The following is a 72,089-nucleotide window of genomic DNA, read 5'->3' as shown; positions in this document are numbered from 1 at the left end:
ATGAAACAATGCCATTGCAGCGACATGGACCGACCTAGAGATTGTCATACTGAGTGAAATAAGTCAGACGGAGAAGCAGAAACATCGCTTGACATCCCTTATACGAAGAATCTAAAAAGACATGATACAAATGAACTTGTTTACAAAACAGAAGCAGACTCACAGAATTGTGGAATGAACTTACGGATGCCAGGGGAAAGATGAGGGGGAAGAGACAGGGAGTTTGGGATGGACATGTACACATTGCTGTATTTAAAATGGGTAACCAACAAAGACCTACTTAGCACCCAAAGTTATGTGGCAGCCTGGATGGGAGGGGAGTTTGGGGAAAAATGGATACATGTATATGTATGGCTGAGTCCCTTTGCTGTCCACCTAAAACTACCCCAACATTGTTAATCAGCTATCCTCCAATACAAAGTGCTATGCTGAGTCACTCCAGTCACGTCCGACTCTGCAGACGTGGACTGTAGCCCGCCAGGCTCCTCTGTCTGTGGGATTCTCCAGGCAAGAACACTGGAGAGGGTTGCTATGCCCTCCTCCGGGATGGTCTTCCCAACCCAGAGACTGAACCTGCGGCTCTTATGTCTCCTACCAGGCAGGTTCTTTACCACTAGGGCCACCTGGGAAGCCCCCAATACAAAATAAAAATTTAATAATAATAAAAAGGAATCTTTCTGGAATGAGCAGTGCCTTTAAAAAAAAAAAAAAGTATATCATTTTTACCAAAACATTTCTAGGCAAATGTTTCTAGGCAAACATCTCTAGGCAAAACATCAAACTGGTGCCTGCCCTTGTCACCAGGGATATAGCCCCTGCAGCAACATCCCTCTTTGACTAATGCTAAGTGAGATCAATTCAAATAACACCACAATCTTCCCTGGTGGCTCAGACTGTAAAGAATCTGCCACAGTGCAGGAGACCCAGGTTTGATCCTTGGCTCGGGAAGAACCCCTGGAGAAGGGAATGGCAACCCACTTCAGCATCCTTACCTGGAGAATCCCATGGACTGAGAAGCCTGGCGGGCTAGAGTCCATGGGTTTGCAAAGAGTCAGATACAACTGAGCGACTAACAACATATGACACACTGCCGTCCATCACTCTCTTCCAGCTCAGGTGCAATGAGTATTTCAAACAATTTTTTTTTCAATGTGCTTTCAAATTTTTGGCAAAAATAAAAGAGTACACATGCATCCTAATATCCCATGGCCATATTGCAGTGAGTGCTCTATCAGGTCAAGTTTCTCCAGAGAAACAAGACAAACAGGAATGCCTAAAAAGAGAGAATTCGCTCACATGATTATGGAGGCTTGGTAAGCCCTGAATCTACAGGGTGGGCTGGCAGGCTGGAGATCCAAAGAAGAGTTACAATTCAAGCCTGAGGCCATCTGCTGACAGAATTCACCCTTCCCTCAGAAAGACTTTCAGCTAATCAGAAGAGGGTAAATACCTGTCACTGCAGGAAAATTAAGAGACGTGAGTTCAATCCCTGAGTCGGGCAAATCCTCTGGAGGAGGACACAGCAACCCACCCCAGTATTCTTGCCTGGAGAATCCCATGGACAGAGGAGCCTGGCAGGCTACAGTCCGTGGGGTTGCAGAGTCAGACATCACTGAATGACTTAGCATGCACGCACCCACATTATGGAGGGTACTCTGCTTTACTCAAAGTCTACTGATTTAAATGTTATTATCACATGAAAAAGCTCTTCAGATTCTCCAGGGTGGGGCTTAGCAATCTGCTTTTTAAAAGCCTATCAGGGGATTCTGACACACACTCAAGACCACCGGCTTAAGAGCAGAAACAAGTCCAACAGGTGCCATAGGAAACAAGCTTCTGGGCCCAGCATCCTGCTTGTTTTCCAGACACACTCTGAACCATCTAGTGAATGCCTGTGAGATTCCACCTATGAGATTTCAGAGTTGGTTTCTCAGCAAACCAGAGTTTTTCAAAATGTGAATCCCACTTGCTATATACCAGGTACTCTTCTAAAGTGTTTTAATGACATGCGTTCAATTTCATTTAAAGTGATTTCTTCTCCTAAGTTTGTAATATTTATCTTTCTGAAGACAATATGGCTTAAAACTGCACTAAGACATTTGGAACACCCCCTATCAGCTCCTTTCATCCTTATAAATCCCACAAACCAAGTATGATTATTATTGTCACTATTTCAAAGATCAGGAAACTGAGATTCAAAGAAATGAAGACATTTTCAGGGAACCTGGCTCCAGAGTCAAACCTCCACTACCGTACTGCCGGTGGGGCCTTCTCTTAACTTATGAGCTGCTTGGGCCTCAGTCCTGAAGGCTGACTGGACCCACGATTGACTGAGGTGTCCTCCAGGGACCATCTAGCTTCACTGGCCCCCACTGGCTGTGGCTTGCTGGGTATGTTTGCTTCCAGAGTAATTCCCCCAGGGCCTTCAAGCCCTCAGAGGTGTGTTGCCAGCATCACTAAACCAAGTAATTTGGTCAAACTATTTCAGCAGCTCCCGCCTACACTGATCTAAGAGGTCAAGAGAATTGTGGATTGCTTTTAGGGTTTGCATTGACCCCACTTTCCAACCTTGTAGAACATGGTACAAAATATTAACTATTAAGCTAATATTTAGTAGTATTTAGTACAAAGCATAAATAATCACCACTGTTCCCACTAACCAAGAGGTCTGGTTCATGGAAAATTGCCATATGTCCTATCCACAGATAGTTCATTGAGAAAAATTCCAGAATCATAAAGCATGTATTTTGGAGATTTGAAAGACACCTTCTGATTTAAGTCAACACACCTTCCCTGGGTCATCTGATCATGGTCTTGGTCAGTCATTCATTCAGACTTTGACTGATGGGAACCCATCCCCACGGTTGTCCATTCCATATCAGATACTAGAAAGATCTTCATTCTTATGGGCCAAGGGCTATCTCTCTGAAGCCTCATCCTTTGACCCCTGGGTTTAATCTGTCCTTCACTCTCATGCACTCAGGTGCTTGAAAACAGTGAGCATGCCTTCCCCAAGCCTTCCTTCCAGCTCTCAGCTCTGCCATTCCTTCCGCCAGCTGAGCATCGTCTCCAAGGTCACCCTCTCAACGTGTGGTAACCAAAACTGAGTCCATATTCCAGGACAGGTCTGATCAAGAAGAAGAACAAAGCAATCCCCTCCCAGCTGATGGACTGGGATACAAATACAGTTAATGCCATCATGATGTGCTTTTATAGGCACAGAAAGAGAGTTCATTTTTTTTTAACTTTTTTTTTTTGGCCACATAGCATGACATTCAAAATCCTGGTTCCCCAATCAGGGTTCACACCTGTGCCCCCTGCAGTGAAGGCATGGAGCCTCAACAACTGGACCACCAGGGACGTCCCCAGAGTTCACTTCTGAATACACACATGTAAATAAACTCTAAATATTAAATGATATTAAATGATAAAAAAAATTTTTTTTAATACTCAAAAAAACTTTTTTAGACAATTTAAAAACACATGGCTTTTCCTCACCTTTCCCAAGCTCCTCTCTGTCTTCCATTTCAGTTCGTGTCATGAGCGTGGCAGCAGCTGGTTGAAAGAGTCTGGGATTCCAGAGACCCTCAGGGCCGTGACAGGAGCTGCCCGAGGTCCTCCTGCCTGAACCCAGGGATGTCCCTCCCCACTGGGGTACTGGGCTGGGAGGCAGGGCCTGCCTCGCTCTGTGACACAGAGCAAGGACCTGGTGTAGATGAAGCAGCGACAGGACTCAGCCTCGAGGAGCAGGCCCTGAGCTCAGACCTCCTGGGCACTGGCTCAGCCACCCTGTGCAAGCAGAGTCCACTCTCCTCAGGGGAAGAGGGGAGGGAAGGAGCGTGTGCTGAGCTCTAGTGTGCAGCGGGCACGGTGGGGCTTCCGTGCCTTCTGTCTCCTAGAGCCCCCCCGCCGACCTCTGAGGGGCGCATGCTGTCCTCAAAGGGCTCGAGTGGGTATGTGAGGCCAAGGCCCTGCAGCTGGTTAGAAGCAGGAGAGAGGAGAACCCTGCTGCCCCAGGTCACGTCTTCCTACGACAGGCCCCCCAGGGAGACTGGGTGGTCAGCACTCCCCATGGCAGCCTGCGCTGAACCTCGTGCACTGTGAGACAAGGCTGGGGTGTCTGGTGGGAACCACCAAACAGGCCCCTTCTCAGGAGCAGAGGCCCTGAGGCCCAGGAATCTGAGGACCCAACAGGGTCTCAGCCCTGCCCTCTAATAAATCACTTTTCTCCCCACCTTGGGAAATGGGTCCTCGGCTGGCTCACAGATGTCTGGGTTTTCTCTGTGGCCTGGGAAAAGCTTGCACCACTGCTAAGTCAATCAGTGCTTATTAATTAACAACAATGAGCATTTTTCTCTCCCCCTCCCCACCCCTTTGCACTTAGTGAAATGCCTGGGATTAAGGAGATTATTCATGATACACAAAACTGCCACTTTTCAAGTCAGATCATTCTGAGGGTATGTCCCAAGAAGGTGGATAAGAGAGATTCAAATCACTTTCAGGAGGTCTTCAGAGTCCCAAGGCATTAAAGGTCTCTTGTGGGGCCAGCCTGGCGGTTATAATGTCTCTTGTCTGCATGGGGAGCTAAGATGCAGTTAAATAAGTTAAGAGGGGCATCTCCCAGTGTGTTCGAAGGAAAAAATACCATTAATCATGATGGGTACTTACATGGGGCCTTTAATCTGTGCCTCTCAAAGTATCTTAATCACTATTAATTATACCTCCCAGTATACCTCTGAGGCAAGTGAAAACTAATATACCCATTTTACAGGTGAATAAAGGGCTACCTGGGGAGGAGGAGCAAATTATCTGGGGCCACACATAAGCCAGTGGCAGAGTAAGCAATTTCAGCCCCAGGTCAGGACGTAGGCTACCCTGTTTTCATTGGCGCTTCCCTCTGAAGGACTGGGCTCTCGGAGAGAATCAAAGATGCTATTGTGGTACCACTTCTAAGGGCCAGTGGGATTGATCACTCTTAAAAAAGAAAAGTGCCCTCTTTATGGAAAGCATAAAAGCAGAATATTATCATGCTTTGGACATTGTCCCTGAGGCTAAAGGTGGCCAGTGACTGTCGGGACGTTTGAGACACATCTTAGACGATGACTCAGTTGTCCTGAGCCATGACAAAGATGCTCCTTTCAATGGAGTCACAGCATGGGGTGTCCAAGTTGATCTGAACAAGCAGATGTTCTGTAGCAGCTCCTCCTTATGTCCAGGGCTCCCTCTTCTCCCTCTGTGCTCCTCAGCTCTGGGTCCCCAACCCCACACGAGAGGAGCACATAGCAGGGATGTCTGATCTAGCCTTGGAGACGGAAGGAGAGTCCAAACGAAGAGCATGAGCAAGTCGGCAGAGGGGGTGGGGAGCACTAGACTTTCGAGAGCACGAGTGTGAGGAAGGCAAGGAGCTGTTTCTTCTTCGGGGCACCGGGTGTTAGTTGCAGCACGCGGGTGCTGTCGTGGTGGCACGTGGGACCTAGGTCCCTGACAGAAACAGATCCACAGACATTGAGAACAAACTTATGGTTACCAAAGCAGAAAGCGAGGGACAAACGAGGACTATGGGATTAACAGAATACACACGACCAAGCGTAAAAGAGATAAGCAACAAAGATTTACTGTATAGCACAGGGAACTATACTAAGTAGCTTGTAATAACATATAACAAAACATTGTAGGCAAAATCCCAAATTCCTGGACCATAAAGAAGGCTGAGCACCAAAGAATTGATGGTTTTGAACAGTGGTCTGGAGAAGACTCTTCAGAGTCTCTTGGACAGGGAGAAGATCAAACCAGTCAGTCCTAAAGGAAATCAACCCTGAATATACATTGAAGGACTGATGCCGAAGCTGAAGCTCCAACACTTTAGCCACTTGATGTGAAGAGCTGACTCACTGGAAAAGAGCCTGACTCTGGGAAAGATTGAGGGCAGGAGGAGAAGGGGATGACAGAGGATGAGATGGTTGGACGGCATCACCGACTCAATGGACATGAGTTTGAGCAAGCTCTGGGAGTTGGTGATGGACAGGGAGGCCTGGCCTTCTGCAGTCCATAGGGTCGCAAAGAGTTGGACACAACTGAGCGATTGAACAACACCTGAAATAAACACAACATTGTATATGAATTATATTTTAAATTTTTTAAGTAGGCTTTCTTAGAGAACTATACAAACTGTGTCGTTTCAATGGGACTAGCATGATACCTCGCACATAATTGTTTGAAAGAAGGAGGAACAGAAGAAGGAAGGGAAGGAGGGAGGGAAGGAGGGAAGGAGGGAAGGCTACCTCCCTGGGCCCAGTCACAGGGCTGTTACCACCTGGGGCCAAGTCACCACCTCGTTCCTGGATTTGGTCACAGCCTGCTAACTGGTCTCCCAGTTTCTGTCCTTGCACCCTATGGTCTATCTTCAGTGGGCACCCAGATGACTCCCGCTGAAACGGAAGTCAGACACCGGCTCCTCTGCTGGAGCCGCAGCAGCCCCACCTCACTGGGAGTGCAAGTTGGAGCCCAAGCTGGCCTCCGAGGCCCCACTTGACCTCGCCCCGCCTCCTCTCTGCCCTCCCCTCCCACCTGCTCCCCTCACTCAGCCTTCTGGCTATTCTTTTCTCAAGCAACCCTGCTCGCGTGTCATGGCCTGCTCCCTCACCAAGCTCTAAAATATAAGCTTGATGAAAGCAGGATTCTTACCAGTTAGCTGTGTTCTCTACAGTGGAGCAGGGCCTAGTACATACTGGTGGTCAATGAATATTTTTTTTAAAAGTCACTTAAACAGTGCCTTGTGCAGGGGAAGTATTAGCTAATTAAAATTGATTCACAAAAAAAGATATAAAGATCATTATTGAACAAGTGGGAAATCTTGAATATGTATTGTTTTATCATATTACTGTACCAGTATGAAATTTATTGAATGTAATTGTGTGAGTTATATAAGAGAATGTCCTTGTTCTTAGGAGACAGAGGCTGAGTGTCATGATATCCACAACTACATTCCAATGTTTCAGCAACATATAAATACTGAGATGTGAGTGGATCAGAACAATTAATGAGTCTAGATGAAGGGCAGGCTGGTGTTCACTGTACTGTATTTTAAAAATCATCTTCACTTTGAAATTCTTCAAAACAAGATGTTGATGTGTTTGGTTTGTCACGTGCCAACTTGGCTCAGCTGAGCTACATTTCCCAGAAATCCTTTTCCCGTGCGATCCCAGCACAGACGGGCCACAGAGAGACTCCGGTGCACAACGTGGAGGGTGGCGGTGAAGCGGCGGCCGTCTCACACTTGCCCACCTGGTCATTTGTCTGTCGGGTCACCACACTGGCGTGAGGCAGCAGTGTCAGCTGCTCCGCCAGCCCTAGACTCCCTTAAGATTCTCTGACTCCTGGGCCAGGTGTGTGTTTTGGGTCCATGAAGAAGAGCCCCAGCTTCTGCAGGACATCCATGCCATAGAGATCAAAGGCAACAGGTACTCCATTGAGCAGTCCCGCACTGTGGGTCCAGCTTCCGTTAGTGCCAGCCTTTTCCCCCATTAAATCCATCTGCCTGTCCTCCCTGCCTGCCCTGAAGACTTCAAGCAAGAGCATCCAAGGCAAAGGATCCTCACAGACATCCTTACAGGGATGGCTTAACTAGCTCCCACAACTGCATACGGTCATGTTCATACAACAGATTCCTTACACACACACACACACACACACACACATTCTGAACTTGGTATCAGGAGTAGGGTTTACTCCATTAGTGTAAAAAGCCACACTCACAAATCTCCTTGAGATGAGTTCTTTATCTTTGGCTTCTATTGAAACCATTGAGCAACCATACTCTTAAACTTCCTATTGTTTGGTTGAGAGGATCTGTAAGGCACACTCTTAGTCTTTCTAGAGGGCCTTTGGCTTGACAAAAAAGGTACTGTGAGGCCCCACCTTTGCTGTTTCTACTGCCATAACCAAAGTTTTATGGTCACACCCTTGGCTTCACCATCAGGTTTTCCTGGCAGTGTCCTGGATCTGATCTCTGCCTAGAAGCCATTTCTTAGCTTTAGCACCATATGCCATCCTATGGTATATGGTGCTATCCTCCAACCCATCACATCCCAGCTTCTTTGGGCCTAATAGTCCCTCCCCTGATTTTCCCCTCTCCTCAAATTTCACAACAAGCAGCCAGGAAAAATCAGGAGACACATCCCTCTCTTTACCTAGAAATCCTTGAGTAGATCACCTACTTCATTAAGTATATTTTCTAGTTTCCACCTTGCTGCTGAAAACAGTGTTGCTAATGATTTCTGCTACTACATAATGAAAATCTCCTTTTCTCTTTAAGTTTCCATAAGATTTTTCTTCGTGTGCCCACTCATAAATGCACTGAAGGTGCATCACTTCTGTAATATTAATGCATAACCTGCTGAATCAAACCCAGATGGAGGGATAGTCTACAAAATGACAGCCAATATTGTTCAAACGTGTCTACGTCTCAAGACTGAGAAATAACAGGTAAATAAGACTGAGGAAAAATAACAGGTAATAAATGCAATGTGGGATCTGGACTGGATCTTGGGGCTAGAAGAACATCAGTGGGAAGGGCTTAGAGTTTAATTACTGGTATTATAGCAATGTTAACTTATTTCCTGGTTTTGATCATTGTATTATGATTATATAAGTTGTTAACATTGGGGGAAGCTGAGTGAAGACTACTTGGGAACTGTTTTGCAATTTTTTTGTAAGTCAAAAATTATTTCCAAATAAAATTTAAAAATCTCTATGCTTGAAGAATTCTCAAAAAAAAGAAAAAGATTTTCCTTACTTTAAGCCCTAAATTCTACAAGTTGTGTGCACCTAATGTTTCGCTAACATTCTCTTCAAAACCCATAGCCTACTTCCAAAGGCACATCCATTGTAGGGCTTTTTATGGCAACACCCCATTCCCAGGAACTAAAATCTGTATTCCTTATCTATTGCTTTAGAACAAATTACTGCAAATCTCAGCACATTAAAAAATTAGCGTTTATTATCTCACAGAGTTTCAGACTGTCAGGAATCTGAAAGCAACAGGGTCACTCGCAAGACGGTAGTTACACTGAAAGCCCGGGCTACTGTCACCTGACTGGCTGAGGCTGAAGATCTTGCCCCCAGGCTCATTCTCATGGTTGTTGGTAGACCTCAGCTCCTCACTGGCTCCTGGCTGGATGCTTCAGCTCCATGCCACCTGGGTCACTCTAGAAGGTATCTCACAGCATGGCAGCTGGCTTTTCTCAGAGCAAGAGACTCAAGAATGTGAGGTGAGGTGGAGGAAAACAGAGTCCTCAGATTTCCTCCATCTAGCTAGTTTAAGCAGAAAAGAAATGTTTGTTACAGAATGACTTACAGAGTTATTTCAGGGAGACATAGAATTAAGCCTGCCTGCTACAAATTCAGGACAAGTCATCCAAGAGATACACACAACTACACCGTGAGACTATTCTTGTAGAAACCCCAGTGTTGCTGCTGCCTGCCTTTTGCATCTATGGAGCAGGGACCAGAGAACAGATGCTCCACCACAGCGTCCAGGAACATCCAGCCTCTCCACACAGCATCCCTCATCCAACACACGCATTCCTCACCCACGACACATGTCCCTCACCCACCGCCCATGTTCCTTACTCGCCGCCCGCATCCCTCACCCGCCGCCCACATCCCTAACCCACAACCCGCATCCCTCACCCACGGCCCGCATCCCTCACCCACGGCCCGCATCCCTCACCCTCCACCTTCATCCCCCACCCACCGCCTGCATTCCTCATCCACCACCTGCATTTTGTCATCCAGGTCTCTGAAGGCATGTCTAGGTCACAGGCAGAATCCTAACTACAGAGAAGTCTGTAAATACCAGTAGCAGAGTCACTGCTGCTACACTGAGAATCTATGTCTGAAGAGGGACAGGATGATGAGAGACGTCAGCAGGTGCATTCTATGACTGTGGGTGTCTGAGACTTTGAATGCTCCAAATAGAACACTTTTGAGCCACAAAGTCAAGAGACCCTGGAATGAAACACAGAGGGCAATAGAAAATTGGAGAAAGGTAACACTTTAAAACAGAAAAAGAATTAAGGACTCTTTATACTCATATGAAGGGTGGCCCATTTATAGGGAAAAAAAAAACAACAGTAAAACTAGAATGTTCTCAATTCTTCCCAGTTTCAGATATTCTCTCCCATAGTCAACATATTACACATACTCTTGACAGACATTGTGTCCTAGTTGTTTTAATAGCATTTTTACACCTCCAATTTCTACATGGTAACCCTGCCACTACTCTTTTGGGCAGACTCTCTTCTTTGAATTCTTCAGAGAATGACTCTACAATCTTCCTCACTTTGTGGATGCACCTGGAATCTAACTCCTGCTTAAACAAACTCATAGCCAAGTCTCCAATGCTTAGCCTCACATTTACCCCCTCTCTCCAGAAGGACTTGATGCCACCCCTGTCTGAATCTGTAAAGGCTCCCAAGGTGTAAATAGGCCCTTGACTTTTCCCCAGAATTTCTCTTCTGCTCACCCAGAATTAGCCCCATTCCATTCCATCTTCCAAAATTTTGTTTCTATCATCTCTTTTCTCCTCTATTAATCCTGAAGAGTGTGTGCTTTTTAAAAAAAAATCCTCGTATCATTGTTAATTTAGAGAGGTTTCAAGAGGGGACAGATCTGAATGGGTATGTTCAACCTGCCTCCTTCAATCAGAAGTCCAGGCCTTGGGTTTTGCTCCCCATTTTAAATAAACTTCAATTACTTTATCATTTCTGGTTAAGCATGAGAGTGAAGTGATAAGTGTTAGTCACTAAGTCATGTCCAACTCTTTGTGACCCCATGGACTGCAGTCCACAAGCCGCCTCTGTCCACGAAATTTTCCAGGTAAGAATACTGGAAGGGGTAGCCATTCCCTTCTCCAGGGGATCTTCCTGACCCAGGGATCAAACCCAAGTGTCCTGCATTGCAGGCAGACTCTTTACCGTGTACATTTCCTTAAACTTGTCCAGGAGTCTTTCATATTCTAGACCTGGGTTTGGAAGCAGAATGGATGGTGTTCATCATCTGATAAATGTGACACCTGTCTCCACCACTTTCCATGAGGATTTCAGGTGTTACCCCAAAAAGGACTTGCCTTTAATGGCCTGCACTTTGGAAAAATCCATTTTAGGCTAAGTATCTGTCAAATCCATGTTTAAGCACAATACTTATCAATCAAATGAATGGATTGGATGAGCAGTGAAGAGTGGGACTCGGTTATCTTTCTATGGGGAGTTGTCTAATGCAGAGACTCTCAAACACCCATCCACAAGTATTTCCGCCAATTCACAACAAAACAAGAAAAATAGGACATTGTATTAATGTCTATTCAGCGAAATACATTCAATGTATAAGGCTACTTTGTTGTTAATCCTTCCCACCTTAATGTTAAATTATTTTAATGCCATGCTGGAAAGAGTAGATTTTAGAGTTTATTGTTTTGCTGATTTTTGTTTCTCAGCAAAATAAAACATTGTTGACCTTCTGTTACTTAATTGTTAAAATTTTCACATTTCCATGAAATTCTTGAGCCTGGGAGCTGTGGGTGCAATAAGAGTTCTCAGTGGAAAGGACTTTTGGAACCATGGAGGGGCATGAATGGGGCCAGCAGCAGGTGAAACAGTGGCTTCAGAGAGCTGTGGTTTGAAGCCTTCCCACAGCCACTCATTCTTCTCCTCCACTCCCATGCACCCTCTCTGGGGTCACACCAGCTCTAAGCGCCTTACACACCACACTGTCCAGACTGAGAACTGCCTGCCTCCTGTGAACACTGTGGTATGTTGAGGGGTGTTCCGGGAAAGAGGCTGGGGGGGCCACTCATCACTGTGTGTCAGGTTTTATTACCTGGTCTCTCATGGGGGTGTTTTTGCCTCATCTTGGCCCCACATTCTGGGACTTCCTTTCTACATATGACAACTTGACACATTCTGGCTATAAAGGCAATGTGACACAGGAGAAGGAACTCTGGACTCAGAGCCAGAAACAGGACCACTTTCCAGCCATGTGACGGGGGCAACCTCTCTGACTAAGTTTCCTCATCTGCAAAAAAACATAATGATGCCACTTTCACAGACTTGTTGCAGGAATTAATTAACATAGGTTTTAGTCCATTTGGGGGGCTATCACAAAAGTACCATAGACTGGCTTGAACAACAACCATTTATTTCTCACAGTTCTGGAAGCTGGTTAAGCCCAAGATAAAGGTATCAGCAGATTCTGTGTCTGGTGAGAGCCTCCTTCTTGGTTCATGCATGTGTGTGCTCAGTCACTAAGTCATGTCCAACTCGTTGCAACCCCATGGACTGTAGAACACCAGGCTCCTCTGTCCATGGGGTTTTCCAAGCAAAGAATTCTGGAGTGGGTTGCCATTTTCTTCTCCAGCAGATCTTCCCAACCCAGGGATCAAAACTGCATTTCCTGCATCTCCTACATTGCAGTCGAATCCTTTACCACTGAGCCATGGTTGCCTTCTTTCTGTGTGCCCTCACATGGTGGAAGGGGCAAGGAAAATCTCCGGGGTCTCTTTTATAAGGTCACTACTCCCATTCAGGAGGGCTCCACCCTCATTACCTTATCACCCACCTCCTAACACCATCACATTGGGGGTCATGATTGAGCACATGAATTGGGAGGGGGCACATACACTTGGAAGGAAAGTTATGACCAACCTAGACAGCATATTAAAAAGCAGAGACATTACTTTGCCAACAAAGGTCCACCTGGTCAAGGCTATGGTTTTTCCAGTGGTCATGTATGGATGTGAGAATTGGACTATAAAGAAAGCTGAGTGCTGAAGAATTGATGCTTTTGAACTGTGGTGTTGGAGAAGACTCCTGAAAGTCCCTTGGACTGCAAGGAGATCCAACCAGTCCATCCTAAAGGAGATCAGTCCTGGGTGTTCATTGGAAGGACTGCTGTTGAAGCCAAAACTCCAATACTTTGGCCACCTGATGTGAAGAGATGACTCATTTGAAAAGACCCTGATGCTGGGAAAGATTGAGCGCAGGAGGAGAAGAGGACGACAGAGGATGAGATGGTTGGATGGCATCACCGATTCAATGGACATGGGTTTGGGTGAACTCTGGGAGTTGGTGATGAACAGGGAGGCCTGGCATGCTATGGTTCATGGGGTTGCAAAGAGTCGGACACCACTGAGCGACTGAACTGAACTGAACTGAACATACACTCAGTCTATAGCAGGTTGGAAAAGCAAGCATGGTCTCTGGCATCTCAAAAGTGCTCAGCAAATGTTATTTGAATCTGATGGTAAGAAAATAAGAGCTGAGAGCAGTTTTCCCCCCACACTCCAATTCCCGTAGGAGGGAATATTGAGGCAGAAGAAGTAGCTGCTGATGAAGTTGCGAATGTGGATTGCATGTTGTTACTAGAGAGCTCTGAAGCAGATCCTCACTCCTCAGCTCCTGCCCTTCAGCCAGGCCTAGTGTTCCCACTCTCTGCTCACAACCTCCTCACCCTTCAATCCCTCAGTCACTGACTCACTTGGCTTCCCTCTTGAGTCTCATTCCTTGTTTAAAATATATGTGTGTGTATATATTTATGTATTTGAGTGCACAGGCCTTACTTGCAGCACATAGGATCTTCGATCTTCAGTGTGGCATGTGGCACCTTTAGTTGTTGTTGCATGTGGGATCTGTGTTTTAAATGCAGTGTACAAGATCTTTAGTTGTGGCATACAAACTCTCAGTTGTGGCGTGTGGGAATTGAAACCAGGCCCCCTGAGTTAGGAGAGTGGAGTCTTAGCCACTGGCTTGCCACGAACGTTCCTTTAACACTCATCCTTATGTTGTAACACCTGGGATTTAATAACTGGATCATGGAGCTGCTTGAAAACCCACTGGGCCCTGCCTCTGTTGTTCCCAGAATCCCTGGGTACCACACGTCTACTCTGACCCACCCAGTCTCCCCTCTGCTCCCCATCCATACCCTATGAGAGCAGCTGAACCACACACACATGACAAACCCAAGTCACCAGCCGTCTGGGGGGTCTTCCTGCCTCCATACCCAGCAAAGCCCTTCTTTGGGGTCAAGTAGGGCCTATCCCCAGGCTTTCCAGGTGGCACTAGTGGTATAAAGAACCTCCCTGCTAATACAAGAGACATAAGAGACTCAGGTTCAATCCCTGGATTGCGAAGAACCCCTGGCGGAGGGCACGGCAACCCACTCCAGTACTTTTGCCTGGAGAATCCCATGGACAGAGCAGCCTGGCAGGCTATGGTCTGTAATGTCACAACAGTTGGACACAACTAGAATGTGTCCAAATGCTGACCCCGCCTCAGAGAGCACCGCAGAGCGCAGGGTCTGTCCCCAGGTAAAGCTGACTCTGTCAGACAGCATTGCCTGCCCAAGTGAGTCTGGTCTGATTCCTCAGTCTAAACTTGAGCTATCACAACTAGCTGGTGAGCAAGATTTATCAGTTTCAGGGACTAAAAAACCGTGTCTTCTTAGCACATCTCAGCGTAGCATGAAAACGTTGACCCCACCTCAAAGAGATGGTGGGTTATTCACTTACCACTGTCTCTCCTACTGGACCTTGTCAGTTTTTCTCACTATTGCATTCCCAGAGACTAGCACATAATAATAATTAAAGAATTTTTTGAAGGATGGATAAGTGAACAAAAATGAAAGAATGAAAGTGGGGGTGAAAGAAAAGACATCTCTTCTATCAACAGCATCATGAGAGGAGAGCACAGGGTGATAGGTGGGAATCTGGGCAAATTCAAAGAGACAGAGTTAGGAAGCAGAGTTAGTCTCCACAAGATGTCTCTTTCTTTATCTTGAGTTGGGGGTGAGGGGTTATCTCTTGAAAGGGAGGGGTGGCAAGAAATAGGAGAGAGGATTGCAGACAGAAGGGAAGGTTTGAAACAGTTACTGTGGGGAGTGGACTAAGTGTCCACTAGAGCCTCGTGGAGGGGTTCCTGGGCAGCAGGGAGACCCAGCCAACCGTGATGCCATGCCAGCAGATGCCATCAGCCCAGAAAGGGAACAGAGGGGACAAAGCCTAATTCCGGGAAGAGTAATGAGGGGTAAGACCTGCAGATAGAGCTAGTCAACTCAGATCAAGAATTTATGAGGCTCCTACTATGTGCTACACCTGCTCACTGAGTACAAAGAAAAACTGGAGAGCTCTAGACTTGGAAGAGCCCAAAAATGCTTCAAGTACGGGGGAGTCATAAATGCCTAAGTAAAACCACAGGAAGTCTCAGACTGCAACTCCATTGTGAATGCAAAGGATGCAAAGACCAAAGGTGTTTTCTCTTCTCCCTTTTCATTCTCCTTTTAAACCAAAACTCACATCCTTGTCTTCATGTCTAGAATTCTTTTTCAGCAAATATGACCAACACTCAGTAGTCCTGGAATGCCACCTGGTGGGATTTCAGTGTACAGTGTTCCTCACTCAGTCGTGTTCAACTCTTTGGAGCCCACAGACTGTAGCCCACCAGGCTACTCTGTCCATGGAATTCTCCAGGCAAGAATACTGGACTGGGTTGCCATATCCTTCTCCAGATGGGATTTCAAGGTATTATATATTTAGCTTCCAGAGGAAAAGGTTCTATTCATAGATTATAAGACTAGGAGAACAAAAGTGCATTCATTCAGCAATATTTATTCCCTACAACTCTGTAACAGTCACAAGAAATACAAACAGGTACCTTCAAGTTTCTTCCAACTTAATAAGAGAAAAATGTAATAGTTTATTAGGACTTATATTAATTTATAAATTGAAAGTGTATATGAATTGAAATTTAATAAGAACTAAGACCTGAAGACCTGATGGCTGAATTATGATTCCTTACAGAAGACAACACAGTGTCCACTATTAAACAGAAAATAAAAAGTCTAGTCCATCCATGTAAACTGTTTTGGTTTCTGAGCTTGCTCTCATCTCCTCGGGCTCCCCAGATTTCACTCCAGTCAGGTATGACAAAACCTCACATCTTCAAAGGTGCTAACAGGCGAGGCAACTCTAGGCAGAAGAAGGAGAATCAAGTGAAGTTAAAAGTCCTGAACTGAGCTAAATAGAGAACAGTGAGCTGGAGTAAGTCTCTTTCGGCTGCACTGAGTGCCACTGTGCCTGTGGGCTCAGTAGTTGGGCATTCGGGCTTAGCTGTCCCCTGGCATTTGGGATCTTAGTTCCCTGACCAGGGGTTGAACCTGTCTCCTGCACTGGAAGGCAGATTCTTAACTGCTGGATTACCAGGGAAGTCCTGAGAAAGTCTTTTTATGTTTCTGAGCTTGGATTCTTATTAGTGAAATGAAAATTAAAATATTTACTTTTTGGGATGGTTACAAGGATTAAATAAGGTCATAAGGCAGGAAGCACTTCAAAGTGCTTAAAATTTCCTTCATTCCATAAAGGAAAAATGCATCCCTTTCTCACTGACAAGCTATCACTGAACCAGATAAATGAGGGAAAGGTGAGGTCAATGCTGTGAACATCTTATCAAAGATATTTTGCTAATTTATTTAGTTTAATTAATTAATTAATTTTGACTGCACTGGGTCTGTTTCTGCTCAAAGGCTTTCTCTAGTTGCAGGGAGCAGGAGCTACTCTTCATTGGAGTGCACGGGCTTCTCATTGCTGTGGCTCTTCTTGTTGTGGAGCAGGGGTTCTAGGGCGCACAGGCTTAGTAATTGCAGCACACGGACTTAGTTGCCTCATGGCATGTGGGATCTTCCTGGACCAAGGAGCGAATCCATGCCCCTTGCATTAAAAGGCAAATTCTTAACCACTAGACCACCAGGGAAGTCCTAAGAATGCTTGCATTTCACACAAAAAATCAAAACTACATAGAAAAATTCTATGTATGGCAGACAGATTCTACCTTTTATAATCACATCAAAAATATGAAACACCTGGGAATAAATAAAAGTTGTGCAAGGTTTTAACAAAGAAAATTACCAAACTTATTGAGACACGTTAAAGAATTAAATTAAGATAGATCATGTTCATGGATTGGAAGATACAATATTGTAAAGATGTCAATTCTTTCAAATCACCTATAGAGTTGATGCAATTCCAGTCAAGATTACAGCAGGTTTTTTAATAACATTTGACAAGTTAATTCCCAAATTTTTGTGGAGATGCAAAGGGAAAGGGACAGGCAAGATGCAAGAAGAAGAGGAAGGAGGAGGAGGAGGACAACAAGAGCAAGAAGAGCCAGAAGAGGGGAAAACGGAGGGCTCGGACTACCAGGTGTCAAGGCTTGTTGTGAAGCTATAATGTTTAAAACAGTATGGATTGGTACATGGGTCAACAGACAGACCTACACACTAAAATCCAGGAAAAGGACTTTATATTGTATGAGCACTTGATACATGATAGAGGCGGGCAAAAGACAGTTTTTCAGTGAGTGCTGCTGGGACAATTAACTCCCCATATAGGTTAAACGTATAGATTGCACTTCCCTGTCGGCTCAGCTGGTAAAGAATCCGCTTGCAGTGTGGGAGACCTGGGTTCGATCCCTGGGTTGGGAAGATCTGCTGGAGAAGGGAACAGCTACCCACTCCAGCATTCTAGGCTGGAGAATTCCATGGACTGTATAGTCCATGGGGTCACAAAGAATCGGACATGACTGAGCAACTTTCATTTCATAGGTTAAACAGAGATCACTTCCTGGTGTATCCAAGTCCTTAAGGTAAAAGGCAAAACTATAAAGCTTTAAGAAGATAAAAATAGGAGGATAGCTCCATGACTCTGGAGTAGGAAGCTTTTTAAAATAAGCATAAAGTAGGGGTGTGTGTGTGTGTTAGTCACTCAGTCGCGTCCAACTCACTTTTCATGGCCCCATGGACTACAGCCTGCCAGGCTCCTCTGCTCATGGAATTCTCCAGGCAAGAATACAGGAGTGGGTGACCATTCCCTTCTCCAGGGAACCTTCCTGACCCAGGGATTTAACTTGAGTCTTTTACATTGCAGGCAGATTCTTTACCATCTGAGCCACCAGGGAAGCCCTAACTGTTAAAGAAAGCACTGATAAATTTTGACTATCTCAGAGTTAAGAACTTCTATTCATCAAAATATACCTTAAGAGAATGAAAAGGCAAGCCACAAATATAAGACATACATAACTAACGAAAGGATTCATATTCAAAATAAAGTACTCCTTCAAATCAGTGAGGAAAAAAAATCCCATAGAAAAATAGTAAAGGTATTAGTGTGGAATCAGTATTTTTAAATATATATATATATATAATAACATTTACAGGGAAACCCGAGATTACAATGACAATGATATAATACTACAGACCCACCAAATAGGCAAACATTTCTAAAGTTGGTATTATTCAGTGTTGGGGATGTATAGCAACTGGAATTTTCATACACTGCTGTTGGGAATACAACTGGTACAACCGCTTTGGAAAAATGAGTTATCTACTAAATTTGAATGCATGTATATTTTATTGTATATCTAAATTTGAATGTATGTGTATTGTCTTGGCAGGAAAGTTATGACAAAACTAGACAGTGTGTTAAAGGCAGAGACATTAATCTGCCAACAAAGGTCCATATGGTCAAGGTTATGGTCTTCCCAGTGGTCACATACAGTTGTGAGGACTGAATCATAAAGAAGGCAGAGCACTGAAGAATTGATGCCTTCGAACTATGGTGCTGGAGAAGACTCCTGAGAGTCCCTCGGACTGAAAGAAGATCAAGTCAGTTAATCTTAAGGAAAATAAACTCTGAATATTCATTGGAAGGACTAATGCTGAATCCGCAACTCCAGTATTTCGGTCATCTGATGTGAACAACTGATTCATTGGAAAAGTCCCTGATGCTGGGAAAGATTGAGGGCAGAGGAGAAGGCCTCAGAGGATGAGATGACTGGATGGCATCACCGATGCAATGGACATGAACTTGGGCAAACTTCAGGAGATGGTGAGGGACAGGGAGGCCTGGTGTGTTGTAGTCCATGGGGTCGCAAAGTCTCCCATGACTGGGAGACTGAACAACATGCATATTTTCACTCTTTTCTAAATTTCTTAGAGAAACATATATACAACTTTAGCAGAAAACATGTATAAGAATATTCACAGCAGCATTTCTCAGGAGTCAAAACACTGCAGACCACTCAACTACTCATTAAGAATGTAAAAGAAAAGTAAATGATGGTATATTCATATACAGCTAGGTTCAGAAAAACATTTCCTGTGAAGGGCCAGAGAATAAACATTCTAGACTTTGTAGGTCTGTGTCTCAAAATCTTAGTCTTTTTCTCCCCAACTTTATAAATATAAAAAAGCATTCTTAACTCATGGGCCATGGACCATAGGTTGCCAACCCCTGATGTAGAGGAAAACTAGACAGCACTGAAAATAAATGAACTACAGCTATCTGCAACCCTGTGAATGATTCTTACAAACATGACACTGAGCTAAAGAAAAACACAAATATGCACATATATACAAATCATATATAGAAAATCATAAACAAAACCTACAAAAATATACTTCCGTTCACATAAAACAAGCACAATGACACTATAGGATTTAGAAATGCACAAAGAGGCCTTAAAACCACAAAGAAATGCAGGAAAGTCATTACCATACACATCAGGATCACGGACACTTACACGTGAGGGAGGGCACTGAGACCTGAAAGGGACCTCTGGGCTCTGCAGAAATTTTATTTCTCCGCCTAGATGATGGGGACAGAGGTGTTGGCCTTATCATTATTTGCTAACTCATGTGTTTGTGTTTGTTAATTCTCAAACTGTGTGTTTATGCTTTACGCATTTTCCTGTGGATATTGTGTTCGGACAGTATCAACTGAGCTTGAAGTTGAGGTTGACAAAGACAACAGTACAGGAAAGAATCAAAGAGAAACCTACAGTCAGACGACCTACTGCTCAAGCAACAAGGAAGAGGAGCTGAGAGGAAGATGTCCCTGAGGAAACAGGAGGCTGGCCGTGTCCAAACGTATGGAATCCAAGGGTCAGGTATCCATTGGGCCAGAGAAGCCCTGGTTAGAAGCAGCACTGGGCAGTGGCAAGAGGGCTGCCTAATTTTTCTGGTCCTGATGGGAACTGGGACTGGAAAGTCACTCTCCAGATTCCACCAGTTACAGACAACAGACGGGCTGGAAGGGCCACTGGAAGGAAAGAAGAGGACTGACGGGGTGGGACAAGGCAGCTTGGAGCAGCCTGGACAGTGGGAGTGGTGAGCAGTTTGTACACTCTCTGTGCCTCACTCTCCACACTCCCTCCTGGGCACAGGGAAGCATGCAGGAGAGCTTGTGCAGAGGGACAAACATTTTAACATGCATACTCTTTTTTTCCCTACTTTTGGATACACTGTGTGGCATGTGGCTCTTAGTTCCCTGACCAGGGATCAACCCCATGCCCACTGCAGTGGGAACATGAAGTCTTAACACTAGACTGCCAGGAAGTCCATAAAATACATGTGAAAGTGCAAGTGTTAGTTGCTCAGTCATGTCCGACTCTTTGCGACCTTTTAAAAATACACAATGGAATATTACTCAGCCATTAAGAAGAATACATTTGAATCAGTTCTAAAGAGATGGATAAAACTGGAGCCCATTATACAGAGTGAAGTAAGCCAGAAAGATAAACACCAATACAGTATACTAATGTATATATACGGAATTTAGAAAGATGGTAACGATAACCCTACATGCAAGACAGAAAAAGAGACACAGATGTATAGAACAGACTTTTGGACTCTGTGGGAGAAGGTGAGGGTGAGATAATCTGAGAAAACAGCATAGAAACATGTATATTATCAAACATTATTATCAGATCGCCAGTCCAGGTTGGATGCATGAGATAAGTGCTCAGGGCTGGTACACTGGGATGACCCAGAGGGGTGGGATGGGGAGGGAGGTGGGAGGGGGGTTCAGGATGGGGAATACATGTAAATCCATGGCTGATTCATGTCAATGTATGGCAAAAACCACTACAATATTGTAAAGTAATTAGCCTCCAACTAATAAAAATAATTGGGGGAAAAAATAAATAAATAAATGCACTAAAAAAAACAAAACCCTACTTTTTAAGTTTGTTGTATAGATCAAGAAACTGAGAATCAGGGAAGTTAAGAGATGTGTCTAAGGTGACAGATTAGTAAATGGTACAGATGGGACTGGGGACTAGGACCCCAGCTTATCAATGCTGTAGTCAGCATCCCTCCATGCCCCCCACCAAAAAACAAAACAGAACATATAGGGGACGGAGAGAGACAGAGACAAGGACAGAGAGACACAGAGGGACAGAGATTGATTTTAAGGGGTCAGCTCACGCCAGTGGCAGGTCTGAACTCAGCAGAACAGGCCCTGGGGCTGGATGCTCAAGCAGGATTTCTATGTTTCAACATTGAAGCAGAACGGCTTCTTCAGAAAATCTCAGTATTTGCTCTTAAGGCCTTCGACTGATTGTGTGAAGCCCACCCACATTGTGAAGGGCAATCACCTTTACTTAAAGTCAGCGGATTATAAGTGTCAATCACTTTCACAGATACCTTCACAGTAACATCTAGCTTAGTATTTGAACAAGTTGGCATCATACTCTGGTGAAGTTTTCTGTGGTTCTTTGGTTGGGAAAGCATGCTCTATGGCTTTTGGGATCTTAGTTTCCCAACTAGGGATTGAAAGCCCTGAGTCCTAACCACTGGGCTGCCAGGGAAGTCCCTGTAGCCTAGTCACATAAAATTAAACATCACAGCTGGACATGAGTACCCTCCACTGACAGACTGGCCTAACATGGTGATTGAGTTAACTTAGGCAGGTGTCTCAGGTAGGAAGCATGGCCACATGTGTTCCCACCATACAGCCAGGAAAATGAGGCAAGGCCGTATTGACTGACCTGTCCCGGTTAATTAGCATCAAGACTGGGTCTGCCCCTGTCTCCAGATTCCCATGCCTGCCTCTTTCCCTCCGACCACACCCCTCTCTGTAGCTGCTCCTCACTTTCCCTCTGCTCCAGGGTGGCCCAGGCACTAAGTCCAAGCTTGCCAGACGTGGGCCTTGCAGCCCTGACATGTTTCACCCTCCTAATGAGAACACTGAACTGTGTTGGAAATTAATTTATTTTTACTAGACCATTCAGCAGAACTATACTGGGGATGTTTAATGGTAAAACAGGCAATCTCCTGTACCAAAAATGGCCTCCCATCTCTCTGGGCACAAAATAACCACCAGTCATCCCGTGGCTCGAAGGTCTGCAGAGAGAAGCCTTCTCTCCCACTTTTCTCATGGCCTGGTGAAGGACAGGGAAGCCTGGTGTGCTTCAGCTGATGGGAGTCACAAAGAGTCAGACACAACTGAGCAACTGAACAACAACCTGTGAAGGAGAGTCCCTTGCTTAGAAAAGCTAAGCCACACCCACTTGTGGGTTCAAACCTAGCAAGCATGTTTGGGCCACTGTTGGCCAGGGACCAATTTCATATCAGGAACAAACTGCATCTTGGGAAATGATTCCTCCTAATAGAAGAACCCCTCATATTTGGGGGCAGGCGGTTCAGCAACGATGGAGAGAGACATGAATCTCAATGTCGGGTGACACCTACCTCTCAGATCGTACACTGGGAGCTGTGATGAGGAGTGTGGACCGAGAAGCCAATGAGTGTTGTGTCTAATACCTCTGTAGGACATCTGCTCTGTGGCCGGTGCAGGAAATGCCATGCAGCGCCAGTGGGAGTGAGATGTGTTTGTCCTCTTGGAGTGAGGGCCACAGCTCTTAAGGGCATGAAAGAGAAAAGGTGAGCGATGGTCTCTTCCAGAGAGAGATGGCTAGAAAAGGTTAGTGGCTCCTAGGTCAGTTCTGATCAGATCACTTCCCTTCTATGTACCAGCCCTGGAGGCACACAGATGAACAAGACACAGCCCTTGTCTTCTCAGAATGGAAGGACTAGTGGGGGATATAGACAATATCAGTAAGAGTAAGTGCTGTGAGAGAAACATACTCAGGGTGCCATAGGAGCCTGGTGGGGGACACCCCATCCCACAAAGGGGTCTGGCTACCGGAAGGAATTGACACTTGAGCTGGTTAAGTATGAGCAAGAATTTACTCTTGGAGAGCTTCCCTGGTAGCTCAGTGGTAAAGAATCTACCTGCCAATGCAGGAGACACAGCTTTGAGCCCTGATCTGAGGAGATCCCACATGTCATGGAGCAACTAAACTCGTGTGCCACAACTACTGAGCCTGCACTCCAGAGCCCGGGAAGCGCAACTCCTGAGTTCATGTGCTGTGACTACTGAAGCCTGTGCACCCTAGAGCCCACGCCCTGCAACAAGGGAAGCCTCAGTACAGAGGAGCCCACTCCTGCAGTGAAGAGGAGCCCCCATTCTTCGCAACTGGAGAAAAGCCCGCGCAGGAGTGAAGACCCAGGGCAGCCAAAAATAAATAAATTAATTTTTAAAAAAGAATTTACTTATGGAAGAAAGTGAGACAAACAACGGTGTAAGTGAAGACCCAGAAGCATTAACAGCAGGGGTGAGTTAAGGAAACAAGCTGAGAGTTCATAGGTCAGAAAATAGGAAGATAGAAGGGCAAGGAGCTAAGGCCAGTAGTGAGAGGGAGCGGCAGGCTCTGTGATCAAACTAGTAAACAGGTTAGATTTTATTCTATAAGTTATAAGGAGGCCCAACAGACTTTAAGGAGGAGTATGGCCCATTTATAGAGTTCCAGATTGCAATAGGTATCAACAATTTCTATATACGCACCTTCAAACTATTAGGTTCCAGAGTGGTCTCTCTAATGTACAAATCCAATGACATAGTATGCATGAGTGAATGAATGAGAAGACTTATTCTAGAACAAAGTGAAAAGTTGTCAAGCTGCATCAAGGATCCCGCTGAGATGAGAAATCACGAATTTGCAACTGCGTCAACCTACACCGCTGTGTCATTTTCTCTAGTAAGAAGCAGAAAAGTCACGTCTGTGAGATGGATACAGAGTCGGAATTTTGCCATGTCAGACCTGAGAGTGAAGGGTGTTGCTGACAGAGTAGCTTAAAAAAAATAGTTTTATTGATTTATTTTATTTCTTTTTGGTGGTGCTGGGTCTTCATTGCTTCAAGGACTTTCCTCTAGGTACAGAGAGCCAAGGCTCTAGCTGCCACGTGCAGGCTTCTCATTGCGCTGGCTTCTCTTGTTGCCGCGCTGGGCTCTAGCGAGCTCAGGCTTCAGTAGTTGCAGCCCATGGGTCCATAGTTGTGGCTCCCGGGCTCCAGAGCACAGACCCAGTGGTCGCAGTGCTCGGGCTTAGTTTCTCTGCCTTGTGGGATCTTCCCAGACCAGGGATCGAACCTGTGTGTGTCTCCTGCATTGGCAGGCGGATTCTTCACCACTGAGCCACCGGGGAAGCTGCTGTGAGCCAGTAACTTTGAGGACTCACCACAAGGTGCAGGTTGGGGAAGAGGGAGCTCAGCACAGTGCCTGGCACGTAGTGGGGCTCAGTACATTGCCGCCGAATGGTGAGTGGAGGGGTAAACGGCTTTAACTCCCAGGGACGGTTCCCCTTCTTATAGTAAGACACGCCCACTCTCCTGACCACAAACGTGACCACGTGATCTCAGGCTGGCCAATCAGCGCTCCCCAGCTCCCTCACGCAGGGATAGGCCTGAGACGGCCCCGTGACCACCGCGGGCCTGTCGGTGCTCTTCCCGGGCTGCAGCGGGGTGGCTGGAGGCTGGCCTTAGGCCCGTAGAGTTATGCCGGGAGGATGAGAGGCTCGGGCTCCCCACAGCCGTCTTCCCCACCACACAGAGAAACCCCCTCGACAGCAGTGGGGACAACAAAGCAGAGCTGAGAGCTGAGTGAAACACTGCCAGGGACAGCCGAGACTACGCAGCAGCTTCGTGTGAATTAGGGAAACGCACCTTTACCACAGGTTTAAAGAGCTCTTTGTGCATCCGAGTACAGGGAAATCTCTGGTCGTCTAGCAGTTAGGGGTCAGCACTTTCACTGCCATGGGCCTGAGTTCTTTTCCTGGCTGGGGAACTAAGATCCCCCAAGCCTCGCAGAACTCAGCAAAAATAAGCAAATAAATAAATATCTATAGATGTCGATACATAGATACAGATATCAGAATACAACCTGGACAACCCTAAGTCATAGGCCCTGGAAATAGGAACCAAGGTGAATGCCCTCTGCCGTGCTCAGTAAGCCTGGTCGTGGCCACTCTGAAGGAATGTTCCAGCCCCGGTGGTCTTCCTGCCGTCTTAGGAAGGCTGGAATTGGAGAGTAGAGGGACAGGAACATGCCGCGGAGAGTCACAGGTGAGAGAAGCAGCCATGGAGGAGGCAGGGAGTGGTTGGGTCAGGGCACAGATTGTACTTGTGTGCACACCTTCTCCTGAGCTTGTCAGGGCTTCCTCTGCCAATGTGGCTTTATTAAAGAGGGGATTCTCGCTCACTGCTCCAGGACTCAGCTGAAACTGTCTCACCTACCTGCAGATCTTTTATAGGTGAGTATGTGAAGGACATGTTTCACATACAATGCCGTGGGGATGGTGCTTCCTTAAAATGTGGCGCCCTTGTGCAGTGTACAACCTGAACAACTGTATGCAGGAACCCTGAGTCTGACATTCCTCAGACCCTATTGTACCTCTGCCATTTCCAGTTTAAAAAAAAACATCAAAACTTCTTCTCTAAGCAAGCATAAAATGGGTTCCTACACTGGACAAGCCCTATTAATACACACTGACAAACGAAGTGTAACCGAGAGATCAGGGCCGACTATAGGCTCTGGAGGTAAGAAAGTCATTTAAAATGTCAGAGGTAGAGTTGGTCTTGGTGACAGCAGAGTCGGAGATGGGCCCTGGGAGTGGGGTCTGAAGCAGATGGAGGGAAGGGAAGAAAATTAAGCTTTGAGGCTGGGCCACGCCCGCAAACACTGAAGTTCCCCAAGTGGATTGCCGGCAAGAGGTAGAAGACCACCTCAGGGAATTATGAATAATGTTCTTTCCCCTCAAACCCCTCCCCACTCTCTCCCACTTAAACTTGATTGGTTGGTCCCTAAATGTGCCTGGAAGCCCAGCTGCAGGAGCTAATGAGGATTTCCTACTCTTTCTATCTCTGGGGGTGGGGGGAAGCCAAATAAAATCCAATATGTTAACTCCCAGGGCTTCCTGGGTGGCTCAGGGGTAAAGAACATGCCTGCAATGCAGGAGACCAGCTTCAGTCTCTGGGTCGGGAAGATCCCATGGAGGAGGAAATGGCAACCCACTCCAGTATTCTTAGTTGAAGAATTCCATGGACAGAGAAGCCTGGTGGGCTACAGTGCATAGGGTCACAAAGAGTCAGACATGACTGAAGTGAGTTAGCACATGCGTGGTATTATGAGGAAACAAATACAACTGGGCTTAGAGTAACTGATATTGCAAACAAGTTTTAAAAATTATTGCTGTTGGACGAGGGGAGACTGGAGTTTTCAGACTACCCCCAAAGTCTATATTTGGCTTGGTAGAGTATAGACTAGGGATGGCAACGCCCACATTTGCCACATGCCTTGACCTTGGCAGATGTTACTGCTCAACTACCACCCAGCTCCCATAGAGCCCAGATATAGCCTCATCATCCCTTTCATCACTCTAGATTCATTAATCTTCAATCAAGTTGAGATAATGGGGTTTCCATGGTGACTCAGAATGGTAAAGTAGTGGTAAAGAATCCACCTGCCAACCCAAGAGTCATGACTTCAATACCTGATCCAGGAAGGTCCCACATGCTGTGAACTGAACTAGGCCCGTGTGCCACAACTATTGAGCCTGAGCCCCAGAACCTGGGAACTGCAACTCCTGAAGCCCGGGCTCTGGAGCCTGTGCTCCACAAGAAGAGAGGCCACAGAAATGAGAAGCCTGCGCACCACAATGAAGAGTAGCCCCTTCCTGCTGCAACTAGAGAAAAGCCTGAGCGGTGATGAAGATCCAGCACAGCCAAAAATAAAGAAAGAAAATTATGTTTTAGAAAGTTGAGACAAGGGATGGACTTCTTTACATCCTTGTTCTAGAGCAATGGTTCTCAACCCTGGTACATGCTGGAATCACCTGGGAGGAGGGGTAGGCAGATTTCAAAGATAGCCCTCAATGAGCCCCACTTCCTGGTGGGCATGTCCCCTGTAATCCTCTCCCTTCTACTGTGGGCTGGACTAGGTAACTTGTTTCTAGTGAATAGAATATGCAAAAATAATGGAGTGTCATTTCCATGAATGGGTTAGAAAGGAGCGTGACTTTCGTCTTGGAAGTGGACATTGCTCAGTTGACCTTGACTGAAGCCTTCTGAGACTTTGGGCCAACACCTTGATTGCAGCTTTGTGAGAGACCCTGAAGCAGAGGCTCCAGCTGAGCTGTGTCTGGACTCATGAATACAGACACTGTGAGATAATAAATGCATGTTCTTTGAAACCACTAAGTATTGGGGTAATTTCTTATACAGCAATAGATACTGAAAACAAGTGGGAATGTTTTTTTTTTTTTTTTAAATACATACTACCACTAACTAGTTAAATCAGGATTTCTTAGAAATTTCTCCAAAGAAGACATATGGCCAAAAAGCATATGAAAAGATGCTTTACATCACTAATTATCATAGAAATGTAAATCAAAACTACAAAGGGGTACCACCTCACAGCAGTCAGAATGGCCATCATTAAAAAGTCCACAAACAATAAATGCTAGAGAAGGTATGGAGAAAAGGGAACCCTCCTACACCGTTGGTGGAAATGTAAATTGTTACAGCCACTATGGAGAACAGTATGGAGGTTCCTTAAAAAACTGAAAATAGAGTTAACATATGATCCAGGAATCCTACTCCTGAGCATATATCCAGAGGAAACCATAATTCAAAAAAATACATGCACCCCAATGTTCCTTGCAGCACTACTTACATTAGCCAGGACATGGAAGCAACCTGAATGTCCATCAATAGAGGAATGGATAAAGAAGATGTGGTACATATATACAATGGAATATTACTCAGCCACAAAAAGAATGAAATAATGCCATTTGCAGCAACATGGATGGACCTAGAGACTATCATACTAAGTGAAGTCAGACAAAGAAAAACAAATATCATATGGTATCACTCATATGTGAAATCTAATTTTAAAGTATGAAATAAATGAACTTCTTTACAAAATAGAAACAGACTCCCAGATATCAAAAACAAACCTATGGTTACCACAGGAGCAACGTGGGTTGGGGGAGGGGTAAATCAGGAGCTCACACACTGCTCTCTGCAAGTTAGATAACCAACAAGGACTTACAGCAGAGCACGGGGAACTCAGTATTCTGTGATAATTTATGAGAAAGAATCTGAAAAAGAAAGAATACATGCATATGTGAAACTAAAATACTTTGTGGTACACATGAAATTAACATGAAATTGTAAGTCAACTATATTCCAATAAAATTAAAATTTTAAAAATAGGATTTCTAAGGTTAGGACCCAATCATTGGTAGTTTTTACATCTCCCCATGTGATTCTAATACATACCCAGACCCCACTGACTAGGCTTCTTCTCATACAGTAAAGTGCAGAGGAGTCATCTAAATATTTTGTCAAAATGTACACATAGGGTGGAGCCTAAGGTTTTGCATTTCCAACAAGCTCCCAGGTTATGCTGATGGTCCCCAAGACTACACAAAGCAGCAAGGCTCTAGAGACTCTAGACACAGGACAAGACAGGCCTGGGCTAAGCGTATGGCTCTGGAAATAGTGTGCAGCAGGAGGGTGTGAAGTACATGAAGAGATGTTCCTCAGGTCTTGGCAATCAACTGGGCTTGGAGGGTGGAGGCAAGGGGGGTAGCTATCTTAAGGTTTGACGTCCAGAGGACTGGGAGGAAGCTTGCATTTTTAGGTGAGATGAGGAATTTTAAAAGAAGTCTTTTGGGGAGATAAAAATAATCCATGATGGAAGCAATCTGTTAGAGATGGTCAAGACATAATTTATGGGACCCAGTATAAAATGAAGATGTGGAGCCCCTTGCTCAAAATTATTAAGAATTTCTGCAAAATCTAAAATATGACACAATCAAACTTATCTGCTAAACAGAAACAGAGACATAGAGAACAGATGTATGATTGACTGGTGTGGGGGTGGGGTGGGGGGAGGAAGGATGAATTGGGAGTTTGGGATTAGCGGATGCAAACTATAACATTATATATGGAAAGAGACAAGGTCCTACTGTATAGCATGCGGAACTATATTCAATAACCTGTAATCATAATGGAAAAGAATATGAAAAAGAATATAAATATATATATATATATATATATACTCAGTTATATATATATTCAGTTATAACATGTATATATTCAGTTATATATATACATACATAACTGAACCACTTTGTTGTATACCAGAAACTAACAGCATTGTAAATGAACTACACTTCAATGAAATAATTTTTTTTAATTATTGAGAATTTCAAGGGATTTCCCTGGTGGTCCAGTGGCTAAGACTCCGTGCCCCAAAGCAGGGGACCCGGGTTTGACCATGGTTTGGGAACTAGACCCCATATGCTGCAGTTAAGGCCCAGTATAGCCAAATAAATAAATAAAAATTTTTTTAAAAAATTCCAAGATGGTGAGAGCAGAGCATTAATTCAAGGGTGGGAGGCCCTCTGAACATGGGTCATACACCCTGGGACAGACTTGTCAAAAGCAAGACTTACCTCCTCCAAGAAACTCTATTTGGTGACCTTGACACCCCCTGTCCCAGCCCCTCTGCCTTGCTCTGTGCTCGGGGCTCCCTCCTACCTTCTCCTCCCACAAGGCACTGGTCTTGCTGGCTCCTGTGGCTGCTCCTCAGTGAGACTGGAAGTTGATGGAGGGCAGACACTGCCTTGCTATCCACCGCCCCCCAACCAGGTCTCATAGCAGACTGGGAGTGGCCTGTTCAGTCCCGCCAGGGTGCTAGCCTGGCCTGGGTCCCTGTCCTGCGCCTGCCTGCCCTGTGCCAAGGCCGATCTGCGCTGCCTTGAGCTACAGCAGCCTGCTTCCCCTCCCTCCGTGCCCCCCTGGATCTGTGGGCCTCTCCCAGATCAGTCAGCCCAATAACAGGCTATGAACAGAGTTCACAGCCTGTAGCTCCAAGGATGTTCCTCAATAGTTATTTTCAGCAGAGTGCTTATGGTTTATATCAGAAAAGGCTATTCCCAGGGGTAGGGGGCTGGAGAATTGGATGAGGTAGTCAAAAGGTACAAACTTCCAGTTATAAAATAAGTGTTAGGATGTGATGTATTATTATCAATGTGCTGTATTGTGCTAAGTCGCTTCAGTCATGTCTGACTCTTTGCGACGCTATGGACTGTAGTCCACCATGCTCCTTTCTCCATGTGGATTCTCCAGGCAAGAATACTAGAGTGGATTGCCATTTCCTCCTCCAGGGGATCTTCCCAACCCAGGGATCAAACCTGCATCTCTTGTCTCCTGCATTGGCAGGTGGGTTCTTTACTACCAGCACCAATACAGCATCACTAATATAATTAACACTGCTCTTTGTTATATATCAAAATTACTGAAAGAGGAAATCCTGAGTTCTCATCACAAGGAAAAAATATTTTCTCTTTAATTTTATGTCTGTATGAAATGGTGGATGTTCACTACACTTACTGTGGAAATCATTTCATGATGTATGAAGTCAAATCATTATGCTGTACACCTTAAACTTATACTGTATGTCAATTATATCTCAATAAAACTGGAAGAAAGAAAGAAAAAAAGAAAAGAAAAGAACTATTCTCTCCCTGAGGCTCCTGGTTGATCATTTGACATCAATTGTTTTCCTGTGGTTGCCTGAGAATTGCTTACAATGCTAACCTGGACACCCTCATGATCAGATACCACTCTCAGGCCAGCCCCTAGATTTGCCTTAAAAGGAACTTTTGGGCCAAAGTATGAACAAAAATTCATAATTACTGGAAAAGTATGTAATCAAACTCATCTACTTGGCAAACTTACTATCCTACAAGTGCTTACATCAGGTCTCATGAGATGCAAGAAACTGAAATGTCTAGAAGATGAAAATAATGCAGTGTAGCAGTCTATGGTCTTCCCTGGTGGCTCAGATGGTTTAAAAAAAAAAAAAAATCCACCTGCCAATGCAGGAGATGCAGTTTTGATCCCTGGGCTGGGAAGATCCTCTGGAGAAAGAAATGGCAACCCACTCCAGTATTCTTGCCTGGGAAATTCCATGGACAGAAGAGCCTGGCAGGCTGCAGTCCATGGGGTCGCAAAGAATCACACCCGACTAAACAACAACAACAAATCACAGTCTACAAAATTCCATTGAATTTTACCTGCTGCAACTTTGTGCGTATGGTCCTGAAATTATAAGTAAATGGTGAGATGTTTGGCATCTTGTTCTGTGACTTTATACTTAAGAAAGAAGGACATGAATATTTACTGTGAAGCTAGTATGAGTCAGATACTGTGCTGGAACTAGATCCCACATGCCACAACTAAGGGCAGGCACAGTCAAACACATAAATATATATTTTCAAATGTTTCTTATCTGTGAACCAGGGCTTCTCAGGTGGCACTACTGGTAAAGAACCTGCCTGCCAGTGCAGAAGACTTAAGAGATACAGGTTCAATCCCTGGGTCAGGAAGATCCCCTGGAGGAGGGCATGGCAACCCACTCCAGTATTCTTGCCTGGAGAATCCCATGGACAGAGGAGCCTGGCCGGCTACAGTCCACAGGGTCGCAAAGAGTCGGACAGGACTGAAGAGACTTAGCACATATCTGTGAAATGGTTTGAATGATAACAGTAGTATTTTCCTCATGGGGTTGATGAACTGACTAAAGAAACAAATCAATTATTACTTATAAGGCACTTAGGACAGCACTGACTTTCCATGGTTAATAATCTACCTTTATATTGTACAACCTTGTGAGGTAGTGTGATAATGCTCAATTTATTGATGAAGTAACAGAAAATCAGAGACATGAAAACAATTTGCACAAGGTCACAAAGCTAATATTGCCAGAGCTGATATTTGAACTCAAGAATGCGCCAAGTACAGCTCAACACTGAAATTCCTGGCATTATTCATTTCCTGAGTGCCTGTCATGCGTCAGGCACTGCAGATAAAGTGGAGAACAATGCCGTGTGTGCTACGCTAAGTTACCTCAGTCGTGTCCAACTCCTTGTGAGTGGGTTGCCATTTCCTACTCCAGGGAATGGCAACCCTACAGAAAAAGTGGAGAACTGGAAGAGGTTTCAGCTGGGGGAGAAGAGAGGAGGCAAACACCACCAACAGATGAAGAAGGCAGTTTCAGGCAGTGACAATGCAGTGAAGATAGTGAAATAGACTGACATCAATAGGCATAGACTGAAAATAACCTATATGGTGAATGAAGACACAAATGGCAGTAGACCCATACAACGTGGCATATAGGTCACCTTAATTTTTTTTTTAATACGATGGCAAACCATGATTTTTAAAATATGACTACTAAGTTTTCATCATACCTATTTTTTAAGTTTTATTTTTTATTAATTAATCAATTTGTTTACTTATTTATTTACTTATTTATACAATTCATAAGATCCAGCTATACCAGATCTTAGTTGCAGCATTTGGAACCTTCAGTTGTGACTCATAGGATTTTTAGTAGCAGCATGTGAACTCTTAATTGCAGTTATGTCGGATCTATTCCCCTAATCAGAGCTCAAACTTGAGCACCCTACATTAGGAGCACAGAGTCTCAACCAACAGACCACCACGGAAGTCCCTCATCATGCCTGTTTTAATTTCCTTCATTGTGGCCTGACTTTGTGGCTTTTTCATTGACTTTTATTGAAATTAGACTTGACTAGGTCAATTCCCATCCTGTATGTGAGATATCCAGCTCATCCTGGTACCTAACGATGATGTCAGATCCTGCTAGTCAACTAGCTCAGAAATGCTAACTAATTCAGGAAAACTGTTACTTGTTTTTCTAATCTATGTGTTTGTTTTGTTATTTTTGACTGAAAACCTCCTGCAGATCATATTCTGGAATCAAGCACATGGCATCTGCTCCAGACCTTGTACTCGATGGCTAACCCTTCATTTTTACCAGTGAAGGAACTGAGACCCAGAGATATGAAATCATTTCTGTAATAGAACAGCTAAGCTAGGATCAGACTTTTGCCATCCACCACATATCTGTTGAACACCTTCCTTGTACTGGGTGCCATGCAGGAAGAGACAGCCCAGAGAAGATGTGGGAGAAATGACCTCTGCCTTTGAGGAGCGTTAGGTAGTTAGAACAGGAAAAAGGAGTCTAGAATGGTGGTGGCTAAAAGACAAAGAAGGGCAAAGCCCGTGAAAATAGAACAAAGGAAGGTCCAAGGATCGGAGTGAGAATCTCAGGTAAAGCAAACACCCCTCCAGTCTAGCCCGCTTTACATAGGGCAGGCTCAGGGGGAAGAGAAAAACATAAAAAGAGGAGCCAAAATTGGGCCTCTTGCTTCTCTTCTCTTCTCTTCACGTCTCTTGGGTCGGCCCGCCCTCATGCTTTGAGGATGTATTTTCCTTTGCTTACCAAATAAAACTGAGCTGTAATACCGAGCTGTAACACTGATCCATCCGTCACTTCAGATTTTTGCTGCGGCAAGACAGAACCAAGGAAATTACACCCTCCCCCAACAAGAAGTATAGTCTTAGAGATCAAGACTAAAAAGCATGAACCCACCAGAGAAATGTGTTCAGTTGCCAAGCACCTATCATCACAGCGCTGGACGCTGGACGCGGTGATAATAACTGACGTGAATCAGGGGTTCCCCTGCAACCATCCCACTTCACGACTGCGTTTTATTTGACTCTCCCAGCAGCATTACTGAGTAGGAATATCAGAATCCATTTTACAGAGAAGGAAACTGCTGGAAAGAAATTCTAAACAGCTTGTCTGAGGTCACACAGCTAGAAGTGGAAAAGCTGGGCTTTTCCTGCATCTGTCTGACTCCAGAGCCAGAGTTCTTACCCAGTGTGCTCCCCAGAAGCACTATTATCATGTAGGAGAGATATTAAGAGATTAAGTTTCGGTATTCATCCCTAAGGGGACCATAAGCTAACAGGGAACAAGGCCTGTCTGCATCACAACTCCACAACTCCTTGTCATAGAAGCTAACACAAGCTGTGTGGTATAGGCAGTTTGGATCAGCCAAGTTCTCAAGGGAGAAAAAGAATTTCATTTTGGATCTACCCTCTTAAAAGTCTTGGCCTACATGGGGCTGCAGGGTGACACGGGGAATACATATCAGCTCAGCTTAGGAAGCTTAAGACACCATAAAAGCTCAGCTCAAAGCAACCAATTTTAATAAAGATTTGTACAGGTCTTTCATACTGCAGCATTCAACACAATTCCCTCCCAGCTCAACCACCTGCCTGGCACCCTAACACCATGTACACAATAAACAATAATATTTTCAAAGCAGACCAAAAAACAAACAAACCCCAGAACTTACAGGTTATCTGAATGTGATGACCAATTTTTCAGAGCCAAACATGAAGATATGTGGTCTCACAAATTCATATGTCCTTACAGGAACAACAGAATAGTATATTAAAAATCAGATCTGTCTCTGAACATGAGAATTGTTTGAGGATATATGGCTATCATAAAGCTAGGTCACTATAAACACACATCATTTGCTTCTACTGGAAGTGAAGAATGGCTCCTAAGGTTTTGAGAAAATAAACTCTGGTGGGTTTTCTTTTTAAACCAAGTGATTGATTGGTGAGAAGAATTACCAAATACCTCAAGGATAAAGTATATGTCAAAGATTGCAAAGGAGAAGACTACATTTCATACTCACTATGAATCTTGAATTATATCCTTATAGAAAAAACAAGTGTCCTCAGTATTGGTGTGTGTGTGTGCCTAGTCTCTTCAGCCATGTCTGATGGTTTGGCTGCCAACTGTAGCCCACTAGTCTTCTCTGTTCATAGGATTCTCCAGGCAAGAATACTGGAAGTGGGTTGCCTTGCCCTCCTCCAGGGGATCTTCCTGACCCAGGGGTCAAACCCATATCTCCTGCATCTCTTGCATTGCAGGCAGACTCTTTACCACTAAGCCACCAAGGAATCCCCCAGTATCAGTATACAGACTTCTCAAATCTTAGTCCCAACATGCTTTTCTAGTTTTCTTCCCTATTCTTCCTCTCTGCCTCAACCAGATTTATTGCCATGCCTGGGACCTTGTAGGCACTTAACTAATAATTGTAAAAGGAAAGAAAGGGAGGGAAGGAGGGATGGAGAGAGAGAATGAACAAATGAAACAGCAGATATAATCATGGCTTAAATGAACTCATGCTATCATGCTCCTCCCCTCTATGAAATCCTACTCTAAGTAAAGGATGATAGATTCAGATTAAAGTGTCATTAAATATGACACAAGAAGCTTCTAACTAACCTAGAGCAGTGGTTTTCCACTCTGGCTGCACATTAGAATCATCCAGTGAGCTTTCAAAGAACAGTAATGCCGGGGCCCCACCCCAGAAAATATGATTGAATTGAACTAGAGTGAGGCCCAGGTCGTAGTGCTTTTTTCCTACCTAATGTGCAGACAGGGTTGAGCATTTCTGCTACAGCCTGACCCCTCCAAGGGGCAGAGAGCAGATGTTACCTCTCCATGACCATAGAGCTGGTGGGTGACAGAGGTAGGACTGGAACTCAGAGCATCACTGAGTCACTCTAGCCTTAATCAGCCCTCGATCTAATGACATTCTTCCCTCTCTCTTATACCTCTCAGACTGCAATTTTTCTCATTCATATTAAGCACCAGCCATGAGCTAGGTGCCAGGTAAACGGCAGTGGGCAACACAGCCAGTCTGCTCCCATCTCGGCCTCAGCAGGAAGAGCTCTTATATCTGGAGGCTTTTCCCAGTCCAGATCATACTGTCTACTTTGAGTTTCTCAGGACCAGGAGCCACGAGTCATTCATCTTTGGAGCTGCAGGACCTACCACGTAGCCTGGAACAGGGGCAGAGGTGATGGGAGTTTAATGAATAAGTAAATGAACACAAGTGATGCCTGAATCCCCTCACATGGAATGAAAAAGAACAGAAAACTGTCAAGAAGATCCCTTGTATGAGTCAGGACGATTTAAGTTTTATGTCACAGAAATCCAACATTAATTTTTTGAGGCAAAAGAGGGTATTTATCTGTTCATAACTGGCAAAGGCAAGTGTGTAGAATCCCAGAGCTCAAACCACGTCACAGGGCCTCTATCTCTCTTCTCAGCTCCCACCTTAGTTTGTGCCATCTTGGCTTCATGCGTAAGTCAGGGCCTTTCCAATATTCCCAGGGTTCCCAGGTTCATATCCTCTGATTTTAACAATGCCAACAATGACCACATATCATTCCCATGAAATACTCTGAGGGCTCAATTCACCCATCCCTGCACCAAACACTGGTTGGTTCAAAGTATATTCTGATTGGTCAGCCTGGCTCACAAGCCCACCCAGGGGCAGTTGGCAGGGGACCACAACAGTCAGCCTCACCAATAACATGTGAAACGGGCGAGGAATCCCCCTTAGGAACCAGAAGAAGGAGATAGGAAAGTGTGCCAGACTGCCATGGTCTTCTATCTTTCCATCTTTTTGCTCCATCATCGTACTTGGCAAGATGGCTTTTGTCCTCGTCCAGGTAACTTCACGGCGGCTTCTCAGTAAGGAATCTGCCTGCAATGCAGGCAGGTAATTACTCTTGCTCTGAGTCTGTGTAGCCTCCTGGGACTCCCTCATCAAAGACACAAATGCTCTGTACAGCAATTGTTTGTTTTTCTAGCCCCTACCTCTTGCTAGGATTTCTAAAGACTTCTATATTGTTCATGGTTGTATTCCCAGCCTTTTGTACACCATCAGTGTTTTATGAGTATTTACCATGTGTTAATGAGTTTGAGTAAACTCCGGGAGTTGGTGATGGACAGAGAGGCCTAGAGTGCTGCGATTCATGGGGTCACAAAGAGTTGGACACGACTGAGCGACTGAACTGACTGACTGAACTGACCATGTGTTAGGCCCTGTGCAAATAAATAGGTTCTCGGTGAACACATCTTGGATGCATGGATGAACGGAGTTGTGGATGGCGGCTGGATAAATAGTGGATGGAAGAGTGGCGGGTGGGAGATGGACAGATGGATGGATGGTGCTCAGATGCATGGATGGCACCCGGTGGACAGCTATCACGACTGCCCAGCGGCTCCACCCAGAGCAGCCTGAGGCTCCCTCATCCTTTTCTCATCCCTTTCATTCCAGACTGTCATTTCACTTTTCTGGAAAGCCTCCTCGTTTCTCATGGAGCCATTAGACGGTCCCTCTAGGCCCTCAGGCAACAGCCAATAGTTTCCCTCCCTTCTGCCGCCCAGCTGAATCCTGAATCAACACCAGTAAAGTGGGTGTGAACGTAAGGAGACTACATAATTTGCTATGATTTACCCCGAGTGTGTGCATTCCTCTCCTCCCTCCCTCCTCGCTCCTCTTCCTTGCCCGCTCCCAGGGAACTGGTTCAACCGGGAGCACGGCCAGCGCCCGGCATCTGCCTCCGGGGCCGGCGGGACGCAGCCGAGGAGGCGGGGCGCGCGCGGGCCGCGCCTTCGCGCCCGGGACGCCGGTGCGGGGCGGCCGGCGCGCTCATGAGGCCGCCGCCGGGCGGGAGGACGCGGAGCCGCGGCCTCTCGCTGGGAGTCCTCGCCCTCTGCGTGGCCGCCGCCCGCTGTCTGCAGAGTAAGCGCGGGCCGGGCCGGGCCGGGCCGGGCCGGGCGGGCCGTCCCGGGTGGGGGTCGCGGCCACCGGCCGGCGGGGCGGGGCGCGGCCTGGAGCGGGGAGCGGCCCCGGGCGCGATCGGAGCCGGAAGCCGCCGGGGGAGAGCCGGCTGCCGGTGGCTGTCTCCGCGGCTGCGTTCTGTATTTCTTTTTCTTGGAAGAACCCGGCGGCGGCCCTGGCATCCTTGACCCCCGGCGCACGCGCGCCCCGCCCCTGCTATGGGGGCCCCTCTCCCTCCGCGCCTCCTCGGGTCCCCAGCGCTGGTCCCTGGTTCTTTAGGCCCCCCACCTCTTAGAGGAACCCCCAGCAGACCCTCTCAGAGAGGAAAGGGGGTCGGGGCTGGGGTTGGGGTCTGTCTGAACTCCTCAGGCTGGAGATGGCCCTCGCCGCTCCGCCGCGGGCGGAGGGTTCAGATGGCTGGACCTCGGGGGCCCAGACCCCAGATCAGAGCGCAGCTGCACCTTCTCATTTAGTCATTCCCCTTATGATCATTCCCATTTTACAGATTACTCACCCGAGGTTTCCAGAATGACCGGCGCAGGGCCGCGGGCGGGGGAGGACCTCTAGGCAGAGCCGCTGCTTACTAAGCACCTTTGCGCTCACTGTCGCCAGGGCTTGACGGCACGTCTGTCATTGAATCCTCAGAGCCACTCTGTAAAAAGTGCCACTCTTCTTATTTTCCCTTGATTTTCACTGGAGTGTAGTTGCTTTACACTGCTGTGTCAGCTTCTGCTGCGCCGCAAAGGGAATGAAAAAGTGCCGCTCTCATGCCTGTTTCACAAGTGAGGAAACTGAGGCACAGCTGCCGCCACTTAGGCAGTGATAGAGTTAGTATTTAAACCCGGGTTACCGTGGCACGGTTGACCCTTACACCTCTCGGGTTACAGCCCAGCTTCGAAGGCCGCGAATCCCAGGAACCCACAAAGACCGGTAGGGGCCGCGTGCCTCTGGCTGTCTGTGGAGGAGGAAGCAGGTTAGTCCATCAGATGAGTGGGTGCGTCTGGCGTCGCAGTGACCTTTTCTATCATTTTGCACCCCTCCAACATGTTTCCAACCAGACATTCTCATGTAACATCTGTACAGCTGTCCCTGACGTTCAGGGGTCAGCCGTTCACCGCAGTGCGGAGTCCATTTATTCTCTCACTCATTCACGGCCCCCTCTGCTTCCAGGAAGCAGGCCACAGCGGTACTGGGGGTTCTGTGGTTCACAGCGTTGCTCTCAGACAAGCAGGCAAGAGTGCTGGCTGGGAGTGGCCAGTCCTGAGAGGCAGGGAGTGCCAAAGTTCTGGAAGCTCTAGAGGCTCAGATCCCAGACGTGGGGAATTAGACCAAGGCTCCCAAAGGGAGCTGTGCCTACCCAGTGACAGATGGACAGAGCGGCCGGGAGTGGGACAGCGGGACACAGGCATCCTAGATGAAGGGGAAACGCATGCAAAACCGGGAGGAAGGGTCAATGTTTTGCAGTTCTCCACTGAGGAGCGACTCCTGCAGAGCTGTAAACTGCAGGAAGGCAAGTCCCTAGCACTTGCCCAGTGCTAGCCGCTGTCTGCCCTGTGCCCCTGCCTGAGGGGGCTATGTTTCCAGGCCAGCCCCCATGACGCGGGGAGGGGGGCTCTGCCCTCTCACCAGCTCCCTCCATTCTCTTCTTCTGCAGCCTCTGTCCAAAGCCTCCACCCAGAAAGCCAGATATGCATCACTGACACTGAAGCCTGCGTGAAAACACGTGCCACAAGCTTACACACACACACCCACCCACCCACCCTGCACGTGAAGCCTTTTCTCTGTGACTCTGTGAATGCGACCGTTATGGACTGAATGCTTGTGTCCCCGAAATTCCCATGTTGAAACCCTAACAGCCTTTGAGAGGCATTAGGTTTTAGAGGAGGTCATGATGTTGCGGTCCCCACCAGGAGGAAGAGACACCTCCTCTCTTGCTGCCTCGGGAGGACACAGCGAGACAGCAGCTGTCTGCAGGGAAGGAAAAAAGTCCTCCAGATCTGCCGGGACCTTGATCTTGGCTGTCTCAGCCTCCAGAGCTATGCTCCTTAAGCCACCTAGTCAATAGTATTTTGTTACAGCAGCCCAAGCTAAGACAGAGGTAAAAAAGTGTTGATGTCATAAATACCCCCAAAATGTAGAAGCAGTTTTGGAACTGCTTAGGGTAGAATTCTGAACGAGTTTTGAAGTACATGCTAGAAATACAGACTCTAAGTGCTGTTCTGGTGAGGTTGGAAATGAGGAACAAATTATGGGACAACAGGGAAAAGGTGATCCTTGTTAGAAAGTGGCAAAGAACTTGGCTGAGCCGTGTTCATGTTCCAGAGTTCCCGTTGAAGGTGGAGCTTGGGAATGATGAAATTAGATAATTAACTGAGGAGATTCTTTTTTTTTAATAATATATGTGTCTAGATGCATTTTTTTTTTTTGCATATAGATGTCCGATTTTTCCAGGACCACTTGTTGAAGAGACTATCTTTGCTCCATTGTATTGCCTTTGCTTCTTTGTCAGTGATCAGTTAACTGTATTTAAAGGGATATATTTCTGGGCTTTCTATTCTTTTTTTTTTTTTTTAATTTATTTATTTATGTTACTTTACAACATTGTATTGGTTTTGCCATGTATGGCGGACTTGAATCCGCCATGGGTGTACATGTGTTCCCCATCCTGAGCCCCGCTTCCACCTCCCTCTCCGTCCCATCCCTCTGGGTCATCCCAGTGCACCAGCCCAGAGCATCCTGTATCATGCATCAAACCTGGACTGGCGATTCATTTCACATATGATAATTTACATGTTTCAATGCTATTCTCCCATGTCATCCTGCCCTCGCCCTCTCCCACAGAGTCCAAAAAATTGTTCAATACATCTGTGTCTCTCTTGCTGTCTCACATACAGGGTTATCATTACCATCTTTCTAAATTCCATATATATGCATTAGTATACTGTATTGGTGTTTTTCTTTCTGGCTTACTTCACTCTGTACAATAGGCTCCAGTTTCATCCACCTCATGAGAACTGATTCAAATGCATTCTTTTTAATGGCTGAGTAATATTCCATGGTGTATATGTACCACAGCTTTCTTATCCATTCGTCTGCTGATGGGCATCTATTTGCTTCCATGTCCTGGCTGTTATAAACAGTGCTGCGATGAACATTGGGGTACACATTTCTCTTTCAATTCTGGTTTAACTGAGAAGATTCTTAAGCGAAGTGTTGAAGGAGCAGCTTGGTTCCCCTTGTCTGCTTAGAGTAAAATGCAAGAAGAGAAAAATGGCTTGAAGAAGGAATTCTTAAGCAAAAAGGAAAAGGAACTTAAAGATGTGGAAAATTGGCAACCTGTCTGTGTTATAAAAAAGAGAGCATGTTCAGAAGAGAGCACAGAGACTATGACAAGCCACTGTTTGATAAGACTAGCCTGGGTGTGAACCATGGGCCGAATCAGCCCCCCAGCAGGAACAACTCCAGTGTAACTGCAGGGGTGAAGACAGAGGGAAGTGAGGGGAGGCCGTCGGACTTGATGGATCCTGCAGGGCTGACAGTATCGCTGTCTAGCTGTGTATGCTATTTTTCAGAATAAGAAAAGAATGAAGGCAATGCAGTCAGCATCAGAGTTGTCTCCTTGGTTTCAAATATGGGGTGAGGGGGCGGGGTATTGGTTTCAACAGGCAAGGTGGAGGTTTTGCTGAGCACTCCGGGGGGCCTGGAGATGTCCAGCAGAGCTGCAGGGGTGAGGTGACCCCTGCCTCAGTGGGTCCTGAAGGCAGAGCCTGGCACCACAGAGGATTATGAGTGAACCTTAAGGGCTAATGGATTTATCTTACTAGGTTTTGGACTCACCTGGAACCTGTCACTCCTTTCTTCCTTTTGATCTCTCCTTTTTTTGGAATGGGAGTTTATATCCTATGCTTGTTCCACTGCTGCATTTTTGGAAGCACATAACTTATCTGGTTTTACAGGTTCTCAGCTGAGAATAATTTTCTTTCAAGAAGAATCATATCTCAAGTCTAACCCAGTCTGATTTATTATAGATGAGACTTTAGATTTGAAGGAGAAATGAGTTAAGACTTTGGGAACTGTTGGGATGGAATTGATATATTTTGCATGCAGGAATTCATTGCATGAATTTTGGGGGACCAGGGACAGATTGTTGTGGACTAAACGTTTCTGTCCCCCCAGAAAGCCATTATGTTGAAGCCCTAACTCCCAATGTAATGGTATGTGGAGGTGGGGCCTTGAGGGGGCAGTTAAGTTTAGAGTTGAAGTCATGAGGGTAGGACTTCTGTGAGGGGTTGGTGTCTCTCTAAGGAGAGAGAGACCACGGATCCCCCTCTCTGCATATGACAGTGCAGCAGGAAGGTACCCGTCTACAAGCCGGGAGGAGGGCCCTCAGCGAGGACTGAGTCTGTTGGCACCTTGACCTTGGGCTTTCCAGCCTCCACAACTGTGAGGAGTAAATGTCTGTTGTTTAGGCCCCTGGTTCACGGTGTTTTGTTATAGCAGCTCAAGCTGACTGAGACAGGGCCTTAAAAGCCCTGAAGGCTGGCAGGTCACCTGCACCTGGCCAGGTAGAGTGCTTTTCCAGGACCTTGTTCATCTCCTTTCTCATCTCTCAGCACCGGAAGTTAGCCATCAGGCCTCTGAGTATCAGTGCCTGCTCATCTGGATGCAGATGATCCAAGACTCGAGTAGGAATGCCTTGGGTTTTTTCGTTGTTGGTTGGTTGTTTTTAATTGAAGTACAGTTGATTTACAATGTTTTGTTCATTTCTGCCATATAGCAAAGTGATTCAGTTTATACATATATATACATTCTCTTTTAAATATTCTTTTCCATTGTAGTTTATCCTAGGATATAAACCTACATAGTAGGGCCGGTTGTTAAGTAGAACAATTTAGTTGGTGGCCTGAGCCAAGTCAGCTTGCTGCCTGCGTTTCAACCCCAGCTTCTAAAAAGCAGCCTGCTCCCCTAGCACGCACCCACACCCACTCACACATGTGCACACATGAACATACACACAAGTATTTCACATCCCCGCTTTCCCAGGGTGGAGCCGGGGTGGAGGAGCTGGCACTGCTGAGTCGCTCCTGGCCAGAGCCCAGGAGAACGGAGGATCAGTGGGGGCCGGAGCTCGGCCTGGGGACCGACGGGGAGTCCGGGGCGGCCACAGCCACGTGGAGCCATGGTTCCGGCTTAGCTGGAGGTGGCGTGGGGCGGGCGGGAAGGGAGGGCCGGCCTAGGGAGAATCCCATGGGGAGACCCCAGGCTCCATCACTGCAGGACACGGCCCCGCTGGCAGCTGCTCGGCCATCCGTGTTGGCACACGAGTATTGTTACTGAGCACGTAAGGGGCGCCCCACTGACCCAGGCAAAACTGACCGATGAGGTGTGGGCTCTCTCTGATTTATAGACAATGGTCTTGCATACCTATAAACATACCCACCCACAAGAGTGGTGCTTGGGTATGCTTTTAAAAAATGCAGTAAAAAATGGAATCATGCTGTGCTTGTTACTCAGCAGCTTACTTTTCACAGCAATCTTTTTTTTAGCTCTGTCCACCTTTATAGCCGAGATCTTGCTCATTCCTCTCAACTATTAACACCATACGTATGTCTTATCCATATCTACTTTCTCCTTAGCTAGCCCGTCCAAGACATGGCATCTTGCAGCTGGCAGCCCTTCCCATGGGGAGAGCAGAGCCCTGATACAGGGTGAATGCGGCGCTGCTGACGTGACGTCGTGTGGAGGGCGAGCCAGGCTGACGGGTGCCCTCTCCTCATGCCTCCCCTGGCGGTGGTGCTCAGAGATGCCTGGGGCTTACACTGCAGTTGTTGAGGGAGGGGCAGCATCACCAGAAAGTCACCCTACTGGCTTCATCCCTGGTCTCCAAGAGAGTCCTGAGGCTACTCCGTGCTGGGCTGGGAAGGGGCTGCAGTCAGGAGACCCTCCTCTCTCCATTGTCCCCGGGGCTTCAGGCCACTTATTTCTTCCATCTGCTCTCAGGCTTTTTTTCCTTTCAGTATTCTGATGTATCTAAACTCACAGTGCATATTATAAGTCAGTAGCTTTGCTGTAATCTCTGTGGGCCTGGACTGAAGTTGAGTTCTTCCCAAGAGAATGCGTGTTGCTTCTGTCCATCACAGTCGGCAGGAAGCATCCTCCTCTGTGGAGGGTGGGATGGAGAAGCTGAGGTTGGGTCTTGAAGGAAGGACGGGGTGGAGAAGAGAGCTCCAGGCATATAGCAGGTGCTCAGAAGCTAGGAGGACGATCCTTATGGAGCCTGACACGGTCTGGGCGTGCCAAGTGACAGGAGCAGTAAGGTTGTTGCCTCAGCAAGCACTTACTGGGGATTTAACTGGTCCCCCATCCGAGACCCACTGATGCTGCACCCCCATAGCCTGTGCTCTCAGGACCCTCGTCTGCCTGCACCTGGGTTTTTCCTAGAACATAGGCTCGGGTTAAGAAAGTATTTATCTATCCGGCAGAAATGGGAATAGGAGAGAGGCACAGTTGGCAAGTATAACGTAGGGCAATGATTTTCTTCTGTAACTGATTTGCCGGGCTGGGAAGGCACCGGTCAGCCCTGTGGGCAAAGGGCAAGGGGCATGCCAGACCATCAAATGAGCACAGAATATTCCTGCTGCTCTCTGTGGTTCAGGAAGCTCAATGGCCTGTCCCTGCGGAGGCACATCCCTGGGGGCAGCTCAGGCTGATACCATCTGGACCCCAGAGGAAGCCCACGGCTCTGGAGCCTCCAGGAAGTCCCCCGCTGGGAAGGGTAGGGCCGGAGATCTGGTCCCAGTGCTGGCAGTAAGCCCTGTATATTGGGTCACCTTCCTTCTCTGAGCGCACGGGGCCAGGAGGGTGGGCTGGGCTCGTGGTTCTCAACCGGGGCTGCACATAAGAACCTTCTGGAAGGCTTGTAAGACCTACAGATGCCTAGGCCCCCCCCTTCTTGTCTCAAGGAAACAGCCTGGCAGGAAGTGTGCGCCCCTCTCCCATCTTCCATTCTCAGAGCATCTACCACTGTGTGCAGGAGAGTCTTGCTTCTCCCTTACTGGTAGTTTAATCCTGACAAACCCACGGACACTCTGCCACCAGGCTTAGGTCAGGAGACAAGAATGTTTCGCTTTGAAGTTTGGTTTGGTTTAGTAAACGGTTGCTGAGCACCTAGTGAGGAAGGGGCAGTGTGCCAGGAGCAAGGGACAGCGAGCATGGTCCCTGCAGCGGGAATCATGTGATCCGGCGGGGAGGGTCGGGTCCTGCCCGGATGATCGGCGGTCAGATGCCCCGGGAGTATGAGAGAGGCATTCAGCTGAGAGCTGGAAGGAGGCTTCTTGAAGCAGCAGCCTCGAAGTCACAGTAGGAGGAAGCCAGGCGAGCGGGAGGAGCAGGTTCTGAGCAACAGGAATAGTGGGCGCAGACACTGCAGCACCATCTTCTCGTCCTTGGGGCCAGTAGCCAGTGGCAGTGCCTTAGTTAGATCAGCTTTTTCAGCCCTGGTCAGTTTCTTCAAATTCAGTCTGATAAATTGTCTAGAGAAATGGGATTGGGAGAGTCTTGGATCTTGGGTGCCGGAGTAGTTCCTCTGAGAGACTTACAGCAGCGCCGGGGGTCAGATGTGAGTCCTCCGCAGCGGACGGGCCAGGGACCCCGTGGGGCGCCCCCACGGTGTGCTGTCGGGCCTGTGGCAGGGCTCCCGGCCCAGGCTTACTGTGGGGCTGGGGCGCATTCCTTTTGAAAGCCGGTGCCCAGAAGCGGGGCACCAGACCCTCTCTCTCACCATCAAGCAAGCCCTCCACATGCTTTGGGATGGGCGGCCAGGGGTCCTTCAACCACCTTCAACCAGAACTGGCTCCTTTATGCAGGTAGACTGTCAGCTCAGCCCAAGCACCTCAGTCTGAGTGAACCGTCCATCAGGTCGCACCCTGCCGGGGTGCCTGCGATCCAGACCGAACTGCGTGCTCGCCTGCTCCTTCCAGCGGGGGCACTCCCTCTCCTGGCCTGAACAGAAGGCCCGCTGGGAGCTGCCCTGTGTGGGCTGATTGGGCCTGGCAGAGGAGGGGACAGTCAGAATGGACCCTTCCAGTGAGCAGAAACCTTAGTAAGGGGAGGGTGATATCAGCCGAGTTACAGAGGCAAGGCTGCAGGGGGAGTGGGCCACAGTCTGTGCAACAGCAACTGGGGAGAGGTGACGAGTCTTGGGCAATGGGGCAGGAAAAGGGGGTGAGGCCAGGGTTCTTGGGTCTTTCAGAGGAGACACAGCCAGGTGGCTTTAGAGAGATCACTAACAGCCTCCAGCCAAGAAGAGAAGAAAAACCAGTACCTCCCAAGTGTTTACGATTGTTTTTTAACAATGAGACCACAGGCGCCATACCTGTGACTATTTATCGATCACATACTTTGTACCAAGCACTGTTAACTGCTGCCTTCCATGCATGCGTGCATGCATGTTAAGTCACTTCAGTCGTGTCCGACTCTTTGCGACCGTACTGACTGTATAGCCCCCCAGTCTCCTCTGTCCATGGGGATTCTCCAGGCAAGAATACAGGAGTGGGTTGCTGTGCCCTCCTCCAAGGGATCTTCCTGACCCAGGGACTGAACCTGTGTCTCTTATGTCTTCTGCACTGCCAGGCTGGTTCTTTACCACTAATGCCACCTGGGAAGCCCTCTTCATAGTAATCCTGCCAATGGGGACTATGAGTCCCCATTTTATAGATGGGGAAACTGAGGCTCAGAGAGATTGAGGGACTTGCCTAAAGACCTTCATTCTTTCATCATGTGTTTATGGGAAGCCCACAGTGCCCGGTACTGTGCCAGGCCTTGGGGATCCATGGAAAACAAGGTAGACTAGCCCCCTGGGCTTGTAGCTGACAGCTGATCTAGGAGGATGGACCATTAATCAAGAGCAATTACAGTGGGGATTTCCCTGGTGGCCCACTGCAAGGGACACAGGATCGATCCCTGACCGGGGAAGGTCCGCATGCCATGTGACGTGGCCAAAAAAAAAGAAATTACAGCGGACTGGGTTAAGTGGATAGAGAGTAACCCGGAGCTGCGGCGAGCCAGAGCTGGAGCCCCCTGGCGTTGAGCGACTGCAGAAGGCTCCCTGGAAGAACTGATGTTTAGGACCTGTGGGCTGGAGAAGGGCTGGCCTCAGTCTCACTGAAGCAGAAGCTGTGTCCTCTCGCCAGAGTACCCAGTCACTCGCGCGTCTGAATTGTCTTTTGATCACTCTGCACCCGTCTCTCAAGTGCCTTCAGGCATCCTGGGAAGTCCTCCCAGAAGAACTGTTGGAGGTCAGCACCTCATCTCCGCCTTCATGCTCCTGTTTGCACACACGTTTCCACAGAAGTGTCCGAGGAGGCGCCTCCTCCCAGTTTCCCAGGCCGGCCCCTGGCTCAGGCCCACTGTAAGTCCTGCAGCCCAGCTCTGCAAAGGGTAAACCCAGGGGCACCTCACTCTCCACGGCTGGCCAGGGGCAAGCAACACCTCCGCCATACCTGGCTTTCTTGACCTCCAAGTAGAAACATAGCAGTGATGTGACTGTAGCCTGTGGCTGTCCCGAAAAGTGTTCAGCTTTCCAGCAAGGGTGGCTCTTGCTTAAGTTAAAAAGATTCCAGAAGGAATTCCACAGGGAGGAAATTCAGGTCACCCAATTCTTGCCACACTTCTGCAAGTGAATCAGATTTACAAATGCTGATTCAAGTTCTAAACTTGTTATGTAATTTGGGCTGGAAGAATGAGCCTCCTTCACTCAACACTCCAGCTCCCAGCCTCAGCTTTACTGCTTCAGTCCCTGGTACAACTCCAGCTTCTGCTTACATACCCCTGAGGATGGGGAGCTAACTACCTCAATAAGCAATTCAGGGCATCTTCAAAGAATTCTCTTTAATAAAAGAGAATTATCTTTAAAGAAAGAGAATTATCTTTAAAGAAAATAATATTCACTTTAATATTATTGAATGGTCACCAAGTGTTAGAAACTATGATTAGCTCCTTATATGTATTGACTCCCTTAAACTTCATTCAGACTTCCCAGGTGGCTCAGTGGTAAAGAATACTCCTGCCAATGCAGGAACCGCAGGGGACGCAGGTTTGATCCCTGATCAGGAAGATCCCTTGGAGGAGGAAATGGCAGCCCATTCCAGTATTCTTGCCTGGAGAATCCCATGGGCAGAGGAGTCTAGCAGGCTACAGACCATAGAGTCGCAAAGAGTCAGAGTCGGAAGAGACTTAGCCCACAGACAGACGTTGGGAACCTTCACTTTACAGAGTTGCTTAGCTCACCTGTTCTTCCTTCCTAACCCCAAGCATTTCTAGAAATAGGACTGGACACAATCAAATTTGACTGATGCCAGAAAGAGTCCATTTCCCCCAGAAATCTTGCTGAGACTGTCACGGGGTCTCAAGCATTCCTTTTCACACAATGGCCCTTCATTCTTTTGGTTTAGGCATTGTTAATGCCCGTAGGAAGTGGATCTGCACTTCAGCTGCTAAGCCTTTAGTGTGGATTCGCTCAGTGGTTTCCAGTTTTGGCTGCACTCTGGGATCACATAGGGACTTTTAAAAAGCACAGAGGCTTTGGTCTTACCCCTAAAAATTCTGAACTCATAAGTCCAAGGTAGGCTTTTTAAAAGCTTCCCCAAATGGTCTAATATTCACAGATTGATAATAACTAGATTAGATCAGGTGGTTCACCTGGGTTCAGCCTCCTGTGACAGGGGAAGTGGGTTTGCAGGCCCTCTCTGCGGGGCTCTGAGAAGAGGTTGGGTGGCGCTGTTTGGATGCAGAGTAGTTGATTAGCCAAGTAGCGAATGGTGAACTTGGGTGTGGCGTGTGTGACTCTGGGTTGGTGCTCCATCAGTGTTAGACCCCTTCACTTCCTTCCCAAATGCTTGTTGAATGAGAGGAGACCGGATTAAGTCTGGATGAAAAATCACAAAAGGGAGCTCCCCTGTGCCCTTGGGATTGTTCCTGATGCTCAAGCTCCCTCATGTGTGTGGGCTTTTTAAAAGACTGAAGCACTGAAGCCAAGCCGTGATGATCCTTAGTTACAAATGAGGAAGGGATGCTCAGAGAGGGAGGGGATTTGCACAGTGGCCCAGATAGGGCCTGGCGCAGCCAAAACAAGACTGGGGTCTTCAGATTCCGGGGCTTCTCCAGCCAGCCTCTGCCACCTTCTGCCCCCACAGGCAGGTGTGCCTGCTGGGCATCTGGAGAGAAGGGCGACATTTCCACTCTGCAATCAAGATGGAACTGAGAAGAGCCCCGGGTGAATACAGTGGCCCAGAAGCCACAGGGCATTTCAAGCAGGAAAGGGTGCTCTGCAGTGTCCCAGATGGACAAGGTTATCTGCTGGGAATGAGGAGGAATTTGGAGGTCCGGAGACACTGGGGGAACCTGCTCATAATAATCATGGAGAAAGGAGGCGTGAATTTGCCTGAGAAGTGCAGTAAGGCAGTCTGGAGGGCCGTCGCGAGGGAACACTGCGCCGTTGCCCTGGAGGCTGCCTGCTGTGGACTCTGTCCACTGTTGACTGCTGAGGCCTCAGTCTGGGCAGAGAGGAAGTGAGGAGCGCTTGACCCAGGCCGGGGGTTTCGCCAGGCACGGGTGGTGAAAAGAGAGAGGCCGCTAGAGTTTGAAGAATCTCGGCCGAGGAGAGGGAGGAGGTTCTTGTAGATGAGGGTGCTGGAGGCATGGGGGCTGATGCCGGACCTCGCGGCAGGTTTCTGCCTGTTGGAAGAATGAAGAAGAAAGTCTGGGGGAACAGAGCACTCACATGGATGAGGGTGGACCAAACTCAAAGGTATAGGATTTTTCTGGAGAGGGTGGAGGAGTGATGGTCTAAACCAGTGGTATCCAAAACAATTATAATGTGAGCCGCACACACACAAGCCACATATGCCATTCTAAATTTTCTGGTGGTTACCTTAAAAAATAAAGAAAAAATAAGAAACAGGCACAGTTCATTTTAACAATATATTTTGTTTTACCTAATATGTCTAAAATATTATTTCAACATAAAATCAATATAAAAATTACTAATGAGCTCTTTTACATTTTCTTCAACATATCTTAACACATTAAACAGAATCTTCAAAGTCTCCCAAATCTGGTGTGCATTTAACATTTAGAGCACATCTCATTTCAGACTGGCTAATTTCAAGGGCTCAGTAGGTCCTGTGACATGTAGCTCCTGTCTCAAAGCCCAAGCCTGGACTCCTGCTTCTCGTCACATCTGCCTCCCAAGTCTGCACCAGCACTGAGTGATGTGCTATGTTGGAAAACGAGAGAGTGAAAACCTCCACCTCTGTAGCCCAAGCGCCTGATATTATTAGAATAAGCTGTGGAGCAGTGAAGGAAGGGCTGGGCTCCAGTCCCAGCTCTGATCTTCTACTCGGCAGGAATTTGGACACATAGCATGCCTCATCTTTTTCTTTTTTCTTTTTAAAGAATAAATGTACTGCTGGTTTAATAAAATTCTGCTCTAAAACATTCTGATCACAGACTATCTTTTAAATTGAGGTATAGTTGATTAGTTTCAGGTATTATGATTCAAAATTTTATAGATTATATTCCAATTATAGTTTAAAATATTGGCTATATTCCCTGTGCCGTACAATATATCCTTGTAGCTTATTTATAATAGTAGTAGTTGTATCTCCCCTACCCCTGTCTTGCCTCTTCCCACTTTCTTCTTCCCACAATAACCTCTAGTTTATTCTCTAATATCTGTGAGTCTATTTCTGTTTTGTTATATTAACTAGTTTAAGTTTTTAGAGTCCATATATAAGTGATAACATACAGTATTTGTCTTTCTCTGTCTTACTTATTTCACTAAGCACAATACTTTCCAAGTTCATCCATGTTGTCGCAAACGGCAAAATTTCATTCGTTTTCAAGGCTGAGCAATTTTCAATATAAACTGTGTTTATACCACATCTTCTTTATCCATTCATCTGTTGATAGATACTTAGTTTGCTTCCATATTGCACATAATGCTTCAGTGAACATGGGGGTACACGTATCTTTTCAAATTAGTGTTATTGTTTTGTCTTTTTTTTTTTTTGATGCATACTCAGGAGTGGAATTGCTGGTTCATATAGTGATTCTATTTTTAGTTTTTTGAGGAACCTCCATGCTGTTTTCCATAATGGCTCTACCAGTTGACATTCCCACCAACACTGTACAAGGGTCCCCTTCTCTCCACATCTCACCAATATTTATTTATAGTTTTTGATGAGGGCCATTTGACAGGTGTGAGGTGGTAGCTCATTTTGGTTCTGATTTGCATTTCCTTGATTAGCCATGTTGAGCATCTGATTTTCATGGGCCTGTTAGCCATCTGCCTGTCTTCTCTGGAAAAATGTCTATTCAAGTCTTCTGTATACTTTTTAATTGGATTCTTTGGGTGTTTTTTTTACAGTGAGTTGTATGAACTGTTCATACATTTTGAATATTAACCCCTTATTAGTTATATCATTTGCAAATATTTTCTCCCATTCAGTAGGTTGTCCTTTTACTTTGTCAATGGTTTTCTTTGCTGTGCAAAAGTTTTTAAGTTTTATTAGATCCTATTTGTTTATTTTTACTTACTTTACCTTAGATTTAAAAAATTTTGCTATAATTTATGTCAGAGTGTTCTATGTTTTCTTCTATAAGTTTTATAGTTTCAGGTCTTACCTTTAGGCGTTTAATCCATTTTGAGCTTATTTTTGTGTATGGTGTGAGAAAATGTTCTAATTTCATTCTTTCACATGTATCTGTTCAGTTTTTCCAGCACTGTTTACTTAAGAGACTGCCTTTTGTTCATTGACCATAGGTGCATGGGTTTATTTCTGAGCTCTCGATGCTGTTCTGTTAATCTTTGTGTCTATTTTTGTGCCAGTACTACACTGCTTTGATTACTATATCTTTGTAGTATACTTTAAAATCAGGGTGCGTGATACTTCCAGTTTTGGTCCTCTTTCTCGAGATTGCTTTGGCTCTTCAGGGTCTTTTGAGTTTCCATACAAATTGATGCTTTTGAGCTGTGGTGTTGGAGAAGTCTCTTGAGAGTCCTTTGGACTGCAGGGAGATCCAACCAGTCCATCCTAAAGGAAATCACTCCTGACTATTCATTGGAAGGACTGATGTTGAATCTGAAACTCCAATACTTTGGCCACCTGATGTGAAGAACTGGTTCATTTGAAGAGACCCTGATGCTGGGAAAGATTGAAGGCAGGAGGAGAAGGGGATGACAGAGGATGAGATGGTTGGATGGCATCACCGACTCAATGGGCTTGAGTTTGAGTAAACTCTGGGAGTTGGTGATGGACAGAGAAGCCTGGTGTGCTGCAGTCCATGGGGTCGCAAAGAGTCAGACACAACTGAGCGACTGAATTGAACTGAACTGAACTGATCTGAACCAATTTTAAAATTATTTGTTATAGTTCTGGGAAAATTGCCATTGTTTTGATAGGGATTGCATCAAATATGTAGATTGCTTTGGATAGTATGGACATTTTCACAATATTAGCTCTTTCAGTCCATCTTATGATATATATCAAAAGATATTTGATAGGATTGTTTCCTTAATTTTTGTCTGATAGGTTGTTGTTAGTGTATAGAGTTGCAACAGATTTCTGTGTATTAGTTTTGTATGTGCAGTCTTATCAGATTCATTAATGAGCTCTATAATTTTCTTGGTGGCATCTTTAGGATTTTCTATGTATAGTATCACATCTTTTGCAAACAGTCAGTTCTACTTCATCCTTTCCAATTTGGATTCCTTTTATTTCTTTTTCTTCTCTGATTGCTGTCACTAGGACTTACAATAGTATATTGAATAAAAGTGGCAAGAGTGGACATCCTTGTCCTATTACTTATCTTAGAGGAAATGCTTTCAATTTTTCATCGAGTATGATTTTATTTGTGGGTTTGTCAAAGTATGACCTTTTTTATGTATGTATGACTTTTTTATGTTCAGGTTTGTTCCCTCTATGCCCACTTTCTAGAGAGTTTTTATAATAAATGAATGTTGACTTTTGTCAAAGCTTTTTCTGCATCTATTGAGATGATCATATTTCATTCTTTAATTTATTAATGTAACATATCATACTGATTTTCTAATGTTGAACTGTTCATATATCCCTGGGATAAATCACAGTTGATCATGGTGTATGATTGTTTTAATATATTGTTGGATTTGGTTTGCTAGTATTTTTTTTTGAGGAATTTTGCATCTGTGTTCTTCATCAGTGATATTGGCCTGTTTCCTTTTTTTGTGGTATCTTTGTCTGGCTTTGATATCATGGTGGTACTTGCCTAGTAGAATAAATTCAGAAGAGTTTGTTCATTTGCAGTTTTTTAGAATAGTGTCAGAAGGCTAGATGTTAATTCTTCTTTAAATGTTTGGTAGAATTCACCTATGAAATCATCTGGTTCTGGACTTCTGTTTGTTGAGAGTTTTTTAAATTAGTAATTCAGCTTCCTTACTGCTAATTGTTCTGTTTATATTTTCTATTTCTTCTTGTCTCAGTCTTGATTGTATGTTTCTAAGAATTTGTCCATTTCTTCCAGATTATCCATTTTGTTGGTATATAGTTGTTAGTAGTAATCTCTATGAGCCCTTATATTTCTGTAGTATCAGTTGTAATTTCTTTTTCATTTTTGACTTTATTGATTTGGGCCCTCTCTTTTTTTCTTGATGACTCTATCTAATGGTTTATCAATTTTTTTGTTTGTCTTTTTAAAGAACCAGCTCCTAGTTTCATTGTTTTGTTTTTTTTTTTCTATTGTTTTTTTAGTCTCTGTTTCTGCTCTGTTCTTTGATTTTTTTTTCTTCTAATTGGGGAGAGGGTTGTTATTCTTTTTCTAATTCCTTTTGGTACAAGGTTAGGTTGTTGATTTGAGATTTTTTGTTTGTTTGTTTCATTGTTGATTTGAGATTTTTTTTTTTCTGTTTCCTGAGGTAAGTTTGTATCCCTATAAACTTCCCTCTTAGAACTGCCTTTGAACTGTTAAAAAAAAAAAAAAAAAAAAAGAACTGCCTTTGCTGCAACCCATAGAATATGTATCATATGTTTTCTTTTTTTTTTTTTTTGGTTTTCAGGTTTTTATTTCTTTGATTTCTTTAGTGAACCATTGGTTGTTTAGTAGTGCATTGTTTAGCCTTCATGTGTTTGTGATATTTGCAGTGTTTTTCACATGTTGTTGATTTCTAGTGTCATAGCATTGTACCAGAAAAGATACTTGATAGGATTTCACTTTTCTTAAATTACCTGAGACTTATTTTGTGGCCTAGCATGTGATCTATCCTGGAGAATGTTCTGTGTGCACTTGAAAAGATGTGTATTCTGCTGCCTTGAGGTGGAATATTATTTATATATCTATTAAGTCCCTCTGATCTAATGTGTCATTTAAAGTCAGTGTTTCCTTATTGATTTTCTGTCTGGATGATCTGTCTATTGCTGTAGTAGGGTTTTAAAGCACCCTACTATATTGTGGTACTGTCAATTTATCCATTTATGTCTGTTCATATTTGCTTTATATTTAGGTGCTCCTGTGTTGAGTGCATATATTTAGTGATCAAATAAGCAAGTACCTGTGAAGGAAAAAGCATGGATCCTTTACCCTAATCCCTGCCTGCCTCACAGGTTGAGATAGTGCTTGTGAAGTACTTTGTGAATTGTACTAATATAAATATGAATTGCTAACATTTTCAAATGTGAAAAATCTGGGACTCTGACCCAATCTTGGCATGCATTTTGTTTATTTATTGTTTTTATTTAAATAATACATATACTCACTAAAATATTCTAACTGTTCAAAAGGATATAAAGTGAAATGTAAAGTTTTCTCCCATCCCAGACACCCAGTCCTTTCCCTGAGGACAACCAAAGACACCTGGTTTTTAGAATACCCTTGGGGGATATTTGTGCATGTTATGGATAAATGTGCATATCTGTGTGTGTGCACACTGTTCTGCTCTGTGCTTTTTCATTATTTTTGAGATTATCTAACGTCAGTGCTTACAGATCTCTCTCATTTTTAAAGTGCTGGTGTAATATTCCAAAGTATGCATAATTGATGATTTACTTAATCAGTTGTGACATAAGAAGAAATACGTATTTGTTTTCTGCTCCTGATTCCTGAACATCTAGTAATTTCCTGGGTGAGATCAGTGACAGGAACTTCTTTTTTTTTTTTTTGCTGTACCATATGCCATGCAGGATCTTACTTCCACGACCAGGGATCAGACCCATGGCCCCTGCAGTGGAAGTGCAGAGTCTTAACCACTGGGCCAACAGGGAAGTCCCAGGACCATTTTGGTTACCATATTTGGTCTATTCTCTGGTTCCTGACATATAAGCTTCTAAGACCCTTGGATTCTCTAGAGTCATGAATGCTTTTTTGTTTGTTTGTTTGTTAATGATGTGACTCTTGGAAGGTGAGGGCTCATTGGCAGGAATTAGAAAGTTGGAACTTTCAAGGCTTCCCTGGTGGCTCAATGGTAAAGAAGCCATCTGCCAATGCAGGAGACAGGGGTTCAACCCATGATTCGGAAAGATCCCACATGCTACAGAGCAAGTAAACCCATGTGCCGCCACTACTGAACCTGTGCTCCAGAACCTGGGAGCGGCAACTCCTAAGCCAATGTGCTACAGCTACCAAAGCCTGTGTGCCCTGGAGCCTGAGCTCCACAGCAAGAGAAGCCACCACAATGAGACGCCTGCTTACCACAACTAGAGAGTAGCCCCCCGCTCGCCACCGCTAGAGAAAGGCCCACGCAGCAACAAAAACCCAGCTCAGCCATAAGTAATAACTTTAAAAAAAAGGAAAATCTGAACTTTTAGCCTCTACCCCTGAAGGAAGAAATGCTGGGGATTAAGTTAATCACTAATGGCCAATGATTTAATCATGCTTACGTCAAAGTGAGAGTGGAAGTCAGTCAGTCGTGTCTGACTCTTTGTGACCCCGGGGACTGTAGCCTATCACGCTCTTAGTTCATGGGATTTTCCAGGCAAGAATACTGGAGTGGGTTGCCATTTCCCTCTCCAGAGGATCTTCCCAACCCAGGGATCAAACCCAGTTCTCCTGCATTGTAGGCAGACGCTCTACTGTCTGAGCCACCAGAGAGGCATGTCATGGGACCTCCCCCTAAAACACTAGCTGAATAAGTTGGAAGAGAAGAGCTTCTGTGCTGGTGAACAGATGTAGGTGCCGGGAGAGTGGTGTGGCCAAAGAGGATATATGAGCGCTCCGTGTCCCTCCTACATACCTTGCCCTGTGGCATCTTTTCCGTGTGGCTGTTCCTGAGTTGTATCCTTTATAATAAAGTGCTCATAGTAAGTAAAGTGCTTTCCTGAGTTCTCTGAGACGTTCTAGCAAATTATTAAACCTGAGGAACTATGGAAACCTCCAGTTTATACCCAGTTGGTCAGAAGTCAGGAAGCCTGGACTTGTGATTGGTGTCTGAAGTAGGGAACAGTCGTGAGACCGAGCCCTTAACCTGTGGGATCTGCACTAACTTCCGGTAGTAAGTGTCAGAAGCATTCTTTGTGGGGTAGGAAACAGTTTTCCTCTACTGGTTCCTTACCAGCTAACACATATGTTGTCACCAGTCTTTTGATACTGCAATTGACTGCACTATGCTTCAGTGACAATATCTACACTTGTATCTTTGCATCTCTGTGCCCTTACTACTTGTAGGATAAGTTCCTAGAAATAGAATTTCTGGGTCAAAAGGTACGTACTATTTAATATTTCTATAGGTTTCACCATATTGACCTTCAAGCAGGTCACACCCATTTATAATCACCACAGTAGTGATTCGGTATAACTTCTACACACTCCTGACAACGTAATGTTATCAAACTTTCTCACTGTTCCTAGTCTGATAGCAGCCAAGTCAATCAGCTTTCCCAGCCGAGGTTTCACTAGACTGTGATAAATGTATATGACAGGTAGTACTTAATGAGTGTTGCCACTAGAAGTGGTGGCTCTCGCTGTTTTGGAGTGATTTTTCTGGTTGGGGTACAAATACAGGAACCCGAAGGAAAGCAGCCTGCCAGCCTTGATCTCAGCTTGCATCTATTTTGTTTGGGCTTGGCTGACATCTGGGTGACTTCCCAAGGCCATTATATAGCCATGTCAAGGGGATGGGAGGAGCTCCCTCAGGGAGGAGCTGAGCTTTGGTCTCTGAGTAAACAGGCACCAAGCTGGGGAATTACTACCTGAGCTAACAGGAGGGATAGGTACCCTATAAATTATGTGTAGATGTCAATCATTAACACCATTCATGGCACCTAAACCTGAAAGCCAGCATTTGGGGTTGCTGTGTTGGCCCCTTATGAAACTATGTTTCTTAAACTCCAGGCTTGCTTGTTTCAAGAATGAAGGGGACATGCATATTTTAGTTCCAACTTAAAATTGTGCTATTTCTTGTCTTAGCTATTTGACTCTAGTGGGGAAAGGAGTCTTGTCAGGATCTCCCTCAATCAGAACTGTTACCTCCTTAGCAAAGGTCCAACCCCACACTTTCCTGATCTTTCCAAATAGGCAGCAGTTCAAGCAGCAGGGCATGTGTGTTTATTTATCCTTTATTTGTTCTTTCCTACGAGTATATTGTGAGCACCTATGAAGTGCCAGGCCCTGTGCTGGGCACTAGTATTTCTGAAATGAACTGGAGATGAGTTATCCCAGCAGAGGTCTGTCCCAGGCAGCTCTGCCCTGTCTGTATGCACTTCCTGCCCCACCCCCACTGCTGTCTCCCCAGTCCTGGTCAGAGGCGGGTCCAGGTCTATCCACACTCAGCATTGCAGGGTGCTCCCAACTGGCCTCCAGCCGCAAGTTCTCCTGAAGGTGCATAGGACAGGAACATGTGGTGGGCCCAGAGCAGTGCAGATGAGGTGCACAGATGATAAGATCGTGGATTCTGCAGCCAGATTGCCCTTCCTGGAGCCCAGGTTAGATATGTCATGCAGATGGCACTAGTGGTAAAGAATTTTCCTGCCAGTGCAAGAGACATAAGAGATGCAGACTCAACTCCTGGGTTGGAAAAATCCCCTGGAGGAGGAGGTGGCAACCTGCTCCAGTATTCTTGCCTGGAGAATCCCATGGACAGAGGAGCCTGATGGGCTACAGTCCAGGGGGCTGCAAAGAGTCAGACACGACTGAGCAACTGAGCACACACTTCCTCTTGAACACCATCCTGGGGCCTCACTGCCTGCAGATAACACATGCAGTTGATCCCAGCCTGTGACAAGATTCCTGCTTCTTATTCACCAGGCCTCAAACATAAGCACCCATCATGCCCCTCTAGGTGGGTTGTTTTCTCAGCTGGGATTGCCCTTCCTCCCTTTCAAAATTTTAGTCTTCAAGTCTCAGCTTTAATGACGTCTTGCCTCTTCCCAGCTCCTGCAAATATCCTGGCTTATTACTGGGGCAGTTGAAGAATATCCTGGATTTCCATCTCTGCTCTGACACTTAAACTGTGATATTGCACAAATTACCTAACCTCAGTGACTTTCCTCCTCTTTAAAATGGGGATGACATTAACAAATTGAAAGATAAAAACCATATGATTATCTCAATAGATGCAGAGAAAGCCTTTGACAAAATTCAACACTCATTTGTGATTAAAACTCTCCAAAAAGCAGGAATAGAAGGAACATACCTCAACATAATAAAAGCTATATATGACAAACCCACAGCAAGCATCACCCTCAATGGTGAAAAATTGAAAGCATTTCCCCTGAAATCAGGAACAAGACAAGGGTGCCCACTCTCACCACTACTATTCAACATAGTGTTGGAAGTTTTGGCCACAGCAATCAGAGCAGAAAAAAGAAGTAAAAGGAATCCACATAGGAAAAGAAGAAGTGAAAACTCTCGCTGTTTGCAGATGACATGATCCTCTACATAGAAAACCCTAAAGACTCTACCAGAAAATTATAGAGCTAATCAATGAATATAGTAAAGTTGCAGGATATAAAATTAACACACAGAAATCCCTTGCATTCCTATATACTAACAATGAAAAAAACAGAAAGAGAAATTAAAAGAAACAATACCATTCACCATTGCAACAAAAGAATAAAATACTTAGGAGTATATCTACCTAAAGAAACAAAAGACCTATACATAGAAAACTATAAAACACTGATGAAAGAAATCAAAGAGGACACAAACAGATGGAGAAACATACCGTGTTCATGGATTGGAAGAATCAATATTGTCAAAATGGCTATTCTACCCAAAGCAATCTATAGATTCAATGCAATCCCTATCAAGCTACCAACGGTATTTTTCACAGAACTAGACCAAAGAATTTCACAATTTGTATGGAAATACAAAAAACCTCGAATAGCCAAAGTAATCTTGAGAAAGAAGAATGGAACTGGAGGAATCAACCTGCCTGACTTCAGACTCTACTACAAAGCCACAGTCATCAAGACAGTATGGTACTGGCACAAAGACAGAAATATAGATCAGTGGAACAGAATAGAAAGCCCAGAGATAAATCCATGGACCTATGGACACCTTATCTTTGACAAAGGAGGCAAGGATATACAATGGAAAAAAGACAACCTCTTTAACAAGTGGTGCTGGGATAACTGGTCAACCACTTGTAAAAGAATGAAACTAGAACACTTTCTAACACCATACACAAAAATAAACTCAAAATGGATTAAAGATCTAAATGTAAGACCAGAAACTATAAAACTCCTAGAGGAGAACATAGGCAAAACACTCTCAGACATAAATCACAGCAAGATCCTCTATGACCCACCTCCCAGAATATTGGAAATAAAAGCAAAACTAAACAAATGGGACCTAATGAAACTTAAAAGCTTTTGCACTACAAAGGAAACTATAAGTAAGGTGAAAAGACAGCCCTCAGATTGGGAGAAAATAATAGCAAATGAAGAAACAGACAAAGGATTAATCTCAAAAATATACAAGCAACTCCTGCAGCTCAATTCCAGAAAAATAAATGACCCAATCAAAAAATGGGCCAAAGAACTAAACAGACATTTCTCCAAAGAAGACATACAGATGGCTAACAAACACATGAAAAGATGCTCAACATCACTCATTATCAGAGAAATGCAAATCAAAACCACAATGAGGTACCATTACACGCCAGTCAGGATGGCTGCTATCCAAAAGTCTACAAGCAATAAATGCTGGAGAGGGTGTGGAGAAAAGGGAACCTTCTTACACTGTTGGTGGGAATGCAAACTAGTACAGCTGCTATGGAGAACAGTGTGGAGATTCCTTAAAAAAACTGGAAATAGAACTGCCATATGACCCAGCAATCCCACTCCTGGGCATACACACTGAGGAAACCAGATCTGAAAGAGACACGTGCACCCCAATGTTCATCGCAGCACTGTTTATATAGCCAGGACATGGAAGCAACCTAGATGCCCATCAGCAGATGAATGGATAAGGAAGCTGTGGTACATATACACCATGGAATATTACTCAGCTGTTAAAAAGAATTCATTTGAACCAGTCCTAATGAGATGGATGAAACTGGAGCCCCTTATACAGAGTGAGGTAAGCCAGAAAGATAAAGAACATTACAGCATACTAACACATATATATGGAATTTAGAAAGATGGTAACGATAACCCTATATGCAAAATGGAAAAAGAGACACAGAAATACAGAACAGACTTTTGAACTCTGTGGGAGAATGTGAGGGTGGGATATTTCAAAAGAACAGCATGTATACTATCTATGGTGAAACAGATCACCAACCCAGGTGGGATGCATGAGACAAGTGCTCGGGCCTGGTGCACTGGGAAGACCCAGAGGAATCGGGTGGAGAGGGAGGTGGGAGGGGGGATCGGGATGGGGAATACGTGTAAATCTATGGCTGATTCATATCAATGTATGACCAAAAAAAATTAATAAATAAATAAAAATTAAAATAAAAAATAAAATGGGGATGATGGTTATCTTTCCTCCAGGCCAACACCCACAAGCCAGTGCCCGGCGGTGGAGGGGGCATGGGGAGTGCAGGGCTGGGCTTGATCACTTAAAAGGAGATGCAATGAGATTGCTAAGCCGTGGAGGTGCCTTTGGGAGACAGAGGTTACCGAAGAATGACTTGGGACTTAGCTGGTGGTCCAGCGGTTGTGAACCTGCTTCCCAATGCTGGAACGAGGATTTGACCCCTGGTCATGAACTGAGAGCCCACGTGCTACAGGGCGGCTAAGCCCATGGCTTCAGCTAGAGAAGCCAGGGCACCACAGGTACTGAACCATCGCATCTGGGGCCCACGCCCCACAGCTCAGCACGGCCGAGAGAGCACAGGGCAGAACAGCTCTGTCCTGCCTACCTAGAGCTGGCTGCCTCTGTACCCACTGTCGGGCCCCCATGAGCACCTCGGAAACCAGTGGCTGTCTGTCTGGTTTATTCTTCAGTGTTTCTGTGAATCTCAGATAGGGTGACCGGCTGTCCTGTTTTGCCCATGACCATCCTGATTTTAGCCCTGAAGCTCTTGAACCTGGGAAAACTTGTAGCCCTGGGCAAACCAGGAGTCTTGGTCACCCAAGGCCATTGACCCACCGATGGGGAGGGGAGGGGCTGCTGCAGGCCCTGGGCAGGCTCCGTGTGCGGAGTCCGGCTGGGCCTCGCCCATGCTGTGCTGCCTCATCCTTGCAGCCCTCCTCTGGAGGTGTTCCAGTCCTCATTCCACAGCAGAGGAAGCGAGGCTCTCAGCAGTGAAGGCTCTGTCTGCAGGTCTCACATCTAGGAGGTCCCCGGGGTGAACTCTGTAGACCCGCCCACGGCAGGTGTCTCCACCACACCTCACCACACCTGGAATGACCCTTTCGTGACAGAACTCATCACTTCACCACCCTGCTCCAGTCCGTCCAAGTTAGGACTCCGAGACTTGGCTTTCTGACTCATAGTTTAGCTGCATGCAATCTTTTTTTTAATGTAATTTTATTTATTTTTATTCAGTTAGTTTTCATTGTGCTGGGTCTTCACTGCTGCATGGCTTTCCATCGCAGTGGCCTCTGTTGTCGTGGAGCGCAGGCTCTGGGGCATGTGGGCGCAGTGCTTGTGGCTCCCAGACACCAGAGCAGAGGCTCAATAGTGACACACGGATTGGTTGCTCCAAGGCGTGTGGGATCTTCCTGGATCAGGGATCAAACCATGGGTCCTGCATTGGCAGGTGGATTCTTTAGCACTGAGCCACCGGGGAGGCCCCTTAGCTGCATATGGTCTTGATGAGGAGGCTCATGATGATGATGCCTGTTTCCTGGGTCTCTCCTGGTGATCACACTGGCTGGACAGGTGGCTTTCCAGATGAGTGAGGTGAAAATGAGCTGTGCTGATTAAGGCACATCCTCCGTAACGGGTAGTATGTATCTCCCCATTAATTCATGTTCTTGTTTCCCAAAACTGTGGCCCAAATACTAAACAGTATTATCCTGTATTGTGATTTGGCTTGGCTTTCTCACAAGGAGGATATATTTAAGGGAATATATCCTCCTTAAGTAATCAATTTTTAAAGGCAGCGAAGCACCACCGCTGTGCTTTACTTGTAGGAGAAGGAATAAGGGCCCGTCCTGCGTGTTATACTCCAGCCTGCTGTTCGGTAGCTGGTGGCACTTGCCTGGTGCTTTCTCTGGCTGGTCTCCGGTGGGCGTCAGCAGCTCGGGACGCCAGGTTTTCAGGGAGCCCCTCGGTCCAGGTTCCAGTGGCTTCTGTCCTGCTGATGTCTTCAGTTCACCACCTCTTCCTTAAAGGGAGCATCTGCATCTATCTTGGAAATCGGTAGAATTTAGTTCTTTTCTTCTCTCCATATAGAATTTGAGTAAATATGAAGAGCAAGGTAAACTTTTAAACTTTGCTCACCAGATTGTTGGGTCTAATCAGGAGAACTTTAAAAGATTTCTTAAACATTTTATCATGAATTTAATTTGTGTGAAAATTAAAAATGATATAAATGTATAACTTTAATTTTCTGTTGCCATCCAATCTCTAGTGCATAATCCCTATTAAGATAGCACCTATTACTCCAACATTTTTCTATACAGAATATATAAATATTAGCACTTATTTGAGCATATGTAAATAAGATCATAGCATAAAAGAACATTTTTTTGGCTGCGCTGGGCCTTCACTGATGTGCGAGGGCTCTCTCGAGATGTGGTGGGTGGGCTTCTCGTTGCTGCGGCTTCTCTTGCTGCTGAGCATGGGCTCGAGAGCATGCGGCTTCCGTAGCTGTGGTACTCAGGCTCAGGTGCCCTGAGGCATGCAGACTGTTCCCAGATAAGGGATGAAACCATGTCCTCTGCATTGGCCGGCAGGTTCCTAACCACTGGTCATCAGGGAAGGCCTATAAATTTATTTTTTAACTGAATACCATGTCATAGATATCTTCCTTGGTCCACACAAAATTCATTCTTGTTCATGGCTGCCTGGCCTCCATTTTACAAGTGAAATCTGATTTACTGCATCAACTTCCTTGAGTAGAACATTCGAGCCAGGTCTGAATGTTGGCCTGGCCACTCAGTTCCTCTGGACTTGTTCTGGAATGATTTTGGCATATGGTGCAGGGGTGGTTACTCATTAATTCAACTTTTTAAACAATTGACAAACAGTTTGCCTTTAAACACTTAGAACTATTAATTTTCCTATTAATCTTTGCCACAGTTTATTCCTAATTCTATGTATCAGGAAGAGGAGGAGCTCTTTGTTCCTAAAACCTAATTAAATGCCTGATTCATTTGTCAGATTAGGAGGAGGTTTCTCTGGTCAAAAAAAAAAAAAATACAGAAACTAACAAGGACCAGTTGGCCAGTTTCCACCTGTGTCAGCATCTGAAAAACTTGGGCTTACTATTTTTGTTTTTCAGTTTTGCTGTTTCTTGAGCCAAAGTAACTGAAAGGCTCAAAATGGAGGTTCCTGAGGTCCCTATTAAAGCGTTTCCCAGGTGGCTCAGATGGTAAAGAATCTGCCTGCAATGCAAGAGATCTGAGTTCGATCCCTGGGTCTGGAATATTCCCTGGAGAAGGAAATGTCAACCCTCTCCAGTATTCTTGCCTGGAGAATCTCATGGAGAGAGGAGCCTGGCAGGCTATAGTCTATGGGGCCAGCAAGAGTTGGACACGACTGAGCGACTAACACACTTCACCTTTTTTCTATGTGTTTAGAAGCTTTTGTTTGTTGCTATTGTTTAGTTGCTAAGTCATGTCTTTGGTGACCCCTTGGACTGTAGCCCACCAGGCTTCTCTGTCCATGGGATTCTCTAGGCAAGAATACTGGAGTTGGTTGCCATTTCCTTCTCCAGGGGGTCTTCCCAACCCAGGGATCAAATATGTGTCTCCTGCATTGCAGACAGATTCTTTACCACTGACCACCAGGGAAGCCAAACCACCCAAGCAGCAACATTTCTATGAGAACATTTTAACAAGGCTCACCTCCTTGTTCACATAATTATTAGTCGTTCACTTACTCATTCAACAAACATTCACTGGCCAATTGCTGGGTGTCAGGCCTTATCCTGGGTACAGGGAATACTGAGATGAAGAAAGCACTTACTTCCTACCCTCCAAGGGCTGACCTGAAACTTAACCTCTGTTTCTTTCCTGAGAGAGAGAGAAAGTGAACGTGGCAAAATGTTAGTAATTGGTGAATTTAGTAGAGGGTGCATAGATATTAATTATACTTGTCTTTCAACCTTTCTGTGAGTTTAACATTTTTAAAAATGAAGTTGGGGAGAAAATATTTTTCTGTTACTTGGCAGCTGTAATTTTTAAAAGCCATTATTACCTCCCAGTTTTTCAGTGTGGATCCTATTGGATTATCCCCAGCCACTTAGCGAAGATTTAGGAGAGGAATGGTAATAGGATATTCTGGGGATATGTGTGCATGTACTAAGTTGCTTTGATCGTGCCCAATTCTTTGCAACCCCATGGACCCCATGAGCCACCAAGCTCTTCTGTCCATGGGATTCTCTAGGCAAGAATACTGGAGTGGGTTGCCGTTTCCTACTTCCTACTCCAGGTGATCTTCCGGACCCAGGGGTAGAACCTGAATCTCCTGTCTCCTGCATTGCAAGCAGATTCTTTACCCACTGAGCCGCTGGGGAAGCCCATATTCTGGGGAGAGGATGATGAGAAAAGTCTGGATAAGTAACAGATGTGGTTACCTGGAGCCACACAGCAGGAGCCCTGAGGCAACTGGGCACCCAACAAGGAAAGGGGTTAAACAGGAAGGAAGTGGAGGTGGAAACCCAGGCATGGGCTCTAAGCCCGAATCCTGCCCTACCCTCCCTCTAGCAAGGCCTGACCGTTCTGTGTGTGTGTGGTTGGTGGGGAGAGGAGGCTGGTACAGGTTTGTCACATTCTGTGCCCTCCACTGGCAACCACTGACCTTTGACTTGAGCATAGAGGTTAAATATTTGAGCTTTGGAGTTGGCAACCTTTGTGAGAATCTCAGCCTTGCAGGGTGAATGGGACCAGCTAGTGAATCCTGTTACAGCCTGGATAGACTTGCAGGGGGTTATGTGATGCTTTAAAGACACGGCTGTGTGTGAAGCAGTTAGCACAGGGCCTGTGCATGGCACCTACTTAATAAATGTATCATGACATGTACCATCCTAGCCAGCGATCAGCTGTTCATCTGCACACTCACGCAGAAGTCTCTGCTTGATGCCTCTTTGCCTCACCCACCTCACAGCTGTAATCAGCAGGTTCTGTCCTCTGCTCCCACACACATCCTAAGTCAGACCCCCTCACTCTCTCCAAGGCTGTCTCCAGTTTTAGCTGCTGCAGCAGTCGCCTGACTGTTCTTCCTGCCCGCACACTGGCTCCCTCACCCCCAGACGTTCTCCATGGTGGGCTTTCTCAAGCTCAGTGGAGAACGTCACATTTCTTCTCAGCCTTCTCATGGCTTCCCATCACCCTGACTCTCACATCATGACCCAAGTCCCGCCCAGCCCTCCAGCCTCGCTTCCTGAACCCCCCAGCTCCCTGCGCTCTGCATTCTGACCTCCCTTCTGTCCCTGCCGTGCCGGTTCACTCTCACTTCAGTCTTTCAGTTGCCCTCTCTGCCTGAAACACGTCTTTACATGATTGCCTCCTTTTCCTTTCTGTCCTTTGGGTCCGGTTCATTTCCACAGAGAGCTTCTCTCTGGCCATCCTGTCTAATGTTGTGTACCACCTCCATCCCCACCTACCTGTTTCATTATCTTTAAAGCATTTATAAAGTGATCTTGTGTGTTTATTTAACTCTTGTATGTCTCCCTTATACAATGGAAGCTCTAGGAAACAGAGTGATAACCTTGTGTTTTGTTCAGTGTTCTAGCTTGGGATGCCATAACAAAATATGGCAGACTGCGGAGTTTAAGAAACACAGATTTATCTTCACAGTTTGGAGGCTATGAAGTCTCGGATCAAGGTTTTGGCAGGGTTTGGTTTCCAAGGAGAGCTCTCTTCCTGGCTTGCAGACATCTGCCTTCTCACCGTGACCTCAAATGGTCCTTTCTCCATATGAGAGAGAGACTGTTCTTATAAAGACACTAATCCCTGAGGACTTTCCTGGTGGTCTAGTGGTTAAGATTCCACACTTTCAATATAGGGGGTGTGAGTTTGATCCCTAGTAGAGGAAGTGAGATTCCATATATCATGTGACATGGCAAGAAAAACCCCAAAAAGCCAAACCGCTAATCCTACTGGAGCAGGGCCCCACACTTATGACCTCATTTAACCCTAATTACCTCCTTAGAGACACCACTTCCAAATATAGCCACCTGGCTGGGGTGGGGAAGGGCTTCAACATAGAAACTGGGGGGAAGGGGACTATAAACATTCAGTCCATAATATTCACCTCTGTAGTGTCAGCATTAGAACCCAGAAGACAGCCTGACATGTAATGTGTGCTAAGGCCCTTCAGCTGTGTCCAACTCGTTGTGACCCTGTGGACTGTATGTAGCCCACCAGGCTCCTCTGTCCATGGGACTCTCCAGGCAGGAATACTAGAGTGGGTTGCCATACCCTCCTCCAGGGGATCTTCCCAATCCAGGGATTGAACCCATGTCTCTTATGTCTCCTGCACTGGCAGGCGGGTTCCTTACCACGAGTGCCACCTGGGCAGCCTTGACATGGAACAGGCACCCAGTAAATCCTTGAACGGACGCAGGATGAAGCTGACTTCCCTGCGAGCCGTGTAAGTGGCCCACCTCTAGCGCTCCATCCTGCAGGTCAGGGCGTATCTCTGTACATTCCCCAGCCAGCCATCAACGCCACGGTGGAAGAGGACATCCTGCTCTCGGTGGACTACTCCTGCGACGGGGTCCCCACCATCGAATGGAAGTACACGTCCAGCTGGGGAGTGCAGAAGATCGTGGAGTGGAAGCCGGGGACTCAGGCCAACATCTCCCAGAGCCACAAGGACAGGGTGTGCACCTTCGACAATGGCTCCATCCAGCTCTTCAGCGTGGGCGTGCGGGACTCTGGCTCCTACATCGTCACGGTGACCGAGCGCCTGGGGAGCAGCCGGTTTGGCACCATCGTGCTGCACGTCTCAGGTGAGACGCTCCCGGGGACCCCGGTGCCTCTAGAAAATTGGAGTGTGTGGGAGGCCAACTTGATATTCAGGGACGTTATCTACCCCCGCCCCCAACCCTGTAGAGATCCTCTATGAAGACCTGCACTTTGTCGCTGTCTTCCTTGCTTTTCTCGTTGCTGTGGCCGCACTGCTGATCAGCCTCATGTGGGTTTGTAATAAGTGTGCCTATAAATTCCAAAGGAAGAGAAGACACAAGCTCAAAGGTAATTCCCCGGGCCTGTCACCTTCTTCTCCCCAGGAAAGCACCCCCACTGAGTGGCAACTCACAGTCAATGTGTCTTTTGCTTTGCAGAAAGCACAACGGAGGAGATTGAGCTGCAGGACATAGAGTGTTAGCCAAGGCCAGACCCAGTGACATTCCTACCTCAAGAGGAAGACGTGATTTTCCCACGAAAGGAAGACATGCGGCCAGTCCCGCCCGAGCCTCTTGTTCTGCCGTAGCCACCCATTGCTGCTGGGGTAGCTGCATGCTGACGAAGCTGACTGCCTGGAGCTGGACTCTGGATTGGACCATGTCAGTCCCAGTGGCGTGGAGGTCAGCGAGGAGGAGGGTGGTGCTGTGGGCCGGCGCTGTGCCCGGCCGTGGGGCCGCAGCGGCCCAGTGCCCCGTCTGCTTCCTCACTGCACTCTGCTCCAGCGAGGCAGGGGGTGGCGGCAGGGTCCCCATGCCTGTGTGCCCTGTGCTCAGGCATGTCTGAGTCTGTGACCCCGCGGACTGTAGCCCACCATGCTCCTCTGCCCATGGGATTCTCCAGGCAAGAACACTGGACAGGGTTGCCATTTCCTCCTCCAGGGGGTCTTCCCAACCCAGGGGTCGAACCCAGGTCTCCTGTGGCTCCTTGCCTTGCAGGCTGGTCCTTTACCTCCTGCGCCATCGGGAAGCCCCATAGCAGAGGCGGGAGTGTTTCCAGACCAAGCGTGCAGCGCTGTAACACGCTCTCTGTGCCCTGGTCTTCTCTGCCTGTGGCCGCTTCCAGCTTCTCCCGTGGGGACCGCTGTGAACACCTCTCAGAGCAGGGAGAGCACCCCCCTCCTCCCTGTGGCTTGGAGCTTTAGGGAGAAGAGCTAAATTTGTTCTGGGGGACCACCATTGGGAACAAGGGACAGGGAGAGTATCGCCCTTCTTTTCCTCTCTCACTCCAGCGTTAATTAGACTGTCCCTCCTGAGGCCCCAGGGGAGGCCACTGTGAGGAGAGCGGCTCATCACACGGGCAGCCCCCTGACAAGCTGGGGATGCCGCCTGTGTGAAGGCTGCGGCCGCAGGATGGGCAGGAAAGTCAGCGCAGGCTTCGAACCTGCCCCCTCAGTCACTCAGGCTTCCCGGCACGCCAGGGCCTCGCTGGCTCCCAGCGGGCTGGGGAACACCTGGCCCTCAGCTACCTCACCCTCAGAGTGTCAAGGGAAGCCCACAGTAGCACAGAGCACTCCGAGCAATTAAAGGAAGCTGTGAAGACTCTTCCAGAGCCTAGGATGCAATGAGCGCTATGGCGGGTCCTGGAGAAAGGCAAGCGCCCTGGAGTACCGGGGCTCCAGGTGCCACTGGGGATGGGTCACAGCTGGCCCTGGCCCTTAGCCTCCGAAGTCACTGGCCACCATGGGTACCTGTATCTCTCCATGCCAGCCTCCTTTCAGCAAGCTCTAAAGCAGGCCTGAATTTATCTTCCGTTCTCCTTTTCCTCTCCAACATTCTTAGCTACAAATCAAAGGTACCACTCCATTTATTGGTGGAATTTGACCTTATTACCTGTGTCCCCAGCCCTCGCTGCAGATTCAGCCATGCACACATGAAGGAGACCTAGAACACTGTCTTCTCCCTCCCTCCAAGTCCCCAGTGTCCACATCGCTTCTAGAAAGTTGCCTGGAGACATTAGTATGAGGCTTTTGCCTACACACTGTCTCCAGGGTTACAGGAAGGAATCTTTTGGGGTTACAGGAGCTATCGTCTATCCAAAGGCATTACTTGATTCAGAATGCCAGAGAGCAGCTAATCTGCATGACTGGCTTGTAGCCCAAGTGCATGACAGACACGGGTCACCTCGGGCCAACTCTCAGTCACAGAGGTGTACACAGACACACCTGTGCCCTTTCCCCATGCAGCAGCCAGTGGAACCAGACCTCCACCATGGAGAATGGGTTTCTTGTACTGGTCTCCAGCACCATGAGGAAGCAGGATGAGACACGCCAGAAAGGATCAAGGATAACCTGACTGTCCCTTTTTTGCACAGAGAGCCCATCAGCAGGAAATCGGATTAAATCTAGTTAGTTGCCAGAACCTCTGTCCTCTTGACACCTTACCTGCTTTCCAGAACTCTGCCTCTCAGCTTCTCAGAAGTCAGGGGTGGTAATCTTAATAAAAGGAGAAGTGGAAAAGAATACCCAGCGAGAGGTACCAATCCAAATATAAATTAAATTTGCTCCCCTGCCCCAGATCTTCATCAAAGGTTCTTCCTTCAGCTTTCCATGTCTATTTTGCACTTTGAAAGCTCCGCCCAGTTTGAATATTCCTGTGGAAAGTTCTTGAGCCTGGGAGTTCTATTTTCCAAAAAAGAAAATAGTAAATCATAGAGGTTTAGCCACTGAACATGTTAAACTGTAAGTTATGTTTCAAGCTGTGAAAAAAAATAAACTGTTTTAAAGGCTGAAATAAAACCTGAAAATAAAGCCCTGATCCTTTATTTGTGAGCCTAGCCCTGCAGAGAACTCAGAGGCCTGGAAGAGGTTTCTGTCAGCTGCAGACAAGCAAAACCCTCAGCCAGAGCCAGGGGTCTGGCAGAGTTTTAAATGACAGTGGAATTAATCACATTGATTCTAACCATAAACATTTTTCAGCAAGTCAGAAAAACACCATTATTCTCCCCTGCATTATAACCAGAAGACTAATTTGAAGCTCTTGCTTCCAGATTGTGACTTACAATTCAGTAGAGCCCTTCCTGCTTCTGGAAGGGGCCAAATCGTGGATGTGGCAGGTGTATCACCCGGTCAATGGTGCGTAGAACGCGGGACAGACAGAACGTACGTGCTCTGCGGACAGAATGTCCTGTCTGAAACTGTGATCTCGGAAACCCATAAAGCGTGTGCGCTTCTCTCATTTCATGGTGTTCAGGTGGGTGAGGGTTGCTGCAAGAAAACCTCGGTCCTGTGGAGTCTGAGGGAGATACTAAACACCCTGCCGGACTTCATGCTCCCTCTGAGTTGAAATTGAACCACACACAGCTGAGGAGCCCAGACAGTGAGAGATAGGAAGGTTATCAGCATGTCTGGCTCAGTTCAGGGATGCAGAGACAAGCCCTGAGAGAGGATCGGGTTCAGAAATGCTAGCTGTCTGTAATGAGGGCAGAGAAGAGGTGGCAGACTAGAATGCTTGGAGATGGAACCATGAGGAGCTGATGTGATGGAGTGAAACTGCAGGGCCCTTGGGTGAAGGAAAACCCTCTCTCCATCATCAGCCTTTATATATCCAGCTTGTTTCTTCTGCCCAGTTTCCAGGGAAGATCAGATGCTTCTAGTTTGCTGAAAGGTATGTCCTTGTGATTACGGGCAGTGTGTCTATCCATAGCTCAGCTTCTGATAAGGAACGACATGAATCTCCAGCACATGCGCCTGTCTGCACATCCATCAGCTGTCCCCACTGTAAGCTTTTCCAACCCTTGAGAACACAGTTACTGTGTCCACTATTTATACTGCTTTTAATTAAAATAAACTTTTTATTGTAGTGTAGTGATAGCTTACAGTGAACGATATCAGATTTGTGATCTTCGAAGATTTAGCTTCGGGACCAGGGACCAGGCTTGATCACTCAAGAGCTTTCGTGTAGCAGAGTTTTATTAAAGTATAAAAAGGCACAGAGACAGCTTCTGACATAGACACCAGAAGGGGGATGGAGAGTGCCCCTCTCGCTAGTCTGAGCAAGGGAGTTATATACTTTTTAATTAGTTATTACAGTAAATCAAGAGTGTCTCAAGGTTGTAAAGATCTTACTAGACCCACTCCCATAATTTACATTTTGAGAGAACAGGATTAGAGGAAGGAGAAATCGCCCTCAAGCAGGATACATTGTTGTTATATAATCCTTAGTACAGACTTTAAACTGAGTTGTTTGTTGTGTAATCATCAGTTCTGTGACTAAGACTAAGGAATGTAGAGGGGAAAAAAAAGATGTCTTTCCTCCTCCTTGAGAATTCCAGACCCTGTGTCCCCCAGATCCCTCTCTCCTCCTCAGGACTCCAGACTTCTTGTCAATCTGCCTAGGAATTGACTCTCTCAGTAGTTGATTTACAATGTCCGGTTAGTTTCAGGTGTACAACAAAGTGCATCTGTTATGTATCAGTTACATATATATACGTATAGTTGCTCTCTTTGCGACCCCATGGACTGCAGCCCGCCAGGCTCCTCTCTCCAGGCAAGAACACTGGAGCAGATTGCCGTTTCCTTCTCCAAGGGATCTCTCTGACCCAGGGATTGAACTCTAGTCTCCTGCATTGGCAGGCAGAGTCTCACAGGTGAGTGAGTGTGTGTACGTGTGTGTGCGGGCAGCGCGCTTAGTCACTTCAGTCGTGTCTGACTCTTTGTGACCCCATGGACTGTAGCCCACCAGGCTCCTCCGTCCATGGGCTTCTCCAGGCAAGAATACTGGAGTGGGTTGCCGTGCCCTCCTCCAGGGGATCTTCCCAACCCAGATTTTTTACCATCTGAGCCACCAGGGAAGCCCATATACATACACAACCACTCTTTCTCATTCTT

At 46.2% G+C, this 72,089-nt stretch overlaps 1 protein-coding gene across 1 annotated transcript; it reads left to right on the top strand.

Moving 5' to 3' along the window:
- Positions 1–37,544: 37,544 nt before the first annotated feature.
- VSTM5 (V-set and transmembrane domain containing 5) lies at positions 37,545–70,011 on the top strand. The gene is made up of 4 exons (XM_043452407.1): positions 37,545–37,727; positions 66,982–67,308; positions 67,412–67,552; positions 67,642–70,011. Exons 1-4 carry the CDS (start codon positions 37,637–37,639, stop codon positions 67,683–67,685), a joined length of 603 nt encoding a protein of 200 aa, XP_043308342.1. The 5' UTR covers positions 37,545–37,636; the 3' UTR covers positions 67,686–70,011.
- The last annotated feature ends 2,078 nt before the right edge of the window (positions 70,012–72,089 follow it).

The sequence above is a fragment of the Cervus canadensis genome, chromosome 29, assembly GCF_019320065.1.
Source record: "Cervus canadensis isolate Bull #8, Minnesota chromosome 29, ASM1932006v1, whole genome shotgun sequence".
NCBI classification, from domain to species: Eukaryota; Metazoa; Chordata; class Mammalia; order Artiodactyla; family Cervidae; genus Cervus; species Cervus canadensis.
Note: the sequence above shows the minus strand (reverse complement) of the source record. Positions and strands in the feature narration are given on the sequence as shown.

Coding starts and splice junctions, on each gene's coding strand:
- VSTM5 (XM_043452407.1), top strand. CDS start 37,637: ATGAGGCCGCCGCCGGGCGGGAGGACGCGGAGCCGCGGCCTCTCGCTG. Junction 37,728..66,981: donor CGCCGCCCGCTGTCTGCAGA/GTAAGCGCGGGC, acceptor TCCATCCTGCAG/GTCAGGGCGTATCTCTGTAC. Junction 67,553..67,641: donor GAGAAGACACAAGCTCAAAG/GTAATTCCCCGG, acceptor TTTGCTTTGCAG/AAAGCACAACGGAGGAGATT.